Source organism: Oryzias latipes, chromosome 17 (genome assembly GCF_053564925.1).
Source record: "Oryzias latipes strain Hd-rR chromosome 17, Olatipes_Hd-rR_3.1".
NCBI classification, from domain to species: Eukaryota; Metazoa; Chordata; class Actinopteri; order Beloniformes; family Adrianichthyidae; genus Oryzias; species Oryzias latipes.
In genome coordinates this window covers 13,308,450-13,378,439 of record NC_136253.1, presented here as the reverse complement: position 1 = coordinate 13,378,439, position 69,990 = coordinate 13,308,450, and the positions used below count along the sequence as shown (strand labels likewise).

General features: G+C 58.0%; 2 protein-coding genes across 2 annotated transcripts; one reads left to right on the top strand and one right to left on the bottom strand.

The window, feature by feature from the left end:
• Positions 1–21,854: 21,854 nt before the first annotated feature.
• On the top strand, positions 21,855–25,083 carry LOC144986715 (cyclin-dependent kinase 2 homolog). Its single transcript, XM_078934493.1, has one exon. It carries the CDS (start codon positions 22,809–22,811, stop codon positions 23,694–23,696), a length of 888 nt encoding a protein of 295 aa, XP_078790619.1. The 5' UTR covers positions 21,855–22,808; the 3' UTR covers positions 23,697–25,083.
• A 20,516-nt stretch (positions 25,084–45,599) lies between these two features.
• LOC144986658 (uncharacterized) lies at positions 45,600–47,948 on the bottom strand. The gene is made up of 2 exons (XM_078934282.1): positions 46,616–47,948; positions 45,600–46,518 (listed from the first exon to the last, which is right to left on the bottom strand). The coding sequence occupies exons 1-2, from the start codon at positions 47,799–47,801 to the stop codon at positions 45,740–45,742; spliced, it is 1,965 nt and encodes a 654-aa protein (XP_078790408.1). The 5' UTR covers positions 47,802–47,948; the 3' UTR covers positions 45,600–45,739.
• Between the last annotated feature and the right edge of the window lie 22,042 nt (positions 47,949–69,990).

Sequence of the window (69,990 nt, the reverse complement as noted above, 5' to 3'; positions counted from 1 at the left end):
AACTCCGGACTCCCGGAGCCTCCTGGACGTGACGAGGCCCTTCGTGAAGGACCGGCGGGTGAAGCTGGAATACGAGTACAGCAGCTCGGTGTACTGCCACGTGGCGAAGAAGAGCTACGTGTCTCTCACTCACAACCTTGATGGGAGGGGCCGCATGTCCTCCTCGACGGTCAAGATCAGAGGACTCTCCGCTGTAAAAAGCCTGCGCTCGCCCTGCGATTCCGCCGTCGCGGACACTTTCGTGGCCTGCGTCATGAGGGGAGACTGCGTCAAGCTGGAGCCCCACGGACTCTCCTGCTTCTCCACCCTACCGTGGCATCGGCTATCGGAGGGGGACCTCGTGCTGTACCCGGAGAGCGACCTCACCGTGGACGGCCGCGGGCGGTGGGAGCAGCTGGATCGAGCGCAAGCCCTCCTCGTAGGCCACAGGGTGCTGCGCGTAACGGAGCTGAAACTGGACGGCGGATTTTCGGCCGTCTCCGTCACGTTGGCGAGGCCGGGTTCCGGCGTCGTCACGGCCAGAGCCCTGTACAAGGACGGAGCGTACTGCATGAACCACCTGTTCTCGAGCAGACACGGAGTGCTCAGGGACCTGCTCGCGTGCCGAGCCTCCGAGCTCATCGCGTCCAAGATGGGAGCGGGCTTCTTTCCCTGGAGCGCCCTCGTCAAATCGGCGAAAAACAAGCACTTCAGCCAACAGACGCTGGAACGTTTCAAAGCGAGCAAGTCCGGCGTGAAGACGACGTACGTGGAGATCGTCCGCACGTGGCTGCAGAGGATAACCGGGCTCTCTGTGAAACCCGTGGAGTGCGAGGAGTTCTACAAGTGCAGCCCCATCGAAGCCACCTTCTACAGGTACCCGCTCAACCTGCAGGCCACCTCGGGGTGCACGACCGCGATGTTCGGAGGGTCCCTCGCCTGCCTCTCGGACAAACACGCCCGAGGCGGCGACGGCGAGGCCGGCGCCCGGAGCGCCTCGGCGGGCCGTTTGGTCCCTCACCCCTGTCAGACTCAGAGCCAGTGCTTCGCCGACGCCAGGGTCTTGACGGCGCACAAGGCAGACCGTGAGCTCGTCGGCCGATCCGGGAAGCTGGTGGCCCACTGCATCGTGGACTACTGCCTTCCGCGACGCATGTACGGGAGCGGCGCGGACGAGCTCGAGATCCTGGCAGACTGCAGGAGGCACCTGATCCTGTCATTCTCCGCCGTCCGAGAGCGCCTGAGCAGAGCTACGGCCGCGTTCAACGCGCTGATGAACGTCTGTCCGGAACACATGGAGCCGGCGTGCGGCCTCCGCGAGCTTGAGCGCCTGAGGGCTCTCCGTCGGGCTGCGCCTCGCCTCACGGGGGACAAACCGGAAGCCTGTCGCAGGGTCCTGGAGGAAGATCTCGCGCTGGTGCCCCGCGAGGTGTACGCCGGCCTGATCGGAGAGCTCGGCCGCTCGCTGGCCTTGCTGACTCGCGAAGGCGTCGTGCGCGTGGGAACCTCGGACGAAGGCGAAGGGCTCTCGGGCGAGCGCATAGCCCTCCGCCTGCCGACGTGCCTGTTGGTCGACGCGGGCCTCGCCGGCTCGGAGGGATCGCTGTCCATCTCGAAGAGCGAAGCCTCGGAGAGGGCCCTGGTGGACCTCGCGGGGCTTCTCTACCAGACGTTGCTCGCGCTGCACGTGAGATCGCCCGACGCGTTTTCCTCTGTCGTCGCCAGGGAGCCCGATTCGACGCTGCGCATCATGCCGTACACGACAGAAGACCCCGATGCCCTGAGAGCCTGGATAGAGGACTTCAAGAGCAAAAAGTGGCTCGTGCGTCCAGCGCCGCCAACGGGACAGAAAAGGACGGCCCGCGACAGGGCCTCTCTCGGAGGGACCGCGGGAGTCACGTATCACTGCGCCGGTTGCAAAGACTTTTTCAGAGACCTGTGCGCAAACAAGGTGTCGGGCCGGACGCTCCTGCGCAGTGTGTACGGAGACAACGGTAAGAGGAAGCTGGGGCGTTGCGTCAACGAAGCCTGGTGGCTCCGTTGAGAAAGGGGACGGCGCCCGAGCGGCAAACGGGTCGCGGTCCGGGGACGTGAACTGGGCAGACTAACTGAACCGAGGTGCGGAGGACCCCGAGCGAGCGACCAGGAGCGGACGAGATGGCCTTCAGTCAGAAGACCTACGTCTTTTGTCACGACGTGGCTAAGGACAGCGTGTCGAAACAGCCCCTCCTGTTCGCCGTCGACCTGCGGGATCTCATCTCGCCTTTCGAAGGATGCAGCCCCATGTTTGTGATCGAACAGATGAGCTTGCGGGCGTACAAGAGAGACACCTTCGAAAGGATACCGGCAAAGTTTGCGGTGCTCAACTACGCCAAGAGCAGGGTGGTCACCAACGACCCCTCCAGACTCTCGTCCGCGTGGGAAGTGGAGTTGAACGGAAAGGATGTCCGGATCAGGGCGGCGGGGACAGACACTGATCCTTTTTGCCGCACGCCGTCCACGCACGACGACGACAACAGACAGGCTCTCTTGAACGTTCTGGCATTCATGATGTCGGGCGGGGTGCGAGCCTCGGATGGGGCGAGGCGCTCCCTCGACGCCATGAAAGGCTGTTTGTCCTCGGCACACTTCACCTACGCCTGCGAGCTGTGCAAGGGACAATGTGAGGCGACGGTCATCGTGACCCAGCCCGGCTACCCGTCCCTGTCGTTGCCCTTGTGCGTCGACGGCTACGTGTGCGTGCCCAAGCGGTCGGGCTCGACGAGTCCGAAGTCTCAAACGTACAGGAGTGTGATTTCGCTCCTCAGGACTGCGTACGAAGACAACACGAGCCTCGTGGACCGAGCGATCCAGGCCGCGTTCGCGAACTCGGGGGTCGGGCGTTATTTGAAACGGGGCAACAGAGAAGTGGAACTGTTTCCCAACCCGCTGATAAACTTTGTCGTTTCCCTGTATGACACGTTGAGCGACCAGGCCGGCAATTTCGTGGCGGTCGACAAACACGAGCCCGGTCTGAAGGTGCTGGTCGAGAGCCCCGCGGAGAAGGTGGGACACGTGACGGGATCCCTCACTCTCACACTGCTGTACGGTCAGAGCGTGCTGGACGTGTACAGCAACGTGAAGGCACGGCACCGAGGCACCGACTGCCCACAGGACCTGCTGGACATGCACACGGCCGTGACTCGGCTCGGCTGCGACGCCTTGCTCAGACGATTCCCCTTGGACTTCTGCTCTAAGAAACGCCACCTCACCACAGTGGATTTGTGCAATTTTGACAACGACTAAGTGTGTCCCGTGGTTTATTTGAGGGTTATGCTTTATTGTGTGTTACCGGTTGCACTGTGCTCTAAACGCCAAGGTAACAATAAAAATCAAAGACAGAAAGAATATGTTTGGTCTCACGCACTCATTTATTTTGTGCACACAACCACATGGACAGAGAAAAGAAAACGAGAAAAAAAAAATAACGCAGCCTCTCGCGCTGGGCAGAGCTGACCCACGGAGGCATCTAAAGGTGAAGGTGACAGCACAATTGTCTAATATCATGTGCAGACATTCACTTGGAAAGAAAAATCAGCCTTTTTAGCCGGCTGAGCCCGTACACCAGGGCCTCCATGTCCATGTGATAAGCGAGGCACTTTTTGTCCCTCGGTCCGCACACCACGGTAAACCCACGGATGCCGAACACGACCTTGCACTTGTTGATGAGCAGTCCGTAGCCCCCGTTTCGTTTGCTCAAGTACATGATTTCGAACAAGTACCCGGGACCCCTTTCTTCCTTCACGTCCGTCAGAGCGATCATGGCGCTCGGCCTCCTCTGTCGCTGCAGAGCCGTGAGGGGATACGTCAGCTTTGGCACTTGGGCCAAGTTGGTGTACGTACCCCACCAAACCTTGCCCATGGGGCCTCGTATCAGCCTGTGCAGCCGCTCTGGTATCCTCGCGTCGGCGAAAAAGCTCCGTTGCGAGGACGTCACGTTGGAGGGCTTGCGAGCCACCGTTCGCTCGCATCCCAGTAGGAGCACGATGTCCCTCGGGTCATCGTAGTAGCCCTTGAGCTCCTTGCACACGTAAAGTCCCCTTTCCATCGCGATCTCCGTCGTCAGCACTGCGTCCGAACTGCCCTGCTTCGTCACGGAGCACAGCGCTCCGATCTTCGGCTCCAGGGGCTCCGAGACCACGACGGCGCATCGCCCCTTCTCGCTCCTCAAGAACGTAGCTATGTCATCTCGAGACACGGAGCCCCACCAGCGATCGTCCAGCCAGTTCAGGAAACCCTTCCAAGAACGCATGACGCTCAACCAGTTCTGGACGAGCGTGTCAGAGTCAGAGTAGAGCTCTTCCATGTTCACTTCAACTGCTCTCCTCGAGAACATGGTGCTAGGTACGAGCAGCTGGGAGCCATCCTCCCCGTTGATGATACACTCTTCTTCTTTATCCATTTCTACATCTTCATATTCTTCCTCTTCTTTTTCTTTCCTCCCTTCCCCTACTTTCTCTTCGTCCGCCTCTCCGGGTTTCTGAGACGTGGCGAACTTTGAATCCCGGAGCCCTCTCGCGATGCAGCGGAGCGGCTCTGAGACTGCCTGACGGCACTCGCCGACAAAGGTGTGGCGGCAGAACCAGTAGCAACCCGAGCCGCTCGGGTCCTTCACGCACACGATGGGTTCGTAGTGGCCCAACTGGTTCTGCACGTATATCCCGGGCAGCTCGTTCGACCGAGGCCTGCCGTCCGGACTGTAGACTACCCACCCTCCGTGGTTGTGCGTGTACACGTTCACGTCCCAGCCGTTGGCCAGCGCTGCGATTTCCACCTCGGTGGCCCAGACACCACGATCCTTCGGCCTCCTTTCGAGAATGTACTGCTCCACGCTCGAGTACTGCGAGCGCAGCAAATCTCTGTATTTTTCTTTATTCGAACTCATTTCCCTGACGCACCAGCTTCTGATCTTGTAGTGGTAGTCGTCCCTGCCGCAGACCAAGTAGCTGACGGCCCTGAAGAAACAGTTGCCGTCTCCCATCACCGGCACCGACGCGCAGGGCCGTCCCAGAGGCACGGGTGAAAAATTCGGCCCGCGGCACAGAGCTCTCGGCTTCTCAGGAGCTGCCACAACGTACGCAGCCAGGTCGAGCAGCGTCGCTCCCCTCACCGGATCGAAGGTCATTTTGTTCCCCGGGGCAGATTCGATGTACATGACATCCGAGTCCGAGTCGCTCCCAGTTCTCCCTCCAGATACCGGGGTGATGTCCATTCTAACGAAGAGAGTGTTTCGGTCTGGAAACTCGAGAGAAGCAAATGAGGAAAACGAAACAAAAAACAAAACAAAACAAAAAGAATACTACTTAGAAACTTTCCAAGCGACAGAGATACAAGGTACAACAGAGACAGTGCAACAGGTTTGCTCTCATCTGCAGAGCCTGTCAAGTGCCTGCCCCTGAAAGGGTGTGGGTGGGGGAAGAGGTTTCTTAGGAAAGGTGTGCCTGTTAAATATTTAAGCGGAGGGGCTGGCTTCTCTCCTCCTATCGTCTTACAAACAGCCAGGAATTCAGAGACATGCAGTGTTAGGAATAATTAGAAACAGAATAGTTAGAAACTCAATCTTTACTTTTATTACATTCACTTTTACCTTTTACTACACAAATGGTTTAAACTTGATTCAGTATTATCATCTCAAAATTATATTACATCCTAAGACAGCACAGCAGAGATATTGTTGTCACAGTTTCTCCTCATCCTCCCTTTTTCACTTTTTGTGTGTCCTGGTGTTTGTGCTCTGGCAAATGTCTATGAGAACATCAGAGAGATCTGGCACTTGAAGCTTTATGACCTTCGAGTGTCTAGCCTGCAACAGCATGTGGGTGGGTTTTTCACACCATAGACCCTCGGACCATCTTCTGAATAAGTAAATGCTAGGTATATAAACCGAACCTTTTTATGAGTGTCTTTGTTCAGACTTTGAGATCATGTTCCTCTGTCTGTAACCCTGCGTACAAATCTGTGCTGTTTTGTGCGGGGTAAATCTTCACTGTAGCTATGTATTGTCTCTGAGTCTTATTCATTCATTTCTGTGTGCAGGAAACTGAAGGGAACGAACCAACCGAACGTTTTTATTAAAACAGTCCTTTCTAGAAAATCCAATTTTCTCACAGGCAGCATGGACGTCGACTCGGATGAGGAAGTCAACGCAGGACGGCGGTTTGTCCCAAGACGCCGGACCATCGGGACCAATACTGGGACCTCGCCCGAAGGGCCGCAGGCCAGCGTGGAGGATTCCGAGTCAGATTCTGACAACGATCGGGCCATGATGGCTTACTTGAAAAAACGGATCAAAGAGTCTCGTCAGTCCGGGAGCGACAGCAGCGAGCTGGAGTCTGGCGGAGAAAGCGTGGAGTCCTACGACGACAAAGAAATTTTCCCGGCCCACCTTTGGGGTTTCGGGAACCATGAAATCGACTGCGAATGCTGCAACTGCGTCTTCTGGCGCGCAAAGTACCGTCGCAATTACTACCAGAGTAAGCACGGCAGGATCTATTACGATCGCACCACGCAGACGGGAGCAACGGAATCCACGAGCGCGCCAGCTCAACCCGAGAAATCTGAGCCGGCATGCGTGGATCGCGGCACGAGGCCCATAACCTCAGGCACTCGAAAAGGGCTACCGAGGCGTGGGGAGAAAACGCGATTTTCTGTCTCATTTCTGAGTTCATTTTATAAACTGACCGAGAGCCCCCTTCGGGCGCGCAAAGCATGGAGGACAGCGGACGGTGCACTCGGAGGCTTCTCGGACTGCTGGGAGAGCACCGCTTGTATCATGTTAAGACTCTTTGTTGCAGCGACGCTCCTGGAGCGCTGGAGTGGCTGGGAGCTAAAAGCGTCGATCTGTGCGAACCTCGCCGGGGAGGAGAAAACCTCGTCGCCTGGCTCACGAGACTGTGCGGGCTGTGCGGCGTGGACACGGACAAGGTAGAGATATGCAGCGTGGACGCGAAACCTCGCGTCCGAGAGACCACGGAGCGTTTGGTGGTGTGCGTAGAGAGGACCTGGTTCCTGGGTCGCGACGGGTCTCTGGTCCTGTTTTCGACTGTAGGGCGAAACGCCCCATCTCAGAAAAACGACGAGGTGAGGTCCTTGTGCGCGGCCGCAAACGCGATCTTGGGCGCGGGAGGCTTCGAGTATGTCGCTCGCCGCGTTGCCCGGGGCTGCGAGTGCTCAATAAGACCCAAGGAGCAGGGGAGCGCTCCCGTGCTGAGGAGCCTGAGACCAGAGAGGTACGACACCGTGCCTCCAACGACGCCGATTGTGACAGCTGACAGTTTCGGACGGCGTAGCGAGCCAGAGGCGCCCACCCGCTCGTCCGAAAAATGGACGTTACGCGCCGTCCCGGAGACGAGTCCCTGCTGCGCGACGGGAAGTCCGTGCTGGGCCGCGGCGGGTTCGGCGTCACGGTGCGCATCGAGGAGGGGCTGGTTGCCAAGGTCAACCTCTTCCCCGAGATGCTGAACTGGAGCCTGCCCGTGGTGGAGGACGAGTTCAAGCGCTATGCGCACGTCGCGACCCAGATGGAGGAGGTCCTGATCGGAGCCTCCATCAAGCACCCGAACGTGCTGCGGACATTCGGGGGCTTGTGGTGCGAGGCCCCCGGGTACCCTTTGGGTGGCAGGGTCGTATCCCTGATGGAGGAGGCGGCGTGCTCCCTGCACGAATTTTCGGCGCACATGGGGACCGAGACGAGGTACGTGCCCCTGGTCGAACTGGACGTTCTGCGCGCCCTGGACCACCTGCGGTCGAGAGCCATCCAGCACAGGGACATCACGCACAGAAACGTCCTGGTGTGTCGCGCCGAAAGCAGGAGGCCCCTGCCACTGGTGTTCAAGATCAGCGACTTTGGCACCGCGTGCAACTTTTCCACTCCCGATCAGCCCAGGGGCACCCGTGCGAACAGAGCTCCCGAGGTGCTGTGGTGCCTGGAGTCCGACACTCAGGCGGACGTGTTCAGCTGGTACTGCATGATCTGGGAGCTGTACAGCGGCGCGCCCCTGATCGGCCACAGGGCGTCCGGTCAGCGGGAAGGTTTTTGCAGCAGGACCTACGCGCGGAATTTGTCCGAGCTGCTAGGCACGTACGAGCCTACCTCGGAAGCCGCCTTCGATTCGTATTACATGAAGAGCTTGGACGCCATGGAGCTGCGGCGGCAATGCCGCTCGAGGCCGCGGACTAGAGACGTCGCGAAAAAGCTGGAAGCCGCGGCCGCGAGGGCGTCCGGTCGAGCGGGCCCAGATCCGGAGTTCGTCGCCATCGGTTCGGCGTGCGTCACGTTGTTCCCCCAGGAAAGGTGGTCGGCGTCTGAGCTGCTCGAACTCCCGAGGTATCGGGACCTGGGCGCGGATGCCGTCTCGGTTCCGGCGAGGGAGATCCCGACGAACATCGGCGCCGGCTGCTACAGAGCCTGTGATGCGGTGGCTTGCGAGGACTGCGAACCCCCCGCCTTCCGGGTGCCAGACACCTCTTCTCTCGCTACCACATTCCGATCCGAGAGTAAGATCTTCTACGGGGTCGACGTGATAAGACTGGCTCCTGGTTACATACAGCCTTACGTGTGGTACTCGAGAAAGGCCAGCGCTTCATCCCAGGTCGCCAAGGAAGACTCGGGCCGTGTCGGGCGGTCTCCGGAAAGACTCACCTTCGCGCGGATGCGGATCGGGTCTCCAGAGCCAGACCCGTGCTCCGCTTCGCCCAGCTCGCCCGCGGGAGGTCCCCGGGTCATCGTGAAAGGCAAAAGCGGATGCTGCGAGGGAGAGGTCGACACAAAGATGGCCATCCTCACCCAGGCATCTCCGGAGGACGCCGAGAGGTTCAGAGAGCACGTCGTCGAGCTCTCGATTGCTGTCACGGAGCAGCGACCGGACTTGTTCGCGGGCCCGATCCGAGGCCTGTGCAGGAGCTCGGAGAGCTGCGACGGCGTTGTGGTGTTCCAGTACGCTCCCATGTTCGCTGACTGCAAGAAAGCATCCGAGTGGACTCTCGAGAACGCGCCTTTCTCCGCTGACGCCTTCGCCGCTCAGGTGCTCCTGACACTTCACCAGGCCTTGGAGGCAGAGAAGCTCCCCACGCGCGCGTTAAATCTGGACGACTTGCTGATCTGCCGAGGCTGCGCGCTGATCGACCCGGTGGCTTACCTCGCCAAGCACTTTGGTCGTGGTGGTCCTTTTTTCGGGGTGCGAAACGAGGGCCTGCTCACGTTCTGTATCGAGGTTTTGGGCAGATGCGGCTTTCGCGAGGCGGATTCCATAAGCCTCCTCTCCTCAAGGGACCCCGTCGGGATCCTCGGCGGGGCCCTGGGGATCCTGAGTGAGAGAGCGGGCCGGGGGAGAACCGTCGTACCCAGCAGGCTCACCCTGGACAGCGCCTACTTCGCGTTCGAGGAGTACACGGCCGAGAGGTCCACTTGGCGGGCCGAGCCGAGCCTCACGGGGACGAAATACGAGTCGGCCCGCGGGCTCGGCCTGCTGGTGTTCGGCAACCCTCCGCCGCGAAGGGGAAAACAGACGTTGCCGGGGCCTCCATCTGATTCCAAGTCGCTTTCTTCCCTGATACGAAACCTGACGCTGAGACTGAAGGTCAGAGTGTTCGAGAGCCACAAGGTCGAAGTGGTCGCGTTCAACTGCACGAGAGCCCCGCTGACCGTGGACCTCAGCAGGGCCGGGCTGCGTGACGTCGTGGGGGTCGACCTACTGAGCCCCGATAGAGTGCAGCTGTCCCGAGACGGCAGGTGCTACACTCACGACGCAGACCCTCGGGTCGCCTTGGGTCTATTGAAATGGGCCCCCGTCGTAATGATCTCCAAACACGCAGCACGGAGCCCCGTGCCCGAACTCACCAAAGTGTATTACAGGATCGTCATCGCACTCGTACGCCTGTGCGGTAACGGCGCCTCAGAGAGCTCGCTGGTCGACCTCTTTGCCAGACTTTCGCCCCTCATCGTCTCCACTCACCTGCGGTGCTAGTGAGGAGCCCTTCGATCGGAGGCCCCCGCCAAGGTGCAGCGTACATGCTCATGTATGTGTGTCGATGAATGTCCCAGAGACACGGCTAGGCTACACTGAGATCTGCTTCGGCTGGCTTTGTTTCTGTACTTTTACTTGACTTTTTCACGTTTGTTTGATTGTTTTCAGGTGTCCTTCGAGGGACCTACACATTGTTTGTTTTTTTGTTGTATCGTCGAGTGAAAATAAAATGTATTGTGTTCAGGTGTCTGGTTCTCCTTTATTTTCAGAGGTGAGATAAACTGTGCGCTTGCTCCACCGGGGGTACGGGGTACGGTAGTGTAACCGTCCGTTGGCTCCAGTGGTACTAGGGCCCGCCAGTTCTTATTAAAATCTCGCGTTCCCTTTCGGACTGCTGACAGATACTTTCGTGTATCCCGTCAGAAAAAAAAAAAAACCATGAGAGGTCTCCCATTCGGACCGTGGCTACTTCTGACTCTCACATGGACCTTGAGCGCAGCGGGTGAGTCCTCTGTAGGCTTGCTGATACTGTTCCTAGCACGAGTACGATCGATGAGCCTGTGTTTTGAGAGGCAGGCCGTGACTATTCGATGAGTCTGTGTAGTCAGGTTACAAAGTCGCAGAAGGACTCGGGAGGGTTGCCGGCTAAATTTTTTTTTATGCTTTCTTTTTTGTGTCGCTGTCACGTTGTTACAGACACCAACATCACCTGTCTCATCATGGAAACCTGCATCTTACCCTGCAGTTTTCAGAGAGGAGACGATCCGATAGTGCACTGGATTAAGGATAACGAGGGCAACCCCTTTCTTTCATATTACAAAGCGAACCCTCAGTTCAGGAATGTCAAGGGCAGAGGTTCCTTGTTCTCGGATCAGGTCTCTAAAGGTAAAGCCTCACTACGGTTGTCCTGGGTGCAGCTTCACGATCAGGGAAGATACACCTGCTACGTTACAACCCGTAAGAATGAGCGATACACTTATGTCAACGTCAACGTGCAAGGTAGGAGCGGTGAGTGACTTAGGTGACCGTTTAGCGAAAATGCGGCTCTAAATTCTAGTTTGTCTCGCAGCGGCTCCGGTCCTCGACAGTTCGGAGGGGATCAGCCGGGAACGCGAACCGGTTCGGTCGACGGAGCCCACTACGGCCAGCAGGACTTTGAACGCCGCGACCACCCCCTGGTGGTCCACGCAGCCGTTTCACAACAAGGGCGGCTACCACGGTCCAACAACAGAGAACGTCGGCGCGGACCGTGACCGCACAGCGGCGACTCGCGAACGAGACGATGGGGCGACGAAAGAGGCTGAAGGTGAGAGGGGCCGACGGTCACTGTCGAGAGGGAACGCTTGGCCCGCCAAGCAAACAGGTTGCGCTGAGCTCAGGATTCGTTTCTCGCAGCGGCTCAGGTCCTCGAAGTCCGCATGGAGGAGGTGGACGACACTGTCGTCTGCTGCTCGAAAGGGATCTACCCGAAACCCGAGCTAACCTGGTCCACCGAGCCTCCGTCCGGTCGGGCTCTGAACGCCACGACCGCCGTCTGGCGGACCTCGCTGCTGCTCTACGACATCCGCAGCTCCCTGTTACTGTCGCACGAGGACGCTGTCATGGTTTACAGCTGCGTCGTAACCTCTGGCAAGCACAGCAAGAAAGCAACTTTGATGGTGGAAGGTGTGCGAAGCAAGTGGTTCATTTGTTTAGTTTCTTTTTTTTTTTGCACCTACTGTTGGACTTCAGATTATGCACGAACGCCAGAGGCGTCACTATCCTCATCTGTTCTCGCTTTCACGGCTTATTTCTTTTCGTTTTCCTCAGGCAGACTCCAAAAGCTTCTGACGATCTATGTCCTGATCCCCGTCGGTGTCGCGGCTCTCGCAATTTGCCTGGCTCTCGGGATATGGAGCATGCTAGGGAGAACCAGGAGATGCGCTCATGCCTGACCGTGGGACTCTCGGCGACGGACCTTTCCAATCTGCCTGCTCATGCATTGTTCCAACCTCACAGGCTTACTTTTGCTACGTGAACCCTTGTGTGTGTTCGTTTGATTGCCGTAACAATAAAGACCCTAGAGTCCACCTCTGAAAGATGTCTGTATTTTGTTTTTCTTTTTGCTTTTTCAGTAATGAGAAAGTGTGGTTACGAAAAAATAAAAAGGATGGGGCATGCTCCATGAGCCTTCGAGCGCTTTGCGGCAACCCAGGGTGACCGTCCTACGCTTAACGGGGTTTCACCACGAGGTCGGTAGGGTCCTCCGAGCCCATCGCTTCACACTGCGCAAAAAACAAAAGAAAGGAAACCCAGGGTAAACGTCTGACTAGATTTTACTTTGTATATCATCTCACGCGATTACGTGTGAAAGTGGATAGAAGACAGACAAAGATGGCAGAGAGGTTCAGCCATTGAATCGAGCGGCCTTCACTGTATGAGCGTGCCATTTCGATTCTCGCCTTACGAGTTCTCTGGAATATGTAGCTCGAAAAACTCGGATGCGCCCCGAACTCCCACTTTCCTGACCTGCCTTCGGGGAATTCCCCATCTAGCGTCGGAACGGATTTGGGCGGGTCGAACGAAGCCCTTATAACTCCGCCGTGAATGCAGTGTTTGACTGAGTCACCACCATCTGCTACGGTTTTACCAGGCTCCCCGAGCTCCCATTAAACTTCAGCGCCCCCTCGGACGAAAGCGAAGCGGACAGCGAGCGACGACGGTCGAAAGGTCCTTCTGTGTCTCCCACCGCCGACTCCCTCGACCCCAACCGTACTCTATCTGGCCTCAGTCATCAGAGCGGATAAACCATGAGAGGGTTCCCATTGGGACCGTGGATCCTTCTGACTCTCGCGTGGACACTGAGAGCTGAGGGTGAGTGAACTCGTTGTGTTGTGGAAGGCAGATGGTGAAACTTTGATGAATCTTTGTGAAAATGTGTGGGGTTTTGTTTGTTTTGTTTTTCTAGTTTTTTTTTTTTCTTAAGCCGCTGTCATGTAGTTACAGACGTTACCTGCCTTGTCATGGAAACCTGCATCTTACCCTGCAGTGTTCCGAGGGAGGACTCCATAACAGTGCACTGGTTTAAGGATCCAGAGATAGTTCCCTTCCTCACATATGGTATAACAAACCCTGACAGGGGGAATGTCAACAACAGAACCTCCTTGTTCGAGGATCAGATCTTTGAAGGAAATGCTTCAATACTGCTGTCAAAGGTGCAGCTTCAAGACCAGGGATCATACCGTTGTGTCGTTGTCAGCTCGAGAAATGGGCATACCAGATATGTCAAAGTAATGGTGCAAGGTAAGAGTCGCAAGTGTTGTGATTAAGTCAACCCCTGTGACCGTTAAGCGAAGACGCGGCCCTAAGTCCGAGTTTTGTCTCGCGGCAGCTCCTGTCACCGACGGTCACGCCAAAGAGAGGTTCGACCGGCATCCGAGTCTGGCCCGCCCGACGCCTCCTCCTCCACCTGGCTGGTCGAACGGCGGCGGCGCAGCCGGGGAAGAGGGGTCCATCCGGGATCCGAGTCTGGCCAGCCCGACGCCTCCTCCTCGGACACACACCATGACCACCCCCCAGCAGTCCACGCAGACTGTCCACGCAATCAGCGACTCCCGGGTTCGACCGACCGAGGTTGTCGACGTGGACCCCAACGAAACCCAGGCCACTGGCAAAGGAGACGATAAAGCGTCGAGGGAGGTGGAAGGTGAGAGAGGCTTTCCATTTTTTATTTATTTCAATGTTTTTTTTTTTAAATTTGTTTCTTTTCTTTCTTCTTTTAGTTTCTGCAGCCATGACCACCCCCCAGCAGTCCACGCAGACTGTCCACGCAATCAGCGACTCCCGGGTTCGACCGACCGAGGTTGTCGACGTGGACCGCAACGAAACCCAGGCCACTGGCAAAGGAGACCATAAAGCGTCGAGGGAGGTGGAAGGTGAGAGAGGCTTTCCATTTTTTATTTATTTCAATGTTTTTTTTTTAAATTTGTTTCTTTTCTTTCTTCTTTTAGTTTCTGAAGCAGCTCCGGTCACCAAAGTCAGTCTGGAACAGGTTAACAACACCGTCGTGTGCAGTTCGGAGGGCATCTACCCGGAACCCGAGCTGACTTGGTCCACCCAGCCTCCGTCGGGCAGGACTCTGAACGCCACTACCGCCGTCTGGCGGACCTCACGGATGCTCTATGACATCCGCAGCACCGTGGAACTGTCTCCTGAGGACGCTGGCTTGGTTTACAGCTGCGCTGTAGCCTCTGGCAGAAACAGCAAAAAAGCGACAGTGAAAATTCAGTTTTGTGAGCGGTGCTCTTATTTATTTATTTATTTATTTATGTTTAACATTTGCATTTAATATCAGTTACGTGAGTGGTGCTCTTATTTATTTATTTATTTATATATTTTTAACAATTGAACTTATTATTTGCAAAAGCTGATGGACACCATCAACTCTCGGTTTAACGGAACATCTCCCTTGTTCTTCTCAGGCCGACTTCGAAATCGTCTGTTTGTCCTTATCCCCATCGGTCTCGCTGCTCTCGCGATTTGCGCGATCGTCTGGAGGATGCGACGAAAGATCAAAAGGGGATTGGCTCCTGCATCTACCAACCTCAATGACTTCCTTCTTACTTCATAAGACATAAACCCATGTGTGTGTTCATTTGATTACTGTTACAATAAAGACCATCGAGTCCACCTCTGAAAGATGTCTCTGTTTTGTTTTCGTTATTATCCTTTTGAGTGCTGAAAAAGTGTGGTTAGGACAAAAACTATATAAAGGACAAGAAAATGCTATGAGGCACTTTGCACAATGTGGCTACGCCTAGCAGGGCCCCAGAGATTCTGCTTGAGGTCACTCGGGTCCTCCGAGCGCGAACCTGACGCGCCGATCGCTTCAGACGGTGCAGACAAGGAAAAGAGACACAGGGCAAACGTCTGACATGATTTTATTTTGTATCTCATCACACGTGATCACACTGAGATGCTGCATCGGGCATTACAGCCGTCGAAGCGGAGCACAGGTCAGAGTCTGTGCTCTCGTCAACCGAGGGAGTGTGGAAGCGTAAGCACAAGCTTTCGGTCTTCGTCCGCTTCGCCCCGTCGTCAGCACGCCCACGATGCGAGTAGACGCTCACAAGCCCGACGTCTCGGTTTCCACTCGATGAGGAGGCCTCCCCCGAGCGAGGCACTTCAACGTGGTCGGCCAGCTCTTCCAAATAGGTCATCATGCGAGAGCTCTGTGCGCCGTGCGAGCGGAGAGTCTTCGAGGGCCCTGGTCGCCGGGACTCCATAGGCCCTGCCTGAAGGGAGATAGAAGACAGAGGAGTGCAACGGAAAGGTTAAAGGGGTTGAGTCTTCTTCGTCTGCCTCCAACGGTGTGAGCTTGTCGCCCCTCTGCCATTTATAAAAGACACCGGGTAACCCGACTTTGCGACCTGCCTTCGGGGAATTCTGCGTGACGTGTCGGAACGGTCTTCGGGTGTGATCGAGTGGTGCAAAGTGGAATAGTGTTTGCCTCAATCAACGAACGTCTGCTGCTGCTTCACCGGGCTCTGCGAGCGTCCCTTCGGACGAAAGTGAAGCAGACGGCGAGCGACAACGGTCGAAAGGTCCTTCTGCGTCTCCCGCAGCAGACTCCGCGACCCCAACCCTACTCGATCGGGCCTCGGCCATCTGAGCAGCTAAACCATGACAGGGCTCCCATTCTTACCGTGGCTACTTCTGACTGTCGCGCGGACCCAGAGCGTGGCGGGTGAGTGCTCTGTAAGCTTGCTGACATTGTTCCGAGTACGAGCGCGATCGTCATAACCCAAACAGTCAGCGCAACGCGGCTGGAGCAAAGCGAAAACAGGGGATGGCGAATTCCACACTACGGGTTGAGATGCAGTATCGTGACGTTGACTAAAAGTTCTTTTTTTTTGTTCACCGCTCACACAAAAAGTCAACGAGGAGGTGGTGTACTACGACATCTATTACGACCCAGACTACGCCTTCAATTACAGTTATGAGGGGATCAATCCGGAACCCGATCTGACCCGGCCAACGGAGCGTCCTCCATCCAGCTGGACATTGAACGACACCCAGGCCACTCACGAAAGAGACAATGATGCGACGAGGGATGCTGAAGGTGAGAGGGGCCGGCGGTCCCTTTCGAGGGGGCCGCTTGGGCCTCGAAGAAAACAGGTTGAGCTGAGCTCTGTCTTCGTTTCAAAGCAGCTCCGGTCACCGAAGTCCACCTGGAGCAGGTGGGCGACACCGCCGTGTGCAGTTCGGTGGGGATCTACCCGGAACCCGAGCTGACCTGGTCCACCGAGCCTCCGTCGGGCAGGACTCTGAGCGCCACGACCGCCGTCTGGCGGACCTCGCAGCTGCTCTACGACATCCGCAGCTCCTTGTTACTGTCGCCCGAGGACGCAGGCTTGGTTTACGTCTGCACCGTAGTCTCTGGCAAAGGCAGCAAGAAAGCGACCGTGAAAGTTAAGCGAGGCGAGTGGTGTTTTTTTTAAAAAAAAACAACAACAATATTTTAATTTGGTTTTTGGACCCATTTGTTGACTGTTTCTATCCCCGCTCTCTTTCAGTCTTCTCAGGAGGACTGTTTGTCATGATATCCATCGGTGTCGCGGCTCTGACTGTTTGCACGGCTCTCTGGATCTGGAGAACGCGAGGTGGAAACAGGAGACAAGCTCCAGCCTGGGCGTAGGCTTATTCGCGATGTGTCTTTCTGCCAGTGCGCCATAGGGCGATGCAAACCCATGACTGTGTTCATTTGATCATTGTGACAATAAAGACCCTCGTGTAGACTCTGAATGATGTCTGTATTTTGTTTGCTTCATTTTTTTGTAATTTTCATTTTCTGTGCTAAGAAGAGTTAGATCAGAAAAGGTTATGTTTAGAAAAAATAAATGTAAAAGCGGAGAGGTATACTCTGGTAGCCCTCGAGGCGCTTTCCGCGTTGCTGCAACGCAGTGTGTCGTTCTACGCTTATCGGAGCTGCAGAGTTTTACCGTGAGACCGCACAAGAAAAAAAAAAAAAAAGAAAGAACACTCAAAGCAAAGCGTCTTACTTTGATTTTTATTTCATCACACATAATTACACAGATCCCACGGATGTAGAAGCGGTGCACCAGACAGTCTGCGGTCGCATCGAACTAATGTCCCAAACGAGAGCCCTAGTTTTGTCCACCGTGACTCCAATGCGTTCTGTCCGAAGGTTGGCTGAAGACAGGAGTGCAACGGAGAGGTCGAAGAGGTCGAGTCGGGTTCGTCTTCTTCGTCCGCCCCCACCGCTCGAGCTAGCCACTCCTCGACCTTTTCTACATCCACACCGTGTACGCGGCGCTTCCCTCTCCATCGCTTTCGTCTTGCGAGAGCCGCCGCTGAGACGCCTTGCGCTCGTCCTTGCCATCGGTGCAGAGGCGACCGGGTCCCTCTCCGAACCCTCCTGCGAGCAAATCGGCTCCAGGCTCTCTGTTCTCTGCGGGTTCTGGGTCCTCTGTGAGCTGCGGGTGCTCGGCGTGAGACCCCGCGCGCTCCGCGCTCCTCTTTCTCTGCGGGTCGCTCGCTTCCGAGCTGCCCGGCAAACAGCTCAGTTTAACCGGCGTGATCGGCTTTGGTTTTGCCGGCGACGTCACAATTCGACCGTCGGTCTCTCGCCTTTCGCCGCGAGACCTGACGGTTTGGCACCGCCTGCCCAGGTCCGTCGACTTCAGAGAGCTCCTGGCCTCGCGCTCCCTGCGCGAACTGAGGCCTGCGGTCGATTTGTCCGAAAGGTCGGCCCCTTCGGATTCCCAACCGCTGCCTTCAGACGCGGACCCTCGACTCTCCGAGCTGGAGGAGCGCGAACGAGCGATCCGAGCGCCGGACCTTTTCGAACCTCGACCGTCGACCTCTCTGCCTTTCTCGCCAGAGAAACGCAGCGGTTTCCCGGAGGCTGATTTTTGCAGCCCTCCCTCTGGGCGTCTTACGTCTTTGCGGCCGCTGGAGTAAGTCTTGGAGTGGTCTTCGGTGTCTTTGCGTTGTCGCTGCGTGAGCGCGGTTTCGAGCCCCGGCCTCTTTTCCCGCTCGACCGAGGGTCTCGACTTCGACCCTCTGCCTTTCGGCCTCGTGGAGACTCGCATCGCCCATGGGCCTTCCGTCTCCGAGCTGTCCGAGCTGAGTGCGCGCTTGTAGCCCCGCCGGTCGCTTTTGCACGAGGGCGAGGACGGCTGCGACCCGCAATACGGACGGCCGACCCCGTCCTCGTTCCTCCTGGCCTTGGAGCCCGCTTCCTCGCCAGCTCTTTGTCTGTACGCGCTACTGGGCGAGGGCGAGGAAGGTCGCGACACGCAGTACGGACGGTCAACTCCGTCCTCGCGTCTCTTGGCCCTGGCGACGTTGTCCTCTCCCGCCTCGATGTCTTCTTCGCTGGACGACGATGCGTCGTCTATGAAACTGTCGCTGCGATCGTAGTCGTCTGAGCTTTTGTCGCAATCCGAAGAGCTCTCCGTGTCCCTGTCGCTCAAATACTCCGGCTCTTCCTCGCTTTCGGAGCTGAGAAGTTCCAGGCCGTTGTCTTCCTCGGCTTCGCTCAGTAAAAAACTGTTTCTCTGGCGGCGCCCGACCTTTCTCCTCTTGGTCGCCGGAGACCGCGAGGCTCGGACGCTCTCGGCCCAGGGGGACAACCGACGTCGAGCTCTGCCGACGGTCTGGCGGCAGCTCCTCTCGGGCTTCTTGACTGGCGGCGGCGGGGAGAGGTGCCTTCGGGGAACCCGCCTGGACGCCGCCTTGCGCTGGAGTGCCGCGAAGGACCGGGCCACCTTGTCGCTCCACCTCTGCGTGGATTGGGACTCCAAGCATTGGATCAACGCTCGGCTCAGGCGATCCTTGATGCCGCGCCTGCGGAGCTCGTTGACCGTGCCCTGGTTGTACGCCACCCATTCTCTCAAGAGTTCCCTGTTCGCCTCGCCGAGGAGAGCGCTGTCCAGGTTAAGGAGCTTGCACACGGCCTCTCTCTGGTACCCCAAGGAGTCGTGCAACCAAGGGTAGCTCAGGAGCAACACGGACAAGTTTTTCATCCATGTCGAAACCGGGACGGGCTCTGGGATGGGATTGAAAAGCTCCGAGCGGTCGTTCGGGGGCTGTCTACATCCCTCGCCTGGCTCGACCGGCTCTCCGCAAGCGGGATTTCTGCCGCCCATGTCACCGTCAAAGCGGGCTGCGTTGATCCCCAGTTTCTTGAGCTTGCTGCAGTAAACTTTGAGCTTCAGGAACGCCACTTTGGCGGCCGCGTTCACCTCCTTGGCGTGGGCTTGCGCTTCCTTGTCTTCCTTGTTGCACTGGTCGCGTTTGCACATGGTGTACCAGTCTTTCTGGATCTTGTTCACTTCCCAGGGCTCTCTGTCCACCATTTCGGCGCAGGCTTTCGCTCGGCGGGCCGTCTCGGGATCGGCGTCTTTCCGGTTTTGGCTGTAGCAGCGCAACTGCCGAGCGAGCGAACCGCACTCCTTCCTGATCAGCTCCATGACCGAGGCAGCGAACCTATCCCGCTCGCTTTTTCTGAACGTAGCGTCCGAGGCGTACCTGCTAAGGAACTCGCAGTACCTCTGCAGCTTCCCAAGTGGACTGTGCAGCAGCTCGGCCACGGCGAATGCGCCGGGGATCTTGGCGTTCATGAACGTGATGGCGAGTTCAGCGATTTCGATCATCCTGGGGTCCGCCAACTTGCTCTCCACGTGTCTGGGTATGCGGTCGCACCACCCGTTCGGATCGACGCGCTTGGTGAACGCAGACAGCGCCCATTGGTTGATTTCTTGGAACGTGAGCTGCCCCGACAGATACGTCTCCCGGGCCATCTCCTGGAGCGTCTCGTTCCAGCAGCTCGCGAGCTCTCCGTTGCCTTTCACGCAGCTGCGTTTCAAGAGCCTGTAGAACCGGAGCGTGGTGGACACGTACAGCGTGGGCAAGTGTCTCTGCTCCGCTCTCACGGCCACCGTCGGCACCAGGTTGCTTCGCCTCCCATCTGACGCTTTCCCTCCTGACCTGAAGTACACCATGCGGGGTTCGCTGGCTTTGTACGTGAAACGACTCAGGTCGCATTTCACTGCGTCCTCCCCGAAACAGTCAACGCCGGCGTCCCCCTCGTTCTTCCTGTCGCTCGAGGACTCCCATGCGTGGCTAACCTCTGGCGCGCAGCACATCGGCTCCACATCTTCCAGGTGAGAGGCCAACGCAGCCTGGCTGCTCTGATCCCTGCCGGGGGACCCGGGTGTGTTCAATATCAGCAGTTGACAAGGCTGAATCTGCTGGAAGGACGGACAGAGCGCCTCCACGTGCGTGGGCATCTCCAGCGACATGTCCCAAAAGTCGAACGCGTGGCGCGCGACCTTCCTCAGCAGCTTCAGGCTGTCCAGGGTCGGGGCGAACAGGACCTCTTGCACGAAGTAAGACCCCTTGCTTTCGCCGTCGTTTCCGGGGATGTCTGTCATGTAGGTCCCGACCATGGACCTCGCGGGGTCGTAACGCAGCAGGTTCTCCTTCGTCGAGTGCTGCGTCACCACGGGCACCACCGTCCGATCCTTTCCCCTCAGCTCCTCGGCGGGGAGGTAGTACGCCGTGTAATTTCCGCACGTCAGCAACACTTGCTTGAGGCCGGCTCTGTCCGAGGTGACGATGGATCCGAAGTCGCTGCCTCCCAGAAGGTCCACCAGGTCCATAAGGGCGAGCAGGAGAGATCGAGAGGGACGCTGGGGTATCCTACCAGAGTCCGCTATGACCGCGTCTCTGATCATCTTGTTCAGAACCCTCGGCCTGTAACGCAGGTGCTCTTCGTTGCTCAGGCGCCGTTCCTTTTGGGTCATCATGCTTACCACTGCATCGAAAACGCCACGTGAAGACCTCGTCGTGGTCCACAGTATCGAAGTACCACGGAGGGCTGCTGGAAACGACGAAGGTTTGATTTGTAGACGCGGCCGCCTCAGTCGCCGATACCGTAGCCATTTCGAAAGCAAGACCTGTTGAGTGCGCGTACGGACAAAGTGGAAACAGCAGCAACAGCTCTCCTAATCCACTCTGGTGAATTCAGCCTAAGTCCTGCGAGATCCTTGCGCTCTCTCTAGCTCTTAGAGGGGAGGTTCGAAGGCCACTTATATCCTCCCAGTTGGGGTTTCCCACCTCCTCGATGCTTTGAACAGCCCAACCCTGATCCTTGCGCTCTCTCTAGCTCTTAGAGGGGAGGTTCGAAGGCCACTTACATCCTCCCAGTTGGGGTTTTCCACCTCCTCGATGCTTTGAACAGCCCAACCCTGAGGCTCGGAGGGATAGGGCGGAGAAATCTGCTCACCACCACTGCACACAGGCCCAACCCTGAGGCTCGGAGGGATAGGGCGGAGAAATCTGCTCACCACCACTGCACACAGGCCCAACCCTTAGGCTAGGAGGGATAGGGTGGAGAAATCTGCTCACCACCACTGCACACACACTCGCAAGCAACTTGCACGGAGGCCAGTCATGAGACAAACAATCCGACTGCTCTTTGCAGTGTCCGCCGGCCTTTCACAGTGTCCGACCGTCGCGCAGGGAGTCCGACCGCTGCTCAGAACATCCGACCGCCGCTCAGTGACTCTGACCGCCGTTCAGTGACTCCGACCGTCGCTCAGTGACTCCGACCGATAGTCAGAGTACGACCGCCGATCCCTGTGTACACTGAATTCGGGGAGTCCCAGTGACACGGAGCCTACAGAGAGAGCCTTTGTGCACGGACAGTGATGAAAATGAAATATCACAGTCACCTAGGTTGAATTCAAAGTCACCTAGGCTTGCTTGTAGCTTTGTTGTTTGTTTGGTTTTCTCCTCATACAGCTTTTTATTTACCCCCCTCTGTGCTCAAAGAGAAAATCGTCGGGCTTTGCAATTTGAGGAGCAGAGCTCAGCATGGATGAGGAAATTAGAATTTTGATCAAAGGTGTTCTGGGGCACTTCGTTGGACGACGCCAAGACTTTGAAGTCGAAAGGCCGCGTTGTCGGGAAGCTGTAAATGCTATGACGAGAGCTGTGTGTGAAGTGCTGGAGGTTCACAGACCGAAATACACAGGTGAGCAGCACAAACAGATCTGTTTTTTCAGAGTTATCTGTACGCTCAGCGTGATCTCTCCTTGTCCGGTGTCCCACTTTAGAGATGGTTTCAGATCTAGGTGATTCATTTCCCGATGCCGCGATGGTCAACGTCGCAAAAAGCCTTTTCGAGGACGGGATCATCAACTGGGGCCGTGTGGTCAGTCTGATATGTTTGGGGGCCGCGGTGTGCCAACGTCAGGACAGGTTCAGTGGCAGCCCTGGCTCCCTCCTGGCTGACGCAGTGTCAGAGGCGATCGCCTCGTACTTGCTCACAGAGCACAGAGGCTGGCTGGAAGAGATGTGTTGGGTGAGTGGCCTGTACTCTAGGGGGTTGAACTTCACGCTATCGCTGTTATGAAACAATTTGTCTTCATGTTTTGCTTTTTTTTTTCTGTTCCTCTTTCTGTTCCTTTTTTAACGCTTTCTTCATGACCAGGATGACTTCGCTGACTTTTTCCCTTCACCTGAAGCCACGAAGTGCCATGACCTTGTAGGACCGGCACTTGGACTCTTTGTTTTTGCGGTCGGAACTGCACTCTTGTGCACGTACCTTGGGATGTGACCCGGTGGTTTTTTTTGACAGCCTCCAGAGGCTTTGTCCTCAGAGTGCTTTGAAGTCTGGAGGGCAAGTGTCAGACACTGAAACAACCGGTGTGGACGAGAGGACACTTCTTAGACACGCACTTTAAGGCATTGGGAACGAGGAGACGTTCCTCAGAAGCCCGTTTGATCCTTTTATTGTTTTTCTTTTGCTTCCGCATGGAGAAGTACTACAAAGACCCAGTGCGACCAGTGATCGGGCAAGGTACCTACGGAGTTGTCTACAGGGTGCGAGATGTGAGAAACGGCCAAGAATATGCCCTCAAATGTCACAAGCAGGCAGACGTTATAGAGGACGCGACTGTGAGAGAGTTGTCCTGCCTGACAGCGCTGAAAGGTCATCCCAACATAATACAGCTCCTGGACTGTTTCATGGACGAGGATCGGGTGGCGATGCTCATGCCTCACGTGCCCTTCGAGCTGACCAAAGCTATTCACCGCCAGCCACCGGCTCCGCTCAGCTTCGTGGCCAGCTTCTCGCTTCAGACGGCGAATGCCCTGGAGCACATGCACGGACTGAACATCTTACACAGGGACCTGGTTCCGAGTAACGTGCTTCTCGAGGAAGATCTGACGGTGAAGGTGGGCGACATGGGCCTAGCCAGACAGTACTCCAGACGCATGAGCCTTTGCGTGGTGACGGAGCCCTACAGGGCTCCGGAGTTGTTTGTCCGCGGGAACGCCGCGGAGTACACGTGCGCCATAGACATGTGGAGTTTGGGAGCTATGATACTGGACGCAAAGGAAGGCACCGTGGTGTTCGCTGCAACGCGTGGGTCCAGCACTCTGAGAAAAGTCATGGCACTGGCGGCCTCGGATCCCGACGGGGGAGCGGAGGAATCGACGCCCGCCAGGCAGGAACTGATACCCAACACTATGAAGTGTGAGCACACCAAACGCATCGCCTTCCGCCTAATCGCTCTCAGGCACGACAAGAGGCTTACGGCTCGCCAGCTGTTGGACGATGAGGAATGGAAGCGTTTGTCCCACATGACAGACGGAGAAAAGGCTGAGGTCTTGCAACAATGCGTCACGGGTGTCATGTAAAAATACACAGTTCAAGAGGCTTTGCAATGTCTGAGTTTATCAATTTTCAATTAAAAAAAATGAGCCAATGACCACAGACTCTATGTATCGTACAGGTGTAAATTTTGTTTATTATTTTGAATACGTTTGACCATAATAGCAGATGTATCATTCAGCACCACTGGCCCGCTCTGGGAGCACGCTTACACGTTTGTAGCGATGGAGATGAAAAGGGATGTAGCACTCAACGTGGAACACCACTTGGCGTAGTTTGTTTCGTAACTGCGCGAGGGCCCTCGGGTCTTTTGAGGGCTTCGGGCTCAACTCAGCTTCCGCTCTTCGTCTCAGAGCGCGGCGAAAACAACAGTGGCAGCCGCTGCGACGAGAGACAGGGCTAGAGGTTTGGCTCCATTTCTCTGACTAGGCCATCTATCCAGTTCCTCCTGAGCCTTTCTCACGGTTTCCTTCAACTTGCTGAGCACTGCAAACAGAAGACAGCGAACACTGGTTGGGAGAGAAGCGCTTTGCGATAGGCGGGTAGCTAAAATGCACACATACATACATACAGTCTGTCGTGTTGTGGAGTTTTCCGAAAGTCATCACGGGCTCCATTGGAACCAGGTCAGGCATGAGAATCTCAGGCCGACGAACGCCGTCCGAGTAAGAAGGCTCGTTGCTGTGATGTAAAACACAAGAGTCCACTGATGTCAACAGCACGAACACGAACAGGGTCAGATGCAGCATCGAAGTGGTAGTCATTGTGTCTTCAAGAGAAAAAAAACCCCACAAAGAACAGTTTTCTTACTGCAGTGCGCAAACACAACTCACGCCTGAAGAGGTTGCCTCTGTCAGCTCTCCACTCTTGCCTTTTATACTTGCAGAAGAAAACACTCGCTGTGCAGATTCTAATCCCCCCTGCCCAAAAAAAAAAAAAAAAGTCCCTGGCCAAATCCCAACCACAAGCCCGAAAGAGAGGCCGCGACCGGTCAGCTCGCGTAAACCCAGCACGCCCCTCGCTCACAGGCAGGAGAGATCACGTAACAGGGTGATTCAGGGGAGAGGAACGCAGAGCATGGCGTCAGAGTCTGCCTGCCTCGGTCGGCCTCTCATGGCGGAGGACGGATTCTCAGAGTGGAAATCGGTGTGAGAGAGCTGAGGTCGGAGCCAGCGTTTCTCAGTCCCTCCCCTACATCTCGGTTTGGTAGCGTAAGATGCCATCTGACTCAGTGATGTGTGGTCGGACTCCCTAAGGGTCGGTCGGACAGAGTGAATGACTGTCGGACTCCCTTAGCGCCGGTCGGACAGAGTCAATTGCGGTCAGACAGAGTGAATAGAAAAGGTCGGGCTGTCTGGACGCTGACCTGGCGAGGTGAAAAGCTGGCCCCATCTCTCGTCTGCAGCTTTGGAACTAGGAAATTTTAGCGGCTGTGTTCTCTGTGTTCTATGACACAGCTCCTACGTAGAAAGGATTTAGTTGGGGATTTTTTATTCTTTTTTTTTTCTTTCCTTCATATCCAACATCGACATCACAGCCCTTACCAACAAAATGGTTGGATTTATCTACAATTCCAATAAGCTGCTCCCCGCTCTGGCCCCATCAGAGCCCCGAGCCGCTCTGAACACCCAACAGCTCTCACAGAGCCGGACATCCTCTCGCTTCATCAACCATCACGGATCCCCCACGTCTGCCCTTACCAACAAAATGAGCAAATCGGGCTGCTACAGAGACGGCGGCATGCCGCAGCAGAAACCTGACTGTCTGAACATTTCCGCCAATTACAAGACTAAATTGTGCTGGTTCTTCGCGAAGAACGGCGTCTGCGAGTACGGAGGGAAATGTCGGTACGCCCATGGCTACGGAGACCTGCGGAGCCTGCAGCTCAAAATGAACCTTTGCCACCATTTCTATAAGGGGCGCCCATGCCTCCACGGCGGAAGTTGTGGATTTATTCACAATTCCCATCAGCTGCTCCCCGCTCAGCCCACATCAGAGCCCCGAGCCGCTCTGAACAAGGACGGCTACCGACAGATGGACGTTTCCCCACCCCAGCAGCTCTCACAGAGCCTGACATCCTCTGGCTTCTTCAACCATCGCGGACCCTCCACAGTCAATGCCGGGGCCATCACCTGCTGCATCCCCACCGTCGTCTTCTCGAAAGTCCCAAATCCCTGTAACCCCTGCCCCGGCCTTATCCCCACCGTCCCCGCCGTCGTCTTCTCGAAAGTCCCAAATCCCTGTCACCCCTGCCTCGGCCTTATCCCCACCGTCCCCGCCGTCGTCTTCTCGACAGTCCCAAATCCCTGTAACCTCTGCCCCGGCCTTCTTCTGCTTCACTAGCAAAGAGGGGCTTTGTCCAAAATTTGTGACGCGCTGGCCTGAACGGTCTACCCGGTTTCTCTCGGGGCCCTGTGGTCATGCGCAACAAGGCTTATGGCATCGAGGTCTTTATTTGTTTTTTTTGTGGTGTTTGTTTAAAATAAAAAATAAAACAAGACAAGAACAACGTGTTTTTACTACATTGTATCTGAAAAGATTCAAAGTGTGTTATTCCGTGTTGTTTCGCTGACCCTGATATCGTTGAGCTTCTTAAGCAAATAAAAAGACTCAGACACATTCACTTTTTCTGCTCTTTATTCGTTTGCCGTGGACATTCACAGAGTTGTCTTGGCGTCGCAGTATTCTGTCTGAAAATCTTTGGTGCAGACTTATACGCACTTTCCAGCCGTGCTCACTTGCGTTTTACGCAACGTATCTCCTCCAAAGAAACAGGCTGTATTCTCGTGCCCCAGTGCTTGTCCCTGTCAGGGGGGACGTGCAGCAAAGTCCAGGTGGGTGTTTGTTCGGCAATGCCCTCCAAGAGTCTTCTTTCACAGCAGCGGATGACGCCGTGCATTCCGTTGGCAAGTATTGTCCCTTCGCCGGAGTAATTCGTGCAGAGTCACGCCACCCCCATGCGCCGCAAATCCGGGTCTCCGTTCTTCTCTGTTGCAATCGCGTACTCCACGAACAAGTGAGTCTTTCCCACGCGCCTCACCCGTACGGGCAACGCTGCGATGCCGGCCGCTATCAAAGCATTCGCTCCGCTCAGAGCATCAACGTCAGAGTCCCAACCGGCGAAATCTTCGTCTGGACAAGCGCAGCGGCCAAGGGGGTAGCGACCATCTTCCGTTCTACCACCCATTCCTTCGAGCTCCGCGTAAGTCGTCTCCTCGGATGAGGTTCTGACGATCAGCGTTCTGCGACCGTTGGTTTCACCCAACCGGAGCTTGTGCATTTTGAGGGTCTCCGTGAGTCTCCGTGATCTCAGAACGGTCAGGTTGCCTTTCTTCTTCTCGGCCCCTTGGGTCGTCCTCCCGTTGCCGCAGCCTCATTAGTATGTCAAAGGAAAAAGGCCCTGACGGGAGAGCTTTCCGTCTGATCAAAAAGTGAATTTCATGATCGCATCTGGAGCAAACTCGAAATGCAAGGGCACGCAATAAAGGCACAGAACCGCTTGACACAAGGACGTCGGTATGAAATCGATTTAAACACCACACAGACTACAGCATTTTATCTTTTGTTTGACTTCAACCATCCAAAACATGTTCCAAAAATAAAAGGATACAGAAGCAGCACACAATGAACCTAATGGCAAACATAATGTCTCAGGGCGGCAGCCCCACATCCTTCTCTCCCAAACAAGCGTTCCCGAGCCCAGGCTCCTATGCTCTGAACTGGTCCCCTCATGTGACAGCGGCTCAATTTCCGATCAGGGTGATTTCCGAAACCTCCACCACCGGCGCCCTGCCGCTAGCGTTGCTCGCCTTATCTACGTGATCCCAATGCGGCGGATCTGAACAGTTGACCGCGGCGGGTTGTGCAGATTTGACCTTTGTCAGCTTCGCCAAATTGTACAAGTACGGCTCCTCTGGGTTTGCGCCTCCCTCACGCGTCGCTACCATGTAGCACCTCGTCTCGCGGGCCGGATCGGGGTCTTTACTCAGCACGATGGCGTACAGGTGCTCCGTGGACGCCCCGTGGATCTCGTATCCTTCGCAAGGCGACCAGATAGCGACCAGCTTGCAGCTGAGAAGTTGCGATAGCTGTAGGAACGCTTTCGAGCACCGTAGATCCACGGCGCTGCATTCCCTGGCGACATCATCTGTGGTCTGGAGCACCCCGCAAAGGGTCTTCGGAGCGCTTTTGCTCTCACCCAAGTGTATGAGCCTCACGTCTTGATGGGTGTAATGCCGCACAATGTTTGGCAGCGATACGGAGGCCGAGCTCTCCCCGAGTCGCACGCAGTGGACACGTAGGTGCTCCGATCTTTCTGACTTGGCCTCCGTTTTCAAAAAATCAGGGCGCTTGGAAGAAGCGCAGTTTGATCGGAACGCGTCTCCGCCTGACGAGGCGGCCCTGTGTACTTTCGTCGGCGTGGACGCACCGGTTTTCGAGCCTTCGTCCACCTCCGTCAATTCGCTTGTGGGGCTGGCCTGCCGGGAGCCCAGGTTCAGCTTTCGCTTGGCCACCCTTCTCCAGGTGTCGCTGCAGGACGCTTCTGTGTGCTCCATCGGAGTTTGCTCCGTACACAGAGATGACACGGTTGTCCTTATGTAATTTTCATAGTCCTGGAACAGCGAGCCTCCGGGGGATCCCATCGCTTCATCTTCGCTGCGGTCGAGTCCTTTTAGCCTTCTGACGCAGTCGTGCCGGAGCAGCCGTGACACTCTCTTCGCAGAGCACAGCGCGGCACACCGGATTCTTTCGATCAGCTCCGTCTCCACTGCGCTTTTCTCCACGCCTATCAGTTGGCACACAACGGCCACGATACCTTTCAGAATCTCCGTTTCGTACGTGAGCTTTTCCGTGAGGCACTTTTGTCCGGCTATCGTCTCATCGGCCCATTTCAGACGTGTCAGGAGGGCCTTGGTCTGGCTCTGACTTTCGTCTGTCGCGGCTGCGTTCTCGGCGGCCAGCTCTCGACTCCGCTTCAGTTCGGCCTCCAGCTCGTTGACGCGTTTCGACCGGGACTCGTTTTCGGCCTCCGCTTGCTTCTCTCGGTCCTGCAGCTGGGCGATGAGCTTTGATGCGCGCTCCTCCTCCACCTTGCTTCGATCTAAGTGTTCTGCGGCCAGCTCTCGGCTCTGCTTCAGATGGGCCTCCAGCTCAATTACGCGCTTTGACAGGGACTTCTTCTCGGCCTCATTTCGCTTCATTTCGGCATCCGATTTCTTCGAGAGCATCAAGGCTGTCTCCTTTTCGGCTTTCATTTCCTTCACTTCGTTCTGCAGCTTCTCCAGGACTCGCCCCTTCTCGCTTAAGTCCTTCTTCGACGAGGCTATGACATTTTCAGCGAAACTTAACTCTTGCCGCAGCTCAGCCAAGTCCAAGTTTGCTTTTCTAACTTTGGCTTCCATCTCCATGTGCTCTTTTGCGAGGTCTATTTTCATCTGCTGATGGGCGGATTTGTCCGTGGTGTACTTCAGGCTAACCTGCCCCAGTTGATCGCTCAGCTCAGCCAAGCGGGACTCGTATGTTTTCTGGTCGCGAGCCTCTCTTGACGCGACTTGGAGACGCTCCGCTAAACTCTGGACTTTGTCATGCAGGACCCAGCCAACACTTACCACACTTCTCCAACAGGCGCGAACGTGTGAGGGACTGAGGCGGCCCTGTGGCTCAGCTTGAGGCCAGTGAAATGTACCACAGCCCGGGGACGCGGACTCAAGTGATTCCAGGGCACGCATCAGGGCCCGCTGCCCACGTTCGGCCTCCGCTTCATTTCCCCCGGCGAGTATCTCGGACACGACTCCCAGGGTTTCGTCCGCGAGTGCCAGTCCCCCAGGTTCCCTCACGAATGTCCGGTCGCGGAACATCTCCTGCACGGCTCCCGTCAACCGGTGAAGCGCCGCGTCGTAGCTGACGCAGAGTTCGGATGTCAGCTCGAATCCCAGCACCGCCTCTTGGCCCTCGGCGTAGGCCAGATTCTTGTGGAACCATTTGGCCAGGGCGTCGAATTGCCTATGGAACGCATGGGCTTCGTCAAGGGCTTCCTCCAAATAGCTGTTCCTCGTCGACGGGCGGTCTGCTGAGACGGCGGGATCGGTCCTCGATGTCGAGCAGGTCGCAGTAGAGCCCGAACGGACAAGTCCCGATATGATACCCAAGAACTCCGCAAGACTGTCCTTTCCAATAGTCTGACGAGAGAGAAGGCCCCCCGAGCTGCGCTCGGAGCTCGTCGGCCCTCCCGTTCGAGTAGTAGCTGCTCCACAACCTGAGGTAGGAGGGATCGTCTCCAACTGAGCGTCCGAGCACCTTCTCCCTGAGTTCGAGTCGAGCCCGTTTCTGCCAGATCCACCAGCCAGCATCCGGCTCCTCCTCGGCCTCCGCGTGACGGTGAAGCTCTTTGGCTTCGCTTCTCGGCTCATCCCCCTTGCTGCCTTCCAGCCCGCCGCCGTGCCTCCCGCCTTCCCTCAGCTCTTCCGCACTGACTCCAAATGTCCTACGGTGATTCAGGCAGAGCCTCCCGCCTTGCGCCGGCACCGTTGCGCACAGGGTCGTGCAGATTTTTCCCAAGAGCAGGCCGTCGATCTGAGACACAGCCAGAATCCTTAGGGCCGCTGGCTCGCAGGCCGAGGGGCAGACGCGGTTCGTGAAACCGCACCGTTGGCAGATTCGCCCCCAGGAAATCCCGGCGCTCCGCAGCTCTCGCGAGAGCAGGTCCAGTTCGCGAGACCAACGCGAAAGCGCTCCGCAGCACAGTGCGGTCAACACCACGGCCCAGTACGGCGCGCGGACCTGGCGGTCCGCTGAAATGACGTCTGGGCCTTCGGGCTCGACCACCTCGATCCCCGAGCGAGTGAGATGCGCTAGCAGCCACACGCCGGAGCTCGGTGGTGAAGGAGGCCTCAGGGGACTGTTGACCACCCAGCGGGACAGGGCTCCGGGGTCTGCGTCACCCTCTCGTCGCCACAGCACACTGGTGCCCCAGACGGCTTGCGTGGGGTCGGGGAGCCAGCTCGATTCTGACGCTCTGCCGTCAGTACGAAGCGCAGCGCGGGCCACGGTCAGCCGACTTTGTTCGTGCAAGATTTTAAACGCGAGCGGGGCTCCCAGCGTGGCCAGCGTCGCGACCGTGACCTCTCGCGCAACTCTCTCCCTTTCAGACAGGTCCCCGTCGCGAGACGCCGCGACCGTGTAGTAGGAGAAGCGGTTCAAGCTGGTATATATCGAGGACACTAGCTTCTCAGCCTTATCCGTTCCATGTCCGCAGGCCAGACTCGCTCCAGGTTCTGCTGTGTCGTAGTGCTCGGAGTGGCGCAGCTCAACCCAGGCCAGGGGTGCGCTGGCCAAAACGGAGATCCTTTTCACCGGGTAGCCCTTGGCATGTCGCTTCGCGGCTCTGAAATGCCTGTCCGTCACCAGACCATAACTCTCACTCCCCTGCGAGTACACCACCCTCAGGACCATGCAGCGCGCGCCTCGCAGAGCGCCGGGCCCGACTGGGATGAAGACGGGACCTCCTAGTTTCGGGCCGGTGAGCGTCACGCTCGAAGGCAACCTTTTCTCTATTTCGTAAAGCTGCACCCACGTGTACTCCAGAAGGACCGGAGCATCGGACCCCTCCAGCTCCACAACCAGTTGAGGCTCGGAAGGCCCCGTCGCGCACATGCCGTCTAAACCCGGATCAACTTGAGAGCTTAAGTTCAATTTAAACACCACACCAACCTTTTTTTTTTTGTTCATTTATTTGTCTCATACCATCAAAAACATGTGCCAACGGAAAAAAAAAAAGTTACACGAGCAGCACACACGAACATAATGGCACCGCCACACCGTAATAGCAGGGTGGCCTCCCGATGTCCTTCTCCCCCCCCCCCCTGAAATCCTCCGTCGTATGCGGAGTGCCGAGCTCACGTTCCTCTCCTCTGCGGAGTGCCGAGCTCACGTTCCTCTCCTCGGACTCGGCTGTCTCGCACGACCCCCGAAATTCGGGCTGTTCTTTGTGTGGGAGCCATTCTTCTGTAGATCAGTGGTCTACGACGCCGAGTTCTTTGGCTTCTCCGCACCATTATTGCATCGCCTAGGATCTCCGATCTTCTCCTAAGCGGTCTGTGGCGTGCCGCGGATCGAGGAGCACTCTGAGCCCTCCTGCCGCGGACTCCTCTTCTGCGTTCCCCTTCGTCGGTCGTATCGCCCGGAGAGGGGTCCTCTTCCATGACCGCTAAACTCTTGCGAGGGTCCACTATTTCACGCTTTCCTTCCTTCCTCTCCGAGATGGGGCGAGGCAGGGTCGCGATCATTCTGTCGTGATACCTCATGACGTACGGCTCGTAGTAGCCACGAACCCCGAACTCCACAAACCGCTGTCCCCATCCGCCTTCGGGCGCTGAAACGGCTCGCTCTATCCGGAGGGTTCGGAGAGGAGGTTGCGAAGACATCTCAGATGCCGATTCGTTTCCATGAACAGAACACGCAGCGTGTGTAGAGCGTGTCTAGGTCCACTAGTGAATGGTCTATTTGCAAGCGGGGCAGACGGTGTACGGTTTCGGGTCCGGGAAGGTCAGCGTACTAAGTGGCACATATTTTACCTAAAAAGGGGCCTAACGCGACGTGGTGACCTCACTCTGTGCGAGGAAACCTGCCACTTTGAATGGCTGAGTTTATGAGAGCCCCTGGAGCATACTCGAAACGCACTGAACTATTCTGAAGTGAACTACACACAGACTGTAATGTTGTGTCTTTTATTTGACTCGAACCATCAAAAGCGTGTTCCAAAACCAACCAAAAATTACACAAGCAGCACACAGAAACACAATGACACCAACGCGGCGTCGTGATATCGCAGGGCGTCAGCCTGACGTCTTTCTCCCCCTGAGATCGGGAGTCCCGAGCCCAGGCTCTCATGCCTCACACCCTCCCGGGCGGTCCTCGTCCCAACGCTCCCCTCCGATTTCCGCGTAGAAGCTGAGAGTGGTGTTGCTCGCCACGCCGTCCAAGTACTGCGAATCGTGCAGAGGATCGACGAGAGCAACGGGCGCTCCTGCCGAGGACGCCTCCTCCGGGATCTTGCCTTCGTTCGGAGCTGGGTCCTCTTCGACGACCGCCAAGCTCTTGTGAGCTCGGACTATCTCCTCGATCACGCGCTCCCTCCTTCCCAGCACATACACGGTGTCCAGGTACGCGGACAGGTTGTCGTACTTGCCCGTCTTCAGAGCGGGCCCTCCGCGAGGTCTTTGAGAAGAGGCGAAGCGGGCCTCGCTCCCGTAGTGTCTGTCCATTATGTCCCGAAACGTCGGGTCGGGCAGCTCGCAGACGCTTCGAAACACTGACGCCTCGGTCCCCGGTTCCCGGTCCATCTGGAGGGTCAAGGAGGGAGGGACAGGAGGACTCGAGGGGATCTCAGGTGCCGATTCGGTTTGATGCGCACAACACGCAGCGCGTGTGGAGCGTTTCCAAGTCCACTAGTACTTCGGAGAAAATGGTCTGTTTGCAAGCGGGGCACACGGTGTACATATGCTTCAGGTCGGTGAAGGTGCACGTGTTCACGGTCGACGTGCTGAGCGGCACGTTCGCCACCGGGGCCGCGCAGCAGGACGAGACGAATTTCATTTGTTCGAAATCGAACGCCACGTCGATGTTCCTGGGGTTGCCTTTCACTTCGGACGATCGGAACGTCTGGGTCTTCAGACACCTGACGCACCTCAGGTCTCCCTCCGCGGCCCGAGCCCGGTCCCGGCCCGGAAGCCCCACGGGTGCCAGCAGTATCTGTTTGTGGTTGTAGTCTATCCAGTTTATGTGACAGCTCAACACGGCGTACAGCAGCATCCGTCGTTCGGGGCTCTGGCTTCGCAGCTGCCCGAACTGCTCCCTGCTGACCATGTCCGCTGCTTCCCTGAGCTGCGGGATGCACGCCGCGGCCATCTCGAGCGGCCGGTCCGTCGTGTAAGCGGCGGCCAGCCTGTAATAGCAGCTCAAGGGCCACTCCGAATTTAGCGCGAGCATCGAGTGGCCCGAGGCCTTCACGCACTGAAATGCTCTGACGAGTTTGCAGTGGTACGACCGTCTCCTGGGGGCAAAGCAGAAGCGAGACCACTTCACGGGGTCTCCGCTCGACCCGTCGCCTTCCGGGCGGCTGCTCAATGGAGCAGAGGTCGTCCGGAGGGTGGCGAAAGGAGACACTGAGCGCAGTACACGTGTCACCCGTCTCCCGCGTTCGTTCGCTCCGAGAGCCGCTCGGCTCCGCCGCGACTTGGCCTGGGGGCCCGCTCCGCCGTCGAGAGGCGCTCCCGATTTCTCCCGAGAGGGAGGTCGGACGACGGAGCTGCCCTCTGCCCGCTGGTCCGAGATGAGCCTAAAAGCCTCCAGTCTGAGGGCCAGGGCCTTGTGCGAAGAGTGCGACTCGTCAAAAAACAGATCTTCTGCTTGGAACCTGTAGAAGTCAGCAAGCAGGGCCACCCTGAGCATTGCCTCGCGCACCCTCAGCTTGGACAGCTCGTTGCGGTCGGGCACAGTCCCCTCTCCAAACAGACCGTCTGAGCCGACCAGCACGGGGCGCAGAGTCGAATCCCAAAGGTTAGAGCACAGCGAGTAGGCTTCGCCGTAATCCTCGACCGGAGCTTTGGCCTTGCTCGTCAGCAGCCTGACCAGCTGAGCTCGAACGCTCGAACTGTCCCGAGAACCCTGTCTAATTTTGTTATGGCACACGGCGTGGTTGTGGAGGCACTCAAGGTAAGCCTGGACGAGGGCTGCTTTTGCGTGGCAACCGGACCGCACGACTCCGCCGTCGCTTACCCGTGCCCCGTGGAAGCTTTCGCGCCCGTGCTCCTCGGATCGCCCGTCACGCTGCATGTCTACTGCCCGGCCCTGTTCCCCGACAGGGTGTTGAGAGTGCACGCCGAACACCTGGGTCACTTCACCGGGATGAGGAACGTGCCTCGCGTGGACCCCCAGCAGGAACGAGCGCTCTTCTCAGGTCTGTGTGGACTGTTCGGCACAGAGCGAGTCCTCGGCCTTTACCGGGAGGCCCTGAACGTCGGAGACGGCGGCGAGGGAGCCCCGAGCCAGGACGGCGGAGCAATCGAAAAGCCGCCGATGAGCGACGGGGAGCTCTGCCCCTCCGTGTTCGTCAAGTTTCGCAGAGAAAACACGCGGGAGGCCAGGCGGATCGCATCTCTGGCTAGCCAACTGACGGGGTTGTTCGACGTGGAGGATCTCAGAGAGAAAGCGATCCCCCACGTCAAGGGAGAGGAGCCGGCTCACATGTTGTTTCTGTTTCTCGTCCAGCTTACGGCCGTGTTCCTCAGCTCCTGCCTGGACGAAGCTAGCCTCGCCACGCTCATGAGCGTGGCTCTCTCCCCGTTCCTTGAGGGCAACTTCTGCGACCCCCTGTGCGCCGCCACCCTGCTGAAGCCCATGTTCATCCCGTGGTTCGAAGCGTTCCCCAGGAAGGCGGACGGCCCGGAGGCGAAAGCAGACCCCGAAGCCAAGCTGAAGTACTACAGGCTGTACAAGGGCTACGAGATCACGAACGATGGTGCGGACGTCTCTTCCGTGCTGGAGGACGACCTCACGTGGACCAGCGCCAGCTTGCAGCTGCGCACTCTGGGCTACAAGATCGAGGAGAGCCTTAGCAAAACGCTCTGGTTCGTGGCCCCCCAGTTCGGAGACAGGCTGCGCATGACTCGCGACTCATGCATCGGGAAAATGGCCGTGTCCCCGGGCGAGCACGTCAACCTCATCCGCTCCTGCCTGCTCTGCGACAACGTGATGGCCTACGTGCAGTGCGCGCTCTTCGGCACGATCCGCAACATGCTGCCCTGCCACGCCAACAGCGAGTTCTGTGAGACCGTGATGGCGGCCCTGAACGGCTCCATGAGGAGGTTTGCGGCCGAGGCGCGTCACCAGAGCAGAGAGCTGTTCTCTCGCCTGGAAGGGTGGAGCGGCCCCTGCGCCGGCAACTGCCTGTACACGTCCGGCGTCAGTTTCGCTGGTCAGTCCGAGGGCAGGAGCCTGTTCTTCGGCAAGATCTTCACCGGCCCCGAGGACAGGAAGCCTCCGGGCAAGTACAAGACGGCATTTGGAGACTTTTCCAGCGTCACTCTGGGCCTTTCGCTCAAGACGGGCTTGCTGGAGGCGCTCAGGGTCGCGCTGGAACGGGACGAGGCGCCCAAGGCGGGCTGCGGATTGAGGCGCGAAGCCGGCGGCCGCATGCAAAAGATGCTCTCCACGGCCCAGGAACCCGTGTGCGCGGAGAGGGTGGTGACCGAGGTCGCTTTCTTCGCTCGCTATCACCACAGGTTCAACTCCGGAGAGTTCACCGAGGTGGGTTGCGTGAAAGCCATGAGCGAGCCCGGCTTCAACGAGCAGATACACAAGGACGTGCTGGACGACAAGAGCGAGTACCGCCTGTCCCTCGCCCACGGCGCACTGCCGATGTGCGCGCTCACGCTTTCCATGACCATGAGACAGGCCGTCATGATGACTTTGGGGTTCTTCTGCGTGGAGCTCGCGCACGGAGCTTACGCCGGGGCCAAACTCAACTACAGTACGCTGTGCTCCCGCTTGGTCTCCCTCTCCACCGTGGCCAAATTCAGGCACGGGAAAGACAGCGACAACACGAACGTCTTCCAGGCGTTGTACGGCAACTGCCTGAAGCTGACGTGCGCCATGTTCAGCAAACCGAATCCGCACGCACCGATAAACTATCACGATCTAGATCTAGTCGAGTGGCTGCACCCCGACAACCCTCGCCTCCCCTGCTACCTGCGCAAATCGCTGGCCATGATAGGAGGCACCAAGGCTCGAGTTAGAGACATAATGCGGCAGCACGGACTCTGCTACAACAGAGTTATGTTCAGCGATGGCCAGCGCCGGTTGCTGTTCTCCCACGCTTTCGCCAACACGGACTGCCTGATCCACGCACCGGTTACGATCTGCTCCAGCCTCAGGCTGTTTTCGAACACCCAGAAGTCGTTCGGGTCGCTCAAGGCCTGCAGGTGGGGCTGCTACTACCGAGTGACGATCATGAGCAACGGCTGCGTGAACACGGCCCTGTATACGAACCGCGGATACGGGGGCTTTGACGGCATCGCCTCTCAAGGCAGCGCCACCGGGGACGAGGTGTTGGAGAGGATCAAGCGAGAGGTGTCTCGCGTGTTGCCCAGGATCGACGTGGGCCGTATCAGGATGATGGCCCCGGAGATGAAGGAGACGGAGTTTGCAGCCCTGGTGTCCGCGGTGAAAGACAGCAACATCGAGGTCACCGGGCAAATGGACGGCGACGCTGAGCTTGAGCCGTGGCAGGAGGATGGCGCGGGGGAAGAAAATGCGAAACGCCCCTTGGACCACTCTGTCGGCGCCGACGACGCCAAGAGAGGTCGCTGGGATGCCTGTGAGACTGGTCGGGTGTCCGAGGACGAAGAATTTTTCTTTTTGGAGTGAGTCGATGGTGGGGTGTGTGGGCTGTGATAGATGGAAAGGAAGAAAAAAAAAAAACCAACAACTTTGCACTTGGAATGTGGTTGAAAGCAAACATGTGCGAATAAAAATGTTGTGAGAGAACAAACACAGAGTCGTCTGGTCATTTTCTTGTCTCCAGCCTTCACAAACTTACGAAATGAAACGCGTTTGGCCGCGACGGCTCTACCTCAGCCGCGACACCGAGCTCAAGTGACAACCAGAGGCCCAGTGCTGAGGAGAGGGCCGACAGCGAGAGGTGTCGCTCGGGCTGCCTCAGAGTACAGAGACTTTTTTTTTTTCATTTAGAGAGTGACACAGAGTGTGTACAAACCGACGGCGAGCGGCCGGGGAGAAGAGAGCAGGGGAAGAGGCTGGGGCGTCGCGAAAGCATGCCGCAGACCGCTCCGTCGTCCGTTTAGATGATTTTGCGAAAGAGGAGACAACACTTGTGTGCGGTTGGAAAGTGATTGAAAGCAAGCCTACGAATAAAGAATAAAGTGACATGACAAACACAGCCGTTTTCATTGTTTTATTGTTTCGCTGCCTCGAGTCTTCACGAGTGTAAGAAATGAAGTATGTTCAGGTGTAACAGCTCCACCGTGAGCATCAGCTGCCGGTAGGCGCAGCCCAGAGCGTGCAGATCCAGTCGCACGCAGAAAGCGAATCGGGACTCCATGCTCCCGATGGTGTTTCCCAAGCGGCCCTCCTGCGTCGTCCCGACGGGCCTTGTTTTGCGACGGGCCTCCAGTCTGCGCAGGGATTCCTCGGCCCTGCTGTAATCGAGCTCCCCGCAGCGGGTCAGCTGCAGCTCTCCGGGCTGCACGCGCGCGCTCACCAGAGGGCTGAGGGCCCCGCAGACCGACACGAGCATTTCCGAGTTTGCCGTCCGCTCGCGGGCCACGGGACACGCGAGGTTGGTGAACTTGGACCTAGGCGTTTCTTCCCTGCCGTGGTGTCGATCGCGCGGGTCGCGGGGCTCTTCGAAGGAGCACAGCCCGTACATGTTCATGAACTGGTACGAGGTCGAGGCCGTGCTTTGCCTTTCCACGTGCTCGCGCACCATGTCTTTTATGTCAGAGAGGGCTTTGGCCCTCAGTTCGCCGTACAGCCTCCTGTATTCCGCGTCGATAGGACTCTCTCCTTGGTCGTCGTCCTCCTCCCTGATTCTCTTGGGCGCAGGAGGCTCATCGTTCGGCTCGCCTTCGCCCTCCCAGTTCGGGAGCGAGCCGTAGCATGCTTTGACGGCGCTCGCCACGAAAAAAAGTTCGGGGATGTCCGCGGGACGCGAACCTCCCGTTTGCGTGGACATAACCGACTGCGCCCACTTGATCCGATACCTGGTTGACGAACTCGGAAGCGCCGTCCCTGTGGTTGTACTGTATGGTGTTGTGTCTCCTGTTGAAGTGGCTGAATCCCGAAAAGGCGCTACGCCAAAAATTTGTCCAAATGCTCAGAGTTTCCTCCAGGTGAGCAACGCTGACAGAGGACGGGTAGCTGCACACCAGCCTCACGTCCGAGCCGAGCTCGGTCACGGGATCCCGGTCTCCTTCGGCCCCGTCCTCCCGCTCGGCGAGTCGACGTTCCAGACGCCTGGACACGTTCTCCGCCATCCTCAGCAGCCCGGGATCCTCGCACTCGGACCTGAGCTTTTCCAGAGCCGCGCGAGGACGAGAGGTGACCTCGGTCAGAAATCCGCGCACCAGCAGGACCTCTTTGCCTTCGGATATCATGGAGGCCATCATCTTGCTGAGGCTGTGGGACACGCTGGCGGACTTGTGCTTGGACACCGAGGCGCACGCGCCCGACTGCAGCAAGGAGTCGGGCAGCTCGGCGTTCAGCAGTCCCAGCATGTCCGTCTGTTGGTTGCAGGCGAGGGCTCGCGACAGGTTGTCCAACAAAGGTCTGTCGGTCGCGTTGCCTACCACCGAGATGTTAGCGTCCCGCTGCTCGGCCCTCGAGGAAGGCATCACGTCTGCCACGCGCGCCAGCGACGACCGATCGGCCCCCGCGCTGGTATACACGTGCCTCGCCGCGGCCTCGTTCAGACCCCTGGTTATCCTGGCGAAAAGCGTCCTCCAGTTCTTGACGGTGTCGTGAGCCCTCTCTGCCAAGGAGGAAAAGGAAGGACCCGAAGCCGACCAGCTGCTGTCCCACACCGACGCTCGTCTGTAGAGGACCCCGTCCACCACCGTGGTGACGAGAGCGGTGCGCTTGTCGTAGAAGGCCAAGCACAAGGAGGCTCTGCACTCGGGCACCACCGGGCACCGTCCGTGTTCGAAGTTCTTCATCACACCCCATAGAGTCACCACAGACATCTTCAGCTCTGTCTCCTTCACGGGGTTCCGAACGAAAGCCTCGCGCTCTCCCCTCACCCAGTCCGCGACTATCTTACACACCACGGCCGCCGGCGCGCAGGGCACCGACGCCATCATCAGCAACTTGGCTGTCTCCGCCAGACTGTCCAAGGGAACTTCGAGCACGCGAGGAAGCGCCTCGTCGTGAGCCTCCTTCTCTTGGATCGCTTCAGCCGCGGCCCCGGGAGGGCTGAGGCCGTCCGGCGACACCACAAACAGGCGTCCGGCACTACGGGGCGGGGCCGCTTCGACATCTTTCCTGCATCGCTTGCTGGGGCGCGCGTCCGGCCCGCCGGAGCCCGAAACCATGTTGATCACGGCAGCTTTACCAGACAGGCCGAGGCCGAGGGATCTGATTTTCTTCCACGGCAGGAAAAGGCAAGGCACGAAGCCCGCCAGCACGGTCCAGCGGATCATGTTTCTCAGGGTGCTTTTGATGTGCCCGCAGCAGGGGCGGTTGGCCACGTAGTGCCCGACGAGATAGCGGACCAGGCACGCGGCGCTCTCGCTGTTGCTGCCCAGCACGTTGCACAGCAGCAACTCCACTGACAGGGCCGGGCTGAAAGTGTTCACGATCTCCTCTATCACCACGGCCAGCTGCGGATCCTCGCTCACAAAAGCCCACGACGCGACGTCCCTGTGTAGCGGCAACAGGTCGTAGCACTGCTCGTAGCAGTCCCAGCGCGCCTCTCCGCGGGGGCGATTACGGTTGCGTGCACGATGAGCGCAACGGCCGTTCCTGAAGTCCTCTAGAACCCTCGCGTCCCCTCTGTCCGCCAAGGCGCACTCGGCCAAGGCCGCCTCCCGGACGTCGAACGGTTCTTCGTCCGCCTTCATCGTCACAATTCTGTTCGACTCGACTTTCGGACGGTAACCGGGAGGGGTTAATGAGAATCCGCTCCTCAGCTCCTCACCCGTACTCAGCTGCTCCCGCCGCGTCTTCGACCCCTCTCGTCGGCCATGTTCTGCGTACTGTTCAAGGCGCTCTGCTGCCTTTGCGGCAACGGGCGGACGGCGCGCTGCCTGAGCGGGTACCGTTATGAGGTCCTCGGAGACAGCGGCGACGAGTACGGCGTCGAGGAAGGCGACGAGGCGGACGAAGCCGAACCTCGCCTCAGGGACTTCGCGCTGACGCGCAAGAGAGCTATCGGCCTGACCAGGTTGAAACTGAAAGTTATCAACTCCGCCTCGGACGTCACGGTCAAAATGACCCAAGCTTACTAACTTACGAGGGCAGGTGCCGCGAGGAAATGCTGGCGGCTTTGAGCAAGCTCCCACCTTACGCGCACGGGACCCAGATCGACAGACCTTACAGGAAAACGCCAGCCTCGCGCATCGGAAGCGAACGCAACGGAGCGATCGTGTGAGCGCAAGGGTCCCTTTTGCCGAAGAGGGGGGGGGTGAAAAGGAAAAAAGAAAAAGAAAGAAAAAATAAATAAATCACCATGAGCGTGGTCAAGACTGACCCCAGCGTTTACTCGCTGAGATCTCTGGAGGCTGCCAAACGACTGGTCAAAGCGCCTGGGTTTCTGGCCGACTCGACCGGGGCGTTCTCCGAGCTCGTGGCGGAGAAGGTGATCAGGGCGTCCGCGGCCAACACCTCGGTGTCGGCTGACGCGGTCGTGATGATACTGCAGGCCCACATGGGAGTGTCTCTCTTCAAGCAGCAGAAGGACACGAGCCGTTTGCTGGCGGGCTTCGTGTACAAGATGTTGATCCCGGACAAGTCCGTGCCCACGGGCACGCGGTTCACGAGGCGTTACAAGATCACGGATCAGCGAGAGGCCCAGAGAGGTACCTACGACACGGTGGGAAACGGGGTTCGGACCAGGGAGTACAGCCAGGTGTTTCAGCACACGTCCAAAGTGGTGACCATGCAGTTTGGATTTCTGCTCGGCATCACGGTGCCTTCCGTGGCGGAGGAGCTGATACGCAGGGAGCTGGAGCAGGCCAGGACTTCGTGGGAGCTCACCAAGACCATAGAGGTCCTGGAGTACTGCGCGGCTCAGCCCACGCTCACGGACAGGATCTGCCAGAAACTCGCATCCCTCCCCAGAGCGGAGAAGCTGGACTCTGTGCTGACGATGGCCGAGCTCATGTGCGGCACCGTGAACGCGCATCCGGATTCTTTCGTGTGCGTGGTGGAGAACGCTCGCAGGGTCCTCTGCAGCGACAGGCCAGAGGTCCTCGTCATGGGAGACACCCTTTTCAGGGTGGTGTCCCAAGACTCCAGCGCCGTCAGGACGCGCATCGCTTGCGAAAACGTGAAGCTCGCGCCCGAGTTCTGCGTCTACACCGCCGCCGACGAGAAGTCGCGGGGCGACGGGGTCCACGAGTTCACCATGGAGTTGGTCAACAAACGCGAGCTGGGCGACGGGGACCTGGCTTTCGCGGACGACTCCAGCTTCAGGGACCAGGTCACGGAGATGCCGGTGAACCACATTCTGATCGGCGGCGGGCGTTCGGTCGGCATTCCCATCGCGCTGGTGGACGGCGTGCAGATGGAACACGGATGCGGGAGGGAGACGTCCACGGAGCACAAAGCTTTCAGCAACACCCAGGGTTTCAAGTGGGAGTACTTCACGGTGGGCTGCACGGCTCCGGCGCTCGGCCAGATATCGCCGTCCAAAGTGCTCTCTGCCACTGACTCCGAAGAGGTCGGCTACAAGCAGCTGGCCCAGCGATCGCCCTCGGTCTCGTACCTGCACCAGTACGACGGCGCCGTGGTCTGCGTGACGCTGAGGGAGCTGCACCGCCTCGGCAGTCCTCGAGCTCTCTTCGGCAGGGAGCGCAGGGACAAGCTGCAGGGGGACTTGAACGCCTTCATGAGGAACGGACCCAGAGGGATCGCCGTGGGACGCATGGCGCAGTTGGTGCACAGCGATGACTGGTACCAGAAGATCAAGAACCCTGCGTCGCTGCTGGAGTTCGACGTTCGAAACATGGTTGTGCCCGAAGCCCCGGACGACGCCTCTCACGGATCGGCCGCCGTCGAGCCCGTGCGCTGGGTCGTCAGGCCCAGGGTGGCCCTGTTCAACACCTCCGCCATGAACAGCCTCTCCAACGAGATCGCGCAGATCGGAAGCGAGCTCCTCGCCCGCTTCGGAGACAGCGAGCACGCCAAAACCGTGACCCTCAACCTCACCTTTCTCAGCAAAGCCCTGGATTACCGCGGTGGTGCGCAGCGCATGCTGGAGATGAGAGGCAAGATTCTCGCGAACCAGCCCATCCGTGACTTAGAAGTGGATGGGTGGACGAGGGGCCGCCTGTTCTGGTCCTGGATGGCGGACCCCATATGCGCCGTGTACATGCGAAAGGCGCTCGGGGCCAAGGAGATCGGCGCCAATGCGCCTGATTTCACCGTGGAGGAACGGGAGGTCCTGGTGCAGCTCGAGGGGGTTGATAACCGGAGTGCTGGCACTGTTTAGAAACGTGGTGGGGGACAGGGCGAACTCTGTCGTGGCCTCCATGCCCTGCTGCTTCAGCCACCGGCGCTACGCGGCCATGGATGGGTCCCAGGCCACGGTCAACGAAAGCGGATATCCAGTCTGGTTCACCTTGGACGACATGGACTACTGCAACCTGATGTATTGGATCATCCTACCGAGCCTGGGGGCGAGGGTGTATCGCCGGCAACCCGTCGTCGAAAACGAAGCCCACGCGATGCGCGACCCGCTGAGGTACAGGGACGGGGAGCCGAACCTCTCTCTCGAGCTGGGCATCGACGGCAACCTAGGATTGACCGTCGCCCGTCTGACCGGGGAATGCGTCTTCTCCAGGGTGGCGCCCGAGGCCTTCGCCGAAGACGCCAGCGAGCAGTTCGAGCCCACGGCCTCTCGCCACGTCTCCTGCACGGACCTGGGATTCCACAGGAACTCTGTGGTCACGTACATGTGGTCGATAAGACTCAGGAAGATCTCCGGCATCGGAAACGACCTGGCCAAAGCGCTCCTCGGCATGCACTACAGCACCCTGCTCACTCACGACGTGGTCAGGGATCACTACGACACCGTCTACTACTCCGGCTTGTCCTACCTGATGTTCAGGGGAGTGAGGTTCACGGGCTGCGGAGTGTCCCTGATGCAGCAAAAGTCGGCTCTGTACGCGCTGGGCACGCAGGTGCTGTGCAACCCGACGGCGAACAACACTCACCAGGTGTGCACCGTGAACCAGTACTGCGAGTCGGTGGTGATACCGGACACCCTGGAGTCGCCCGGGCTTTACATCCCCAACCTGTACATGAAAGACGTGCGAGGGGGAGACGTGCACCTGGAGGGGCGCGGAGGGCCGTACGACATGGTGATCGCGGACGCCTTCAACGGCTTCTGCCCGGAGTCCGACAGCGCTTGCGGCTACCGCAGGCCGTACATCTTCACCACCGGCCGGTCCCAGAGCCTGCAGGGACTCACGGGCGAGGTGCCCTTGGATCCGCTCATGCGCTCGGAGGCCTACACCTGCATGCCCACTCTGCTCAGACCCTTCAGCTCGGCGCTCAGGTCGCGAGGCAGACGCAGAGGCGACGGCGGAGAGGACAGCAACCATAGCGTCTACTGCGAAGCCCTGCACGCGGCGGAGTTCGAAAAGAGCGTGCTGGATCACGTGGGGGACCTCTTCAAGGACACCACGGAGAGAGCGAATGGGAACAAGCGGGCCACGGACATCATGCAGCCCTCGCTCGGGGTGGCTTTCTGCGGTACTTACAGCATCGGGAAGACCTCGGACAGGAAGCTCATGAGCGCCTGCGCCGCGACGGGCGGCGAGCCCCTCGTCGACAGGCTCGCGCCCAGAATCAGCGGCACGGGCCTGTTCGCTTGCAACCCCATGCAGACCACCGCTCGGTTGATAGCTCCCATATTCAGCAGGATATTCGAGAGCCCCAACCATGGTCGCAGGCTGTTCTTGTGAGGGAGGAAACGGAACGTAAAACGGGCGAAGCGCGCGGGAGAAAGGAGAGAGAAGAGAAAGCAGGGAGGAAGGATGCCTCGGGTCAGGGGGCCCGGCTTAGCGCGCAAGGTGGCCCGCGGACTCTGGGCCTTTGCTGAATTGGTGCTTTTGTGCGGGGTCAATTTCTTCGTGACCCTGTACATGCACCCAGTTGACCGCGAGCGCGCCATCGCCTTGATTAGGAAGAGGGAGGAGGCCGAAGTGGACGCCGCCATCAACACAGTGGCCAGGTCCATCACGGGCCTGGACGCGAACATAGAAATGATCAAGGGGATCATCGGCTCCGAGTCATGTGACAGGGCCGTGACCGCCGAGTACGTGAACGAGCTGCGCTCGGCCGAGACTCAGAGGGACCAGCTCCGCTACATGTTCATGGCGCTCAGGGGCCGGATCGATGCTGTCAGGCTGGTGGGCGCGGTGGACACTCTGTCAGACAGCGTGGGGCTTCAACTCAACGGTTCGGCCAAGATAAACAGGACGGTGCTCGCCTTGAACGTCCACAGGGACCTCGACGACATGAGGGAACCGGTGTCTAAAATGACGGTGGAAGATGCCAGCGGGGCTTACGAAGACGGCCATCTTACTCAGAGGCACCCTCACTGGCTCGTGTGACCGCCCTTAAACTGGGTAGTCCCGCTACGGTTCTCTGATGGGGAACGCATATAAATTCCTACCGGAAGGTCTGGGTTGTTGGGGTTTCAGGGCTTTTCTTTTCTTTTCTTTCTTAGTGTACCTGCCCTTTGTATAAAGTGTGTCTCTTTTGCTGTGCTGCCTTTTTTGTTTTGTTTTCAAATGCAACAGTGTTTGACTGTCTGTGTGTGTTGATCTTGTAACAAATTCTGAATAAAATAATTTCTGAAAACACAACTGCTTGGCTTGTTTCCATATTCTGTTTGCCAAGAAATGTAGAGAGAAGATGTGAGACTACAGTAGGCGTACTTCAATCAACAGCAATTTGATTTTATTCAAAGTACAAAAGGAAAATAAGTCTTACATTTCAAGAGGGTACAGTTCATGTGATTGGATTGCATGCTGAGGGTACAGTTCATGTGATTGGATTGCATAGTATGAAAAAGAAATGCACGAGGTAGAAAGACAACTACGCAAGCCTTCGCTGTTTCAATGGCAGTCACAAGGAATAACATCTGCTTGTCGAAAGAAACCTCTGAGATAACTGTGGTAAAGAAAACAAATTGTAAAAGAGTAAAAGCAAAACACTTCGATGACAATTCCTATGCAATCATGTTCCACACACCTGTTTTTTTCAAAAAAAAATATAATATAAAAAAATGATGATGAAATAATGTGAACATTGTGAGCAAAAATGTTCATACGTAGACATTTTTGTCACCTTCGTAGCAAATGGGTCGGGTCAGCGTATTTCCAGTCTCCGAGTTACGGTGGCAGTCGCTGAACTCCTCTGCCACGTTCATGTAAAGCGTCTGGGATTGGCAGCAAGACAGCGGCCTGTAGTCGAACAGAGCGGCCGCAGCTGCGTTTTTAGCCGAAAACACATCTGCGTCCAAGGCGAAGGGTCGTACCCTTTTGTGTACGTAGCTGGGATCCGCTTTCTCCATTCCGCTTCGGGCGGCAAGCTCAGCGATGGCTTGAACGATGGTGGGTCCATCGAGCGGCTTGCAGTCCAAGACCACGTGGATGTCCCTTTCAACGCGCCCGCCGCCTTCCCTTGAGCGGTACTGCACGGTGAACCACGTGCGCAGGAGGAAAATCATCCTCTTGAACTTGACCTCGGACACCGTCTCCCTCAAAGAACTGTCGATCAGTGGGAGGACTCTCATGCTCCCACCCTGGCACACTCTGGTGGTGCACCACGCTGCCAAGACGATCTGTTCCTTGAACACGAAACAGCACCAGTGAAAGTAATGCGTGCCCATGTCCACGTCGAACAGCCGCGGCAGGTGCACGTCGGGCCCGATGGCCGCCTGGGTGCTCTCCGGGCACCATTTCCCCACTAGCACGCGGTCCCAAAACCCCGGGATGTGAGGCATGCAAACGTATCTGTAGGCATCATACTCAGGCAAGAGCTTATTTTCCCAGTAGGTGAAAGACATGTCGTTTGCTGGATTCTTTATCAGGGTCTGGAACGCTGCGTAAAAAAAAAAAAAAGAGAGAGAAATCAGAGAGAGGAAAGTCAGACTCTTGAAGCTGTGCAAGGTCGAGGTGCTAGAGGGTGTGCCTCTTACCTCGCTGAAGTTCCTCGTCACTTGGCGACCCTTCGGCCAACATCCTTTCAACGCATTCCTCTTTTTCGATCCTCGTCATGAAGCGGTCGCTACCTTCTCGCTCCAGTTCCCAAGCTCCTACAGCCTCCATCTCCGGCATGTCAGCCAGCGCGTTTGCCGTGGCGTTCACCATTCCGTTCTCGGAGACGACCCAGTGCTTTCGGCAGCCTCCCTGCGCTCTGATGCACAGCGTGCACAGGACGCATCCGCAGAGGCACTGCACGGGTCGATTGAGTTGCAGGAGATACCCGCAGCACACCGGCGCACGGTTGAAAACCCGTCTGCATGATGGGCAAGTGATGAGATCTTCGAGCGTGGATAGGGAGACGCCGGGGATGCCGTCCCAAGGGCGCGGCCCCGCGCTGCCCTCTGCGCTCCAGCACGCAAGCTCCTCTTCTGCGGGCGTCCTGGGCTCGCGTCGGTTGGACTCCACGGAGAAACAGAGCCCTGGAGACTCACTCTGCAGCGCTGCGCCGGGCTCGTCTTTCGGCGGCTCGACATCAGGCTGCGAGCTCGGGCGTCCGTCCCCTCCATGGTCGAGATCTTCGTCACCCGTCTCGGGTGGCGGAAGTAGAGAGCCTGGAAGCTCAATCGTCTCCGCGCAAGTCGAAGCGACCCGAGGAGGAACTTGGTAACCGTTTGGGGGTTCCGCCGCGCGCGGCTCGATGCAATCGGGGTACGTGATCAAGTTGATGTCGTCGTACGCTTTCGTGATGACGCTCTCGCACAGCATGGCGCTGGCTTCTTCCTCCAGCGTACCGTACTCCTCGTCCTCAGTCGAAGTCAAATAATATCTGGAGGGGTTTCTGTAACGCACCCACAGTGACACAAAAGACAACTTGTGAATATCACCTTCAAACCATGCCTCCCAGGATCGACGGGGATACCCACGGCTGGCCGCTGATGCTCCAGATGGCAGTGTGCAGCTCTTCGTCCATTCGCTTCGCGACCTCGACGCCTTCCTCGGACTCCGGGACGTCGATCTCCCCCGGGCGGAGCGAGCGTTCGCTCTCCGCGCCTCGGTCTTGCTCCGTGGCGTCCACTGGGCTAGGCGGAGGCGCCGGAGTGGGCTCGACGTGGTTTGCTTTCCGCAGGGCTTCGAGTCCAACGCAGATTGCGCCTCCCGGTACCGGCTGTCGCCCTCCATCCGCGAGGGCCTCGCGACACCCCGCGCTTTCAGCACCAGGACACAGAGGCTCGCCGCGAGCCTCTTCCGCCTCGTCTTCGGTTTCCTCCGGAGAGGCCGCCTCGTTTTCTACGCGCCCCCGACTCTTGTCGTCTTCGTCCGAGGAGGAGGCGCTGACATCAGATGGACTGCACGCGCGCTCTTTGGCCTCGTACTCGTCCGTGCGAATTTCGCCCTTCTCTTCTTCGCCCTCGCTGTGCTCGCCTTCGCTGGAGCTGTCTTCCTTTGTCGAACAACACCCTAGTCTCCAAGGCCTGGTCGCGGTGTCTCGCTCCGTGCGACGGCCTCTCCGCGAGGACGACGATTGGGGGTTCGCGCGGTCAAACTTGCAACCGGCGTGAGGCACAGCCCAGCGAACTGCCTTTCGCCTGCCGTCGTGAGCTTCGCCGACATCCGCGCCAAAGTGCGACGGTTCTTCACCAGTGGGCCCCTCTGGCTCGGTCCTCCTTTTCACGAGCCGAATCTCGGATTTAGTCCTGCGAGGGCTGAGGCTCGGGCCCCGCTTGCGCTTGATCCTCTCGCTCCGGTGATATTTGCCGTCTCCTTTTCGCACGCAACCGCCCGCAGGGTTTGCCCTTCTGCGACGAGGTGCAAATTCAGGGTCGAGCTCCCTTCCAACCTGCCTCTTGTCTGTCGGGTAGAGGGGAGGCTCGCGGTCGAGACGGACGAATCCGAGGGCCCGCTCGCGTCCGCTTCCTCGGTAACGATCGCGGACTCCATCTCTCTGGTCGCGGCGGGAGATCTCGCCCTCGGCCCACTCGGGCGTCCAGTCGAAGCGCTTTCTTTCTCTCCTTCTCTTCTCCGTTTCGTGCCTTCTCCTTTGCTGCAGGTTGCGCAGGGGAGAAGGCGTAGTGTATCTGCGTTGGCCCCCGCCGATCCTTCTTTGTTCGGGCCTGGCCTTCCTCTGCATCTTTTCGTTCTCGTATCCAGCCGAAATCACCCTCATTGCACCGCGGGCTTCGTTAGAACAGAGAGCCGAGTTCCACCCAGATGCCGAGGGGCGAATCTCTAGTGTTCCTGTACGAACGAACGCTGGGGTGTGAGCTCAGTCCTCTGTGAGCAAACTTGGCAGCACTTATATAGCCCCTCCTCGACAGTCTCGAAATCTCTGCAACAGAAGAAACTCTCACCTTCCTCACTTTAATGCCAAAACAAAACTCATCACTATCAGTGAGTCTGACCTTCCCCCAGAGTGCAAGAACTCCGCTCGCAGCAAGACGTCTCTGGGTTGGACGAGATCCGTCAGAGTCAGGCCGATGTTTACAGCGTCTGACCGATGTGAACAGCGTCCGTCCGACAGCCACTCGCCTCCTCCGACCAGGCTTAAAAACGGCCGAGTGCAGTTCATAGAATACGACCGATGCTCGCAGTCACTGTCCTCCCTCCTCGACCTTCCCGCGAAGCTCAAAAAGTCAGACCGGCATCTCGCACGCCAAGCATCCACGGTGGCATCAATCCGCTGTTAATCGGAGCAGCCCAGACATTCGAAACACAAAAAGTTCTGGGCTCAGAAAAGAAAACTGGTAGGCTCAGGGGAAGGTAGAGAATGTTTGGGAGCAATAGGAAAACAGGAGAGGCAGGGAGTAAGACATGAAGGTGGAGACTTGGGAGGAGCAGTGCTCAGGGGAAGGTGGAGAATGTTTGGGACCAATAGGAAAAAAGGAGAGGCAGGGAGTAAAAGATGAAGGTGGAGACTTGGGAGGAGCAGTGGAAGCCCATGCTCTATGAAGGTGGGGGGAGAAAAGAGAGCAGAGTGGTGTTGGTGACCATAAAATTACTTCTGATCAGCGCAACTGCTTGTGCACGCAGATGTTTTTTTTTGTTTTGTTTGTTTTGTTTTGTCAATTCACGCTTGCAGAAGCCAGGCTTACAAACCTCTCTCTTTCCCACTCCGGAGATCGGCAGGAATAAAGCACAGGGTGCACTGCCGTGAACGTGTGAACACATTTTTTGGGTTTTTTTTTTTTGACAAAGAAAATGTGTAGTGTATTTTCCCAGAGATGAAGCGCAAGCTGTGTTCGGTGGCAAAACACTTCAAAGCAACGAGAGCATTTTTGAACGAGCTCCTTTATTTCGCACTCAAACGCACAGTGTCCATCTCAGAGCGCACCGAGCTTTTCAAACAGTTTCACGACAAGATACATCTGCTTATATCCAAAGGATGGTGCACATGCAACACAGACAAAATGAAATACACATGAAAACCCACTACGCAAACTACATTTCTCTTTCCCACTCCGGAGATCGGCAGGAATAAAGCACAGGGTGCACTGCCGTGAACGTGTGAACACATTTTTTGGGTTTTTTTTTTTTGACAAAGAAAATGTGTAGTGTATTTTCCCAGAGATGAAGCGCAAGCTGTGTTCGGTGGCAAAACACTTCAAAGCAACGAGAGCATTTTTGAACGAGCTCCTTTATTTCGCACTCAAACGCACAGTGTCCATCTCAGAGCGCACCGAGCTTTTCAAACAGTTTCACGACAAGATACATCTGTTTATATCCAAAGGATGGTGCACATGCAACACAGACAAAATGAAATACACATGAAAACCCACTACGCAAACTACATTTCTCTTTCCCACTCCGGAGATCGGCAGGAATAAAGCACAGGGTGCACTGCCGTGAACGTGTGAACACATTTTTTGGGTTTTTTTTTTGACAAAGAAAATGTGTAGTGTATTTTCCCAGAGATGAAGCGCAAGCTGTGTTCGGTGGCAAAACACTTCAAAGCAACGAGAGCATTTTTGAACGAGCTCCTTTATTTCGCACTCAAACGCACAGTGTCCATCTCAGAGAGCACCGAGCTTTTCAAACAGTTTCACGACAAGATAGATCTGCTTCTATCCAAAGGATGGTGCACATGCAACACAGACAAAATGAAAAAAAAAATACACATTCGATCCAACTACACAAACTACAGCATCTTAGTCCTCCTCAGCTTTGCGGATCTGGGGATCGCAGGCCCTGCTCCGCCTCCCCCTCCGCAGTACACCAAGTAGATGATCCCAGCAGAAAGCGCTCCGCACCAGGTCGTGAGAAGGCCCATCGAAATCCACAAAGCCGAGCTGCTGGCGAACCCCGATAGCCAGCCTCCCAAAGAGACTCTCCCTGCCACGATCTCGTTGTACTTTGCGTCAAAATCAGTCAGGTCTCTGGTGATGTTGTTCAGGTTTTGACGCACGGACAACAGGTTCGACGTCGTGTTCACGGCTCGCAGCAGCTCCATTTCAGGAGTCCCGGGCAGACTGTCTTTCAGCAGGTCCGCGAACGACACCGGCCCGTCCGATATGTGCGGCCTGGAGAAAGGCTTCAACGGGGGGGATTCGATCTCGACCGTGACCGACCCCTCCATCCAAGTTACCTTCTTGTCGCGGTAGCAGATGTTTCTGTGGCACTCTCCGCACACGGTCTTGCATTCCGAGGGGTCCTCGACGCACCTCCTGTACCTTTCGTGAAGCTCGGGCCTCCTGCAGTACTTTCCGTGGCACTCGGAGGGCTCGTAGAACCGTCCGTCTATGAGCCAGACATCGTAGTCTGGCCAACAGGGAACGCCATCGGTGCTGATTTTGGGCATTGGTATGATCCCTCGGACCACGGCGCGCTCCACGGCGTTCGGCAACGAGTGCACGATGAACAGCTTTCGATTTCTGTACAGGGCCGCGCCCACGGTCGGGAACTCGGACAGACCCGGGTGATCGCGCATCACGGTCATGCCACTGGGGCAGCTCCCCGAGCGCTTGGAGGCGATTTGCCTCAGACAGTTTTCCACCCCCCTGGCCATGAACTTGGTGTGCATGGCAGCCTGCGTCATCTGATGGGTCACGCTTTCCATCTGAGCGTACCACATCTGGTAGCTGGCCATCACGGAGAACTTGACGTTGGTGTCTCGCAGGGCTGCCTCGGTGTTGCGCTTCATCGCGTCCCTGAGGAGTCCAAAGTTCTTGTTGGCGATCTCGGTGTTGCGCTTCATCTTCCTCTCCTGTTCGTCTATCCTCCCGTCTATCAGCGCCACGTTGGCGTCGAGCCGGTTGCTCACCTCCACCAGTTGCCCAGCGACATTCGTGAACGCGTTCTTCACGGAGTCCATCTGGACCTCCAAGCGATCCACTCTCTTAGACACGTGCAATGCCAGACCCAGGGCAGCGCCTCCGAGCAACGAGCCCAGGAACCTCTTGTGCCTCGTGCGGCGTCGCTCGGGCCCGTCGAGTGCCGGGAAGGGTGCATTGTCGGGCAGGGCGTACGCAGAGGCCTTGCGCTCCTGCGCGGCCAACTCCTCCAGACCCTCTCTCATCAGGTCTCCGGCCCTGCGGGCATCGTCTGTGATCTCGTGCGCTGAATCGCACAGCTTGCCGTAGTCTCTCCGGCAGCCGTCATCACCTCCGCAGACCGAGATCAGGCAGGGCTTGAGGGCGCTCACGTCATAGTTGACGCAGCTCACGTTCAGGTTGATGTAGTCCAGGCCCGGGGTGAAGTTGGACACGAAGTGGATGGCTTCCGCCGGTTTCACGATCACCCCGCGATCGTGCTCCACCACCGGCCTGTCCAACGCGTAGCTGTCGTCCACGGAGACTAGATTCAGGCCCTGGCTGCTCTCTCCCGTGTTGTGCGCGGTGCACACCCTGCTCACGGGCGGAGCGTACTCGACGAACCTTTTCGCATCCAGGATCCCCACCGTGTAGTGATTGGGATCGGTCGTGGGCACCATGGTGTTGATGTTTATCGCTACCTGCGGAGGCCTGCCCGACGACTCGACCCGCTTGTTCGGTTCCCCGGGGGTGCACGACTCCATGGCGTACAAGTTCCCCACGTAGATCCTGTCGTAGCTGGTCGAGTACATCTCCCTGTGGGGCTCCTTGAACACCCCGAGTGCTCCGTGGACGGCCACGAGGCCGGGGCACACCAGAGTGTGGCTCAGACCCACGTTGTACCGAGGATCCAGGGAGCTCTTGGAACCCGACGCCGGATCTTTGTACGCGCTCTCCGGGACGGTGATCACGATGTCGCCGAGCTCGTCGAGCTCGGGCAGTCTTTTGTTCGTAGAGGGCAGCGGCGGCGGCGTGCGGAGCTCGGCGGACCTCGCGAACCTGGAGGGCTTCGCGGCTCCGGCCTTCGCGGTGGATATGCCCGCCGCCATCTGCTGCCTCTTCCAGTCCCTCAGCCTGTGCACGGCCGAGGCGATTCCCAGTATCGCGGGCATGTCGGAACGCACGCCACGCTTGAAGTCAGAGTCCACGGGGGCAATCATGAACTGGTTCACGCCGAAGGCCACGGCCACGAGTTCGGGAAACCGCTTCAGGGTCTCGAAAGACGTCGAAGACACGGTCACGTTCACCATCACTCCCCTGGCCCAGACCGTGGTGCTGGAGCCCGAGCAGCACTTGGTGTTGAGGTCTTCTTCGCACCTGAGCGCTGTGTTGGTCTCCAGGTCCGCTAAAGGCAGACCGCCCTCCACCTCCCACCTGCCCGCGCCCTCAGGAGCGCTGAGCTTCAGTCCTCCGGTGAGGGATAAGGTGAAGACGATCTTGTTTGCTCGGACTCCTGTCCTGAGCAGAGTCATGAGGTAGGGGACGACGGCGTAGCGCTCGTCGTCGCCGCCGTCAGTCCTCTGTCCGCTCGGGCTCACCCACGCGTTCTGGCAGTGCCTGGGATCCTTCGCGTCCGCGCGGCCCCGCGGCGTCACGAACGCTTCGAACTCGGCCAGGTCCAAGAAGTCAGTGCTCGCCAGCAGCCCGCGAGAAGGAGGCAGTCCGAGGAACAACTTGCGGACGCCTCGTCTGTGCAGGGCGGACGCGGCAAGCTTCGCAACTCTGCCGAACTGACGCCTTTCCCAGTTCGACTTGGAGCAGTTCGTCAGCCCCCACCGGCTGGCGTCCAAGAGCAAAGCCGTGGACGAGACCCAGGCGCTGACCCTCGCCAGGGTTTCGGCCACGGACTCCAGGACCGCGGGGAACTCTTTTCGGTCCGGGGACACGGGGACCACGCACTCGTCAAACGGGACCTTTGCCACGACGTGGCCGGCTTGCGCCACCGTGGCGAACAGGGCCGCGTCTAGAGCTACGGCTAAGTAGCCTCCGGCCGAAGAGTACAGAGCGCGCTCCACCGAGATGACAGTTGCGTCACACATGGAGGGGGCGACAAAGTCTCTGATCTCCTCGGGCGTCGGCGAGTAATCCGGGCCGCGGGCGGCCAAGTCGTCGACGCCGGAGATCTCGCACATGGCCAACGGAGCGGAGGCCAGGCCGTCCCAGTTGGTCAGACCCGGCCTCGCGTGCTCCGAGCTGCTCACGCAGAACGTGTTGCCGTTGGACTCGAAACAGTTGTCTCCCAGCTGCTGGTGGCAGGCGCCCATCGCCTCCGCGTCCCCCAGGCCGACGTACACCAGCACGCAGGCGTAGGCCGAGTTGCGGATGGCCAGGACGTCGTCCGAGTCGGGCCACCGCCTGCTGGCCTCGGGCGCGCGCAGCGTTCTCTTCATGAGCTTGTAGGCCGCGCACTGAGCTCCCGGGTCGCACTCGGCCGACGAGTTCGCCCCGAAGTAATAGTCTCTGTTGCGAGGGCTGGCGTGCAGCATCGCCGATATCCTGTTCAGCGGCGCGTGCGCAACCACCCGCTCGGAGCACCCGAAACCCCCCGGGACCGGGACGCACGAGGACCTGTCGAGCTTCTTCACGTAGGCTCCCAGCATCACGCCTTCCGTCTGGTACCTGGTCAAGTCGGGAGAGCGTCCGCGCGTGTCTCTCCACAGGGCGCCGATCCTTCCCGGGCAATAATGCGTGCACTGGTCCCGTTCACCCTCCTGAGAGCCGATCCTGCGCAAGGCGAAGCCTCCCTGGCTGGTGCCCATGCACCAGCCGGTGTGAGCGCCACATTTCGTCACGGAGATCCACGCGTAAGGAGCATACCCGTAAGGTTCGTAGTCCGCGGGCGCTTGGGTTCGGGCTCGGCAAAGAAGCCACACGGCAAGCGTGGCGACGAGCGCGAGCATGTCACCACCCTTCCGAGGCGGTCGATCGTTGACCGGCTCGAGAAGGTGCGCGCTAATACTCGACGCCTCCCCCCCCCCCCCCCCCGGGAGGAGTCTGGAAGCCCGGCCTCGCTCTTCACAGGAGAGGGTGAGCGGGGTCGCCGTTACCCTTGTCCGCATCTGTCTGCTTGCGCTTCATGAGCGACTGGCACGTGGCGGCCAAGCCTATGAACTGCTTCACCGCGTCGTTGTGAACCTTGGCCACGGCCTGGTCAGGGACCAGGAAAAGTCTACCCATGTGGGTGCGCACGCGGTTCATGACGCGAACGGACGCCTGGCTCGCCAGGGAGTACGAGCCCGAAATCAGGTCCAGGGTCATGCTGCGCAGCACCCCGGCGACGTTCTCGTCGTCTCTCGCGCAGTGGGCCAAGTGAAGGTTGATCTGCTTCCTTGTGAAAGCGTGATGGCACGACTTCAAGTACGGAGCCACCTCCTGCGGTTCGAGCACTCCGATGGAGTCGAGGGTGTTTTTGTCCAACCTCTCGCACAGGAGGCACTTGGAGCGCTCCTTTTCGTAACAGAGACTCCTGATCGAGGGGTGCTCCCCTCCGCTTATGTTCATGTGAAGCATGGGATACTGTTTTCTGAGAAACTGATCCGCTTCGCTGACGCTGCGCAACTCGCCCTCCGTCAAGTCAGAGGCCCCTGCCTCGGGAAACATCTGAAAGATGGCCTCGGAGGCCATGCTCGACAAGTAGCCCGGCGAGTCATGGGACGCTTCGTTCTCGGCGCTCGACGACGACGACGGCGGGCCGTCCGGGTACCGCCCGCGTCTGCCAGCGGCCTCGCGGCCTCGATTACTAACCGCGGAGGCCCTCCGTCCCCCGAGCGGCACCCTGGTCCTTTCCCCCTCGCCTTCCGCTCCGTGACGCGTCGACCGGCATGGACGGCCCGAGGCTTCACCGCGTGAAGACGGGCGGGGCCCGAGCTCAGAGTCCATCGTTCGCGAGCCGTGAGGAGCCCGGTGCTCCATCCAGAGGAGTCTGGGGGGTGATGGAGAGCGACAGGTCGACCGTGCGTGGGGCGCTCTTTTCTTCCACGAACCCGTGGTTCTGGGGTATCCCGGCGCACAGGCGATGCGTGTTCCGCACAAGCTCGGAGCGCTCGATAGCCGTGATAGACCGCGCGAGGTGTAAATGGTGCAAACCGTCCCGCGGGGAGGTGCCGCGTTTCGACCAGGACGAGTTCGAGCGGATCAGGACGAGGTCTTACTTGCGCGGGACGTTCGGCTTGTCGCCAGCCGAAGCCGGTCGTCTTTCGGAGCTGCTGGCGGAGCTTGCACTTTCGGCCGAGGGGAAGGGCGCCTGTCCGTTCGCGGGCACCCCGCCTTACTGCACCGTCGAGAACGTGGTTCACATCTCGGGGCCGGCGCTGGAGAGACTCATGGAGTTCGACAACGAGTTCGTCTGGGGAGACAATCTGATCTTCCATGCGGGAGCCCGTCCACGCTCGTGCCACACTTAGCCACTCGAAGCGTGAGCCCGCCTATATACGGCGGCGGGTTACGTCTCTCGATGAGATGGGCGCCTCGCGATCGGGGAGAGGAGAGATGCCGAGCGGGGACTGCCGAGGATCCCCCTACGTCCCCCGGACGGGACCACTGTTCTGCCTTAAGGGCCAGAGCGTGTACGTGAAGATGACCGAGGCGGACGAGAAGAGGGCCGTGCTGAGCGAGAGCGACATGACGCTGGTGGGCTACGCCGATAGCGGCGAGTGCGAGGGCGAGGAGCTGCGCTCTGACCCGTCCGTCTTCGTGCCGATCTTCTGCAGAGAGTGCTACGGGACAGAGACACGGGATTACGAGGAGGCTCTGCGGGACATTCTCGCTCGCGGGACAAACTTGTTCATCGTGGGCGTCTGCAGCGTGTATGGCGCGGCCCCCGACGAGATTTACCCCGAATCGAGGGCCGAGTTCTCGGTGGAGAACGCGTTGTCATTCTCGGGGGCCTGCCACCCGCAGCCCGGCAAGGCCGTGTTCCTGCACGACGCGGAAAGGGACATCGGCTGCGTAAAGTGCTACTGGCACGTTCACAGCAGGTCAGCGGACAAGACCTTCCTGTTTTGCTGCGTGGCCTGCGACGGCACAGAGTACACCGCCAGGTTGCTCTCGGAGCTGAGGAAAAACGAGACGCTGAGTACGGCCTTCAGCTTGGGAACAGTGGGAGACAACTCCGTCGGGCCCGTCGTCGAGGAGTGCAGCCTGGTCTCGGTGCCCATGCGACCAGCCTGCTTCTGCGTGGCGCTCACGGACAAGGACCTCGTGTCTCGGACCATGACGAGGATGGGCTTTTGCTCGGTGAAGGACAAAGCCCTCGAAGCCGGGCTGCGCCCGGACGAGGGGGGCAGCCCGCGGGAGCCGGAGGGGACCGGACACCCCGGACTCCGGGAGGGCGAGAGCTCGGAAGAAGGGATCGAGGCCGTGAGGCGGCTCGCGATCAAGCAGGCGGACGAGTTGCGAGCGCTCGAGGACGTCCTGAAAGCGATCAAGGTACAGAACGGGGTTCTCGCGCAAAGGTTGAAATGGCCCCAGGACCCCGACACTCTGTTCACGATGCGAGGGGCGAAGGACTTCACGGAGCGCACCGGGGTGAGCAACAGACTGTGTGCGGGCGAGGAAGCCCGTACTAACGCCGCGAGACCGGACCGAGGGGGTCGGGGGTCCGAAAAGGACATGGAGGCCCGCGAGGATCAATCGCAACAAGCTTTGTCGAGGTACGAACTGGAAGAAGTCAGGCGACTACTCTCCGCTTCGAGACGAGCCGGGGAGGAAGTGGGCCAGCGCCTGCCGCAATACGGAGTCCGTGGGGGAGATGCTCTGGCGGCACTGGGGGGGTCGGCCCGGCGAGCCCCGCACTACAGCTACTGCGAGGACGACGACTACGACTGCAACGAAGTCGCGTCAGGTCGTCCCCGGACGCGATCTCAGAGTGGGAAGACAAAGCCCTCACCGGTCGACCGCCTGACGGAGCAACAGAGGAGAGAGGTAGCGCTGGAGTACAACAGACAAGAGTCCGAGAGAGAGGAGGCCTCGCGGAAAAAGAGGGAGACCATGATCGAAATGATCAAAGCGAGCATGGGCGACTTGATCAAGAGCGGCATCAAGGATGCGATGCACCAAGAGCGCGGGTTCCAGGCGACCGCTGAAGAGGTCGGGGCACCCCAGTCAGCTTTGCCCAGCGCCGAGTTGCAGACCCTAGCGAGAGACACTCCGTACAACAGGCAGCCTAGGAACTTGGACGGGCGGCGGCCTTTGCCCGAGAGCCTGTCCGTGGACGTCCCAGCGCTGCTGAAAGAACTGGAAGAGCTGCGACAGCGATCGTTCGCGAGGAGCTCCGGAAAGAGCGGGGACAGCGAAGGATCGCTGCCCATGGACACGGACGACGACGCTCCCACCGGCGGAGGCGCGGAGGCCACTAGCTCCTTGCGCAGCAACGGCACAGACACGACGGCGGCGAAAAACAAGCAGCAGGCGGGCTACGCTCTGAGGCCGTCCGGAGAGGTGCCCGGCATTTCTGACTCTCACGGAACGCTGCAAGAGTTCATTTCTGCGGTCTCGGTGCACAGATGATTCCGCTTACCGGGGCCGGGACCCTGCATAACATGTTTTTGTACACATTTTCAGAATGTCTGTAGGCTTGTATGACTTGCTTTTTTATTTTACTTTTTTTTTTTCCTACAAGAAATAAAGCAGAAAAACTCTTTGAACGCTCCACACACTGTTGTTCTCTTTCCACTTCCCGCTCGAATAAGATTAAAAAATGAACACACGTTTGCGTATAACAGCACTTGCAATCGCAATGCCTTTCCTGGGCTTCGGTCTCAGGATCTGTACGCTTTCCACTAACGACCAGCTCACGGTTCGAACGTTTTGCCAAAGTGCATCATGGCGAACTCGATCTGCGTTACCCTCAACCTGCCCTCTGTGACGGTGGCTCAGGTTCAGCAACTGCAACATTCGCGTTGCGAAGAGGCTGACGACGACGACGCGGTACACACGGGCGCCTCGTCCTGTTGGAAGAGAAGCTGCGATAACATGGCCATGGGCGCTGTCGATTTCAGTTACGTCGCATCGCAGATGATACCTTCCACGGTAAAGCAGGCGCCTCAAGTGGGAGACCTTTGCGTGCAGCTGGCTCCCCTCGCAGCTCGCACGGAAGAGTATGCGTCGATAGTGGATCTGTACAACACGTACTGTGCAAAGGGTAGCGCACAGATGGCCGTGAGGTGCATGCGGAGCTTCGCGAGGAGCCAAAGCGAGCTGTGCATCCCCGCGATACCGATACACATCTTCGTGTCAGAATGGAACAGGTCCCTGAAACGGTTCCACGACATGGTCAGGTGCAACAGGGAATGGACGAACGCGCGCACAGGCGCTGCTCCCGCACAGGCTGTGAGAACCTCGCTGCTGAACAACGTGATCACGCTGACACTGGGGGACGTGCCTGCTCGAAGCGAGCACCTCTGGTACCTGCTACACTGCGTGATTTCCAAACCGTCGTTGGTCAAAGAGGCGCTGCAGCTCGTGGGCTGCGTGTCCTCGTGCTCGGGCACGCTCTATCGCACGGGCGACGTGACCAACTCGACCGTTCCGTGCAAGAACGGCTCGAGCGCATCCAGGCTGTACCTGATCGCCAAGTCGGCGGCCGGCGCGAACGACACTCGGCTGGGCGAGAACGCGGGTGCCTCTCTGGGTCTGATTTGGGCGTCGAGCGAAGACGAGCTCTTCGATCACTTTCGCAACGCGAGATGCTGCCACTACGTCCACCTGGGGACAGAGTCCGGGAACGCGTTCAGGTGCAACGGGAACTGCGCGTGGCGCACCCACGACCGGGAGGTTTTCGAACGGATGAGCGAGCTCGGTGCAGAAGTTGCGTCGATGCCCTGCGTGCAGGATTCGCACCTGGCCGGAAACACGGCCGACGCGGTGAGAGCAGCGTGCCAGCTGTGAGGCGAAGGCTGACGGCCTCCGGTCCCTCGAGCTTGGGGTTTCAGACGGCGCATCTGACCGACTAACGATCGTAACGCCGCGGACGATGGTGGGGGGGGGGGGGGGGGACTCGAGAACAGCAGCTGGAGAATGCTGCCGAGGACTTTCGTGCCCGATTGTGACCTGATCGCGTCGGCCGCACTGAACAGAGGAGCGGTCGTGACCTCCGGCGTCCACCCGCTATATCTATCCCCCGTGGTGTGCTGGCTCAATCGCACGCGTGAGCGATCGCGTCGGGCCAAGCGCTCTGCAGTCTGCGCGCTGAAAGGAGCGTCAAACGCGGCGAGCATGCTAGCCATCTTCTCCCACTCCGTGAAGCTCTGGGATTACCCGACCTTGGACGCGACCGCGGCAGGTTGGTCCCTGACAGTCTGCGCGGCTCTGATCGCAGGCCTCGCCGTGGCCGCCAGCAGTTCCAGAGCATTGGCCTCTCGAGCGGACCCCAAAGTCATTGCTCAACCGCTGCGGGTCATTCCCCTCTGGGTCAAATGCCTTCTGTCCGCACTTTTGTTCTCTGCCTACACGTACACCTGGATGTACTGCGCGGACCCGTCTGGTTCTGGCTGCTGGGAAGAGGGCCGTAGAGCCTGGCCGCCGCTCTGGTCTTGCACGGTCGGCTTGTTCCTGTGGATTAATGCGGTCGGGTTGCTGGGACTGCTCGGGCAGACCCGTTTGTGCTAAGCGAGAATGGGATTGTGCGCAATCGGGGCGAGGTTTGGGCTTTCTTTTTTCATCTTTTGTTCACTGATCATCCGCAACCCTCTGGAACGGGGTTCCCAGTGGATCATAGGATACGAGACCCTACTTGCGGTGGCGGCCGTAACATCGGTAGCGTCCTGTGTGTGCACGAAGTTCGCCTGCCTGATCGAAACGCACAGACGCATGCAACACCTGGCCCTCTCAAACACGAGCAAAGGGGAAACTGTGGCAGTGTACAGGGAGAAGAAGCTGTCGACGGTCTCCCCTCAGGACGACGACGCGGCTCGCTACGGGAAGCGAGCCTTCGGGCAGCTCCAGGACACACCCTTCCACCCTCGCGACAGATACGACGCGCCAAACTCTTTCTGGTGCACGCTGACGACTGTCGCGCTCGCCTACAACACGGCTCACATCGCGCTGACCGACGCCTCGGATCCCGAGCCCCTCGCCTGTGGCGCTCCGGCACTGGCGCTTTACTGGTGCGTGACCAGAAGCGCGCAGCTGGCGCTCTCTTGACAGCGTTGGCGCAGCTCGCACTCTGACCGTGATGGTATTTACAAACGGGACGAGGGAGAAGAGGATGATGCACCCGAGGACTCCAGTGCGCTCCGAGAGCTGTCTGGAGGTGCTCCTGGAGGTCTTTCTATCCGCATTGGTGATCGCCAACATCGTGCTGTGGTTGCAGAGGTTGTTCTTCCAGATACACCAAAGACTGGAATAAGGGAGAGGATGGGTACCGCGGGGAGTTCGGGAAGCGCCTGGTGGACGAAACTCGCCTCTCCGAAAGACGACGGGGCTCTGCGGAAGCGCCTCGGGTTCTCGAGCCCCGAGGCTGACCCGGCATCCCTCCGATGGTGGTCCGATCTCGCTCGCGGAGGAGCATCGGAGCAGCAGCGGGACCTCGGCCACCAAAGCGTAGAGGACGGGGTCGACCTGGGTTCGAAGCAGAAGCTCCAGCCCCAGATCTCCTCGAATCTGTCAGCAAGGAAATCTACCAGCAAAACAATGAGCACGGACGACTTTTGGGGATTGAAGGTGGCAAAAGTCCAGGGTGGCCAAACCCTTAACCGCAGTTATGACAGAAAACAGCGAAAGAAGGAAAAGAGTCAGCCAGAGTTGGAGAAACTGTTGTGACCGCGTTTGACAAATGCAACATGTTTGCGAGCTCACACGAGCGTGTGCAGGTGATTGTAATGAAACGAGAATAAACCAATCATTCGCTGAAACCAAAGTCTTTTTGTTGTCTTTTATTCGCATTGGTACACAGTACAATGTCACACAAGAGAGAGCATTCTTTTATTTGTTTTTTTTTAAAAAAAAAAAAAGAAAACACCACCACCAAAGAGACCACCACTCCCAAGGCCACCCTTCACCACACACACCCACACCCCTACACACCATCCACCTCCCGGCAAAGCCGACCCACTCGGAGTTTAAACTAAAAAGACAGAGGGAAACGGAGAAGTTCGACACCGTTGCGACCCGCAGACCGATCAACAAGCAAACGGGCATGCTCCGCAAATATTCGCAGAGAAGTCTTCTGGCCATCTGGGCTCCTCGATCGGCTCCGCCGTCGCCAGCCGTTCGAGAAAGCGAAATGATCGATCGGGCTGCGCTTTCTTCTCGGACGCAGCCGAGCCAGTCTCCAGAATGCTCGCCCTCGCTGCTGCAAGGTGTCGTCCTTCTCCCCTTCTGCAAAAAAGTGGAAGCGGGAATTCAGAAAACTACTACTGAGACAGACCTCGAGCAGGGATCCGATCTGGACATGACCCCAGAGCTGGACCTATCTCAGCACAATCTTCCGAGCACTTACAAAAATACGAGCGAGAGCCACAAAGTGCAGGGGGGTTATCTCCCTCACCTCCAGGAAAAGGCTGAGAAGAAGATAAAGAAAACCACCCGCGAGAGCCAAAACTCGCAGACCTCTTCTACCGAGCCGTGCGGCCTTCGGAGCCGAGAACCGGACGAAGTGGAAGCTCTTATCTCGGGGCCTCTCGTAAAAGCAGTGAAGATAGTCGTGTTCCATCTCCTCACCACCTGTTTGAGCAAGGTCCGTAAAGAAGAGTGCTACGGCTGTCAGGTCGACCACCCCAGTCAGATGCAGCACCCCTGTCTGTTCGTAATCGAAGAGGGCTTTGTTTACTCCAACTTTTCTGCTCTGGTTAAGAAACTGCTGACTCCTGGATATCTTCCAGCCGTCAAAACGTTCCTGTCCATGCGCAACATCGTAGAGAAGGACGAGAGGATCCGAGCAGTGACCGACGCTCTGCTTTACGAACTGAGACACAGCGCTTTGAACTCACACGGTGATCTCGTGTCGACTGTGTACGAAGGACTGACAGAGGCCGAGGAGATTGATTTCGAACAGCTGGAAGTTGTGTCTAAGGTTTGGGAAGGTGATCTTTCCGCCTGTCCCAATTGTTTAATTTGAAGAAGAGATGCGAAAAACACTGTGATGGCTTTCACAGTAAAAGTTTGTGTGTAACCTGTGGGGGGGGAAAAAAAAAAACATCTCTCACAAGATGAAATGTGAAAACAAAGAAATAAAATTCTGTCTTGAAAGAAGTGTGTGCTTCATCGTTCATCAAGTCAGACAAACCATTAGCCGTCAGACCTATATCTGGAGCCAGACAATTCTGCGAACCGGCTGCAAGAATTACATCTGAAGCCAGTCCTCGCAACTTAAAAAAAAAAAAAAAAACATTCCTCGTACTAGCAAGGCCAGAAGCCTTCGCTTGAAAAGGACAGGGTTCAGACTGCGTTCAGAGTTTCATTACCCGGTCCAACCAGGCCGCACGGTGGAATACGGTCAAGACGAATGTGGTGTGATTATCTATGCCAACGTTTAAAACAGTCACGTACCAGAATGCCTATGTTTAAAACAGTCACGTACCAGAATAGGATCGTTGTGGAACGAGAATAAATCAGTGACTCAAACCAAGGTGTGTTGTCTTTTATTCACATCAGCACAATTTCATACACGAGAGAACATCTGTTCCACAAGCAATTTCAACAAGCAAACTGCATGATTGTGCACAAGCAAAGCTGTCTTTCTGGGTCCGAGGTAACAGTCGTCCTCCCCTCTTCGTGCGGGACTCCTTCCGTCTCTGCTGCTACAACAGCCACCTATGCATGTCGAGTTGAGCCACGAACCTATCCCCAGTCCGGATCGAGCTGGCGATGTGCCCTTTCCGAGCTCGTAACACCTGTCCTCCCGCGAAACCCTGCACACTTTCCACGACGGTCATCGCGTGGCCGATCACAGTCTTGAGGAATCGCTTCGCCTCTTGGTCCTGCACTAGCCGAGCTGCCAGGTTCGAGTCGAATCTGTCGTTCACCAAAGACGCGGCCGCGTTTCGTGTGACAATGTCCACTCGATGGTAGTCTGCTCCGTTGGCCAGGAGGGTCATTATGGCCAGCACGCTCTGGGGGTGGTAAGGGGAGACCAGCTGGAACACGTCGAAGTCACCGTCATGCTTGAGCGCCTGCACGACCTCCTCCACGGGATCTCCTCCGCAATCGCAATTTACGCGTCTGGTCGCGAGCAGACCGCCCCAGATGCCCTTGTTGACGTTGAGATCGTAGCCCGGGTCCCCCTCGACTCCGAGCTGCGCCGCCACGTCTTTTCTGTCCGGGAGCTGAACAGAGAACCTGTCGCCCTGTTTCAACGTTTCGTGGCCCGTGTTGATCAGCTCCACTTCGTACAAGTGGGGAGCGTTCAGGAACGGTCTGTCCACGATGGAGCTGCTCGCGCAGCACACGGCTACCTCCTTGAGGCGGCCAACGGATTCGAGGCTGAGGCCGTGTAGAGTGGGAACGTAGCGGTTGCTGTCTTTGACAAAGTGGAACAGGCCCGGAGGGAGGTAGTTTTTCGAGGAGTCGTACTTGTAAGCTCCGTAGGGGACAGACTGGCTGCGAGGCTTGCTCTCGCTCAAGCCGTGTGTGTAAGCGCGGATCGGCTCGTGTATCCTGGTCGACGACATCTGCGTTTGCGGCTGAAAACGAAAAAAAAAAAAAAAAAAAAACAAGCAACGACAACAACTAGTCCGCGATCGGACGACAGAGAAACTCGAGCGCTCGCAAAGGCTCTCTGCAGGTGGGCGCGTGCGGGGCGTTGGGCGCTTTCAGGACGATCAGAGCCGCGGCGAGCACCTCCAGTAGCACAGGACCCTCTTCTACGTGAACTCTGAGCAGCCTGACCGTAAGCATGTTGAGATTCTCCTCCGAGAGCTCCCCGAATGTCCGCGAGAACCACGGGCACCACTTGGTCACGATGTAAGATCTCAAATCACACCGGGACTCCGCTCGAGGGGGCTCCGGCTTCTCCACCGAGCCGTCCTCTCCTCTCGTTCGGGGGTTCGTCGCGCGAGCCGCGACCCGGCTCGGCCCTCGAGCGGCGGACTTTGGCGAAGCGAGGAGTATCAGCTCTTCCAGCGTGAGTTCGTGCCACATGGTTCGAGCGAAAGGTCGGTCGCGACGACCGTAAAGAAGAGGAGATTTCTGGCTAGGCCGAGGGCTCAGGCCGAGTAGTTCATCTCCACGCGTTTGCGGTAGGCCACTAGCCTCTCGTCGTAGAAACCCACCCGACCGACAGACTCTGCGAAGTTGCAGTTTGTCATCTGCAGCTTTTCTCTCCGAGTGACTCTGCTGAGCGCCACGTACACCGATGGTTTTATAGGGGACATGGAAAAGTTTCGCGGCGGGTGGTACAGCACCTCTCCGCTTATCGTACAGCCCTGACAGTCGTAGGTGTTCATGGCCAGCATGCAGGCCAACGGGTGCGTGGTCACCGTCCAGTTTTCGCAGTGCCACTTGGAAGGTCCCACTTTGTAAAGACGACCGGTCCTGTCTCCTCTCACGTAGAACTCGTAAGCCTGGGTCTCTTTCCGGAACGCCATCCCGCTGATCAGGCCTTCCACTTCGAGCGGCGAAACCGGGTCCCCGGCGAGGTTGGCCGCCGGCGAAAGGGCTTTACGAGGCACCGGTCCGTCCTCTACGGGCTGTATGCCGTTGTGGTCCATGTGCCAAAGCATCCTGACCTTGCAACCGACCCAGAGCTCGGGGTTCCTGAGGTAGTCCCTTTCGCGTGGGCGCTGGCCGCCCTTGAAAAACACCCTGGGCATCGCAAAGAGTTTGGGTAAAGCCTGAGTCGCCTGCTGAAGGACGTTGTACCACTGGGCGGGTCCCTTGCTCGATGATCCGTGCTTGGTCACGCTCAGGAACACCTCCGCCTTTCGTGTTGCCCTGGCGGCGTAAGCCTTTGTGTAGGCAGCGAGCTGTTGGTCCTGGTGGAAGATGCGAGTCTTGTGAGGCTCGTGCTCGGGGTCCATCGCCTGTCTCTCGCTGACGAGCAGCTGACTCCTGAAAATGGTCCGGGACTGCTGCGTCACCGTGTTGAACTGGAGGTAGGAGAGTGTCTCGGCGTAGCCCGGGTCGTCGAACTGCCGCCTGTTGACAAAGAGCGGGGTGGAGCAGCACAGCAGCGTTTCCATGCGACCGGTCTCCCAGAGGAGCGGGCCCGAACCGGCTGGCTGCAACTGGGACACGCTGCCCGCCAGGATTATCAGAGGACCCGCGTCCGGACCGTAGAACAGGGCGAGTATTCTGAGCATCCTCTCCAGAAGCCTGGCCGTCATGAGCCCGTACTCGTCCACGACCAGCACGTTCGTGCCCAAGAACGGAGGCGCGTCCGCCAAGGCGCTGCGGCCTCTCAGCCGAGCGAAGATCCTGCTGCAGGCGGAGCAGCTCTCTGGCCTCGGCAGCTCGCAGGAGTGTTTGTCGACGGCCCGGTCGACCTTCGACCGGCGGAACGCCCGGAAGGCGAGGATCGCACCCAGGTAGCATCTCCTGTAGCGCTCGACAAAGGCGTCCGCTTCTAGCGAATCGTCCAGCAGATCCTTTTTGAGACCCATCATCTTGTGAAACGTTTGCACCTTGTCCAGATGACCGGACTCCATCAGCGTTCCTGCCGCCTTGTTGGTCATGGCGCTCACTGCGACGCTGATCCTGAGGGCTTTCAGCTTTTTCTCCAGCAGACCGATCGCGTACGATTTCCCGCAGCCCGCGTCTCCGCTCAGCAAAGCCACTTTCAGGCGATCGCCTCGAAACATGTGCAACTTCACCATGCGTCGAACCCACTCCTCCTGGCAGTATCCCGAAAGAGAGAGCAAAGCCCGAGCCGCGGGGTCCTCGTCGGCGACGCACGGTTCCTCTCTGGCGCGCTTGCGGGCACCGGGCGCGCCAAATCCCTCGGCCGGAGAGACGTCGACCCCCGGCTCGTCCATCTGTCTGTGCGGGGGCTGCGCAGTGTGACCGTCAGAGAAACGGCTCTGCACCCGCTTCGCGAGGAGCGAGCTTCGCTCTGGGCGGTGCGGAGCGGCAACCCGAAGCTGCTCGGCTCGATCGAACCTCGAGGTCCTCGAGCCTCCGTTCCCGCCACTTAGTTCTCCTGGGTCTCTCTGTCTGCGTTTGATGAAGGCAGACAGAGAACGGTCAATGTTCAAGGAGTCTCGAGCGCCGAGGGATCCGTCCTCCTCCCGTTGCTTTGGAGAAAAGCTCGCGAAACGGGGGCTTTCTATGCCTTCCAGGACGGACCTGAGTACGCCGTTCCTCGCGCGGTTCGAACCCCTGTGGCGATCGCTGTGTTCCTCAGGCAGCCCCGCGTCGACCGGGACCGTGACGGCGCCCAGAGACTCGCGAGCCTGCGCGGCTCTGCCGCGAACACAGAGAAAAGACTCGGATGCCCTGGCGACCGTTTCTGTGAACAGCGTCACGCTCGAGGAGTACAGGATCTGGCTCAGTTTCACGGCCACGGCGGTGACGCCGCCCTTCCCCGTGCTGTTGAGCACGGTCAACAGCCCGGCCAGCAGCTCGACGAAGGGAGCCTGCGCCCCGTACTCGAACAGGAGCCAGGCGAAGTCTTCCGTGTCCACCTTGTCCGTGCACCTGTAGCCGTTGGCGTAGACGCGGGGCCTCGTGAAGCCAAAGTGTTTCGCGTACCACTCCGGCTCTTTCTGAGAGAGCGCGATGTTGACGTTTTCCAGCAGTATGCTGAACCCCGCCGATCGCCTCTCGCCCATCCTCATCTCGAACAGTTTCTGCAACACCCCGACCGGCGTCACGGACTCCCCGGGTCTGAACATGCGATCTTCGGGCAGAGACACCGCCAAGAAATGCCTGCCGACCCAGTCCAGGTGAGGATGAGAGCGAGGCGATTCGCTTTTACCCGCCTCGCCTTCCGCGCTCCGGGCGGCTTTCTCCCTCAGCTCGATCTCGAGGGCTTTGCGGTCTTCCAAAGCGCGGTGCAGAGCTTGTTTGGCCTCCTCGAGATCCCTCCTGCAAACCTCCAGCTCGTAGGCCATGCGGACGACAGCCTCCTCGCCCGAGCGCCCCGCTCGCGCGAGGTTTCCGCTCGACTCTCGAACGCCTGACCGCAGGTCGACACGTTCATGGAGCGCTCCTCTATCCCGCTCCCTTTCCGTTCTGTCCAGAGCGCCCTTCAGCTCTGCGATCTCGCGTCTCATCGAAGCGATCATGTTCATGTGAGAACACCGGTATTCGCAAGCGTCCTCATCTTCGGATTCTTCTCTACCCTGCTCTCCCTCGCCGCGATCTCTCTTCCGCCTGCGCGAGACCGTTGATCGTGTGAGCATGGCGATTCCTTTTGCGAGTGCGATTTTGGATTCCGAAGGATCGACCGGGGTGAAGTGTCTTGCTGTGTTATGTCAAAAGTCTGTTTGTATACTTTGCTATGACCAAAAACTGCTCTGATGCTAGTGGGGCCCGCGACAGAGACGCTGACCTGCGCAACGTTTTTCATTCCGTTGTGTCCGTTTGATGAAAAACAAAGTCGATCGCGACCGCTGCCGCCCTGTTGGACAGCTTCTCTGTGTGAAACAAACCAGTTTGCTCGAAAGGCCTGGGCGCTGCCAAAGACCCCTCTAACCTTCTCGCGGTCGCACATCTGACTGTAACAAGGCAGGCTCGCACACAAACACGCACACCAGATCGGCTCCCCTCGTGAACACACGGCTCACGTCCAGGGCGCTGACGGGACGGCGATGGCCATGAAGCAGAAGGAACCCCCGGGTCGTGTGATGACAAAAAAAAATCACAGTGTAAAATCAAGGTGGATTTTCTGTCCCATTTTTTTTTTAACTTTTATTTTACAGCCAGTTAAAACCTCACAGAACATTTGTGATAGCTTCAGGTGTGGTACTGGAAGGCCAACTCTTTCTCAATTCCGCTGCGCTCTGGGCAGTTTCGGTTCCATCTCTGGGTTGGATCCCTAGGACATGTTGTAATAAAAAAGTCATACAAAAAACAATTACTGTGTTCGTTTGGATTTTCTGTCCTGTTTTTTTATTTTTTATTTTATTTTTTATTTTAAAGCCAGTGAAAATCTCACAGAACATTCGCAATTGCTTCACGCCAAGAGCTAAATGACCGACTTTCTCTCTCCTTGCTGTTGAGCTGTGGGCCGTTTCAGTTCCCTCTCCGGGCTGGCTCCGCTTTTATGCCTGACAGCTCGATTGAGAAAACCTTTCCAAATGCAACGTTCCAAATGTAAAGCAACCCCAAGAGAGCCCAGCCCAAGAGCGTTCCGATCACCTCCCCTCTGACAGCACATGAAGCTCCGTGGAGAGGCTCAGGTTTGGGTGAAGGGAACTGCACGAGCGGCTCTGCGTGTAGTCACACAACAGAGCTCTGTGTCATGGGGGGCCGACGCAGAGGAAGGCTGGAGCCTTTCGCTGAGACGAGTCACACTCCACGGTGCTCTGCGCCCTGTCGAAAGGGGCAGACTCAGAGGTGGGCTGCAATAGCTTCAGATGTGGGGCTGGAAAGCCAACTCTTTGTTCATTCCGCTGAGCTGTGGACCTTTTCGGTTCCATCCCCGGGTTGGGTCCCTTTACTCCAGTAGCTTTGGACTGGGGGAACTGACAGGCATAAGGCTGATGCGGCCCTGTTGAGAGGGTGGAGGTTGAAGGGTGGTCAAGATATTTGGAAGTGGCATTACAAGAGGTAGAGTGGTTAAAGATTATCTGAAATGAATGGAGGATGGTGGGGATAGTGAGAGGGACCAGCAGAAACATAATCCTGGTAAAAGGGGGGACAGGGGTGGCCATCATTTTCGGACAAACGTAGGCGTGTGTGATCCTGAGTAAAGGGACCTGGTTGTGAAAAATCCTGACTGAACCTATGTGGGTGAACCGAATCTGGGGAATAGCTTGAACCTGTGGCCTGGCCTGGGTGAGGTGGTGGCTGGTACGAGCTTGAACCTGTGGCCTGGCCTGGGTGAACCGGATCTGGGAAATAGCTTGAATCTGTGGCCTGGCCTGGGTGAACCGGATCTGGGAAATAGCTTGAACCTGTGGCCTGGCCTGGGTGAACCGGATCTGGGAAATAGCTTGAACCTGTGGCCTGGCCTGGGTGAGGTGGTG

Coding starts and splice junctions, on each gene's coding strand:
- LOC144986715 (XM_078934493.1), top strand. CDS start 22,809: ATGGAGAAGTACTACAAAGACCCAGTGCGACCAGTGATCGGGCAAGGT.
- LOC144986658 (XM_078934282.1), bottom strand. CDS start 47,801: ATGGAGGGCGACAGCCGGTACCGGGAGGCGCAATCTGCGTTGGACTCG. Junction 46,519..46,615: donor TGACGAGGAACTTCAGCGAG/GTAAGAGGCACA, acceptor TTTTTTACGCAG/CGTTCCAGACCCTGATAAAG.